Source organism: Populus euphratica, unplaced genomic scaffold (genome assembly GCF_000495115.2).
Source record: "Populus euphratica unplaced genomic scaffold, PopEup_1.0 scaffold979.1, whole genome shotgun sequence".
NCBI classification, from domain to species: domain Eukaryota; kingdom Viridiplantae; phylum Streptophyta; class Magnoliopsida; order Malpighiales; family Salicaceae; genus Populus; species Populus euphratica.
In genome coordinates, this window is record NW_011500835.1 from 29,675 (window position 1) to 83,539 (window position 53,865).

General features: G+C 29.3%; 2 protein-coding genes across 3 annotated transcripts; one reads left to right on the forward strand and one right to left on the reverse strand.

Moving 5' to 3' along the window:
- Window positions 1-22,107: 22,107 nt before the first annotated feature.
- On the reverse strand, window positions 22,108-26,864 carry LOC105116543 (vesicle transport protein SFT2B-like). 2 transcript variants are annotated; one of them, XM_011013951.1, is made up of 7 exons: window positions 26,538-26,864; window positions 26,374-26,427; window positions 24,617-24,690; window positions 24,253-24,317; window positions 24,000-24,112; window positions 22,832-22,890; window positions 22,108-22,446 (listed from the first exon to the last, which is right to left on the reverse strand). In XM_011013951.1, the coding sequence occupies exons 1-7, from the start codon at window positions 26,637-26,639 to the stop codon at window positions 22,368-22,370; spliced, it is 546 nt and encodes a 181-aa protein (XP_011012253.1). In that variant the 5' UTR covers window positions 26,640-26,864; the 3' UTR covers window positions 22,108-22,367. The 2 variants fall into 2 exon arrangements, with proteins under 2 accessions (XP_011012253.1, XP_011012254.1); XM_011013952.1 differs by lacking the exon at window positions 24,253-24,317 and having other exon boundaries at window positions 24,000-24,117; window positions 26,538-26,857.
- Window positions 26,865-27,746: 882 nt separating this feature from the next.
- Window positions 27,747-33,424, forward strand: LOC105116544 (splicing factor 3A subunit 3-like). The gene is made up of 12 exons (XM_011013953.1): window positions 27,747-28,050; window positions 28,141-28,254; window positions 28,364-28,468; window positions 28,989-29,131; window positions 29,263-29,359; window positions 29,614-29,778; window positions 30,422-30,493; window positions 31,320-31,478; window positions 31,674-31,751; window positions 32,174-32,302; window positions 32,661-32,807; window positions 33,022-33,424. Exons 1-12 carry the CDS (start codon window positions 27,877-27,879, stop codon window positions 33,166-33,168), a joined length of 1,530 nt encoding a protein of 509 aa, XP_011012255.1. The 5' UTR covers window positions 27,747-27,876; the 3' UTR covers window positions 33,169-33,424.
- Window positions 33,425-53,865: the final 20,441 nt, after the last annotated feature.

Here is a 53,865-nt window from a genome sequence, read left to right on the forward strand (position 1 = left end):
CCCCAGAGGTGGTGTAGCGACAACATGTATAATCTATATCCACATGGATTATTTCGTAATTTTTTTATATTAAATATTAAAATCTCAAAAAAAAAATTTAATATTTTTGAGTTGACTCGTGTACCCTAGGACTCTACCCTTCAACCTGGTTAACACCCGAATCAGGCTTGATAACTATGTTTTTAACTAAAAAGTAAAGTAAATGACTGTGAGGTGTGGTATTTTTTAAAGTCAAATTAATTTTTTTTTTAAATCACAATATTTATTTATCAAACATATTTTTTGTAATGCCACTTTCAGGTCATATTCCTAGACAACATAACTAACAAAACACAACGTATCAAATAGTAAGAAACAAATGATTTAAAACAAGCCTCTTCAAATTAACTGATTGGCACTAGAAACTACCTCCTCTTTATCAAAATATACCAAGAAAAAAAAAACTTGATTAAAAAGTATATGAACTTAATGAGAAGGTGTTACACCACAAATCAAAATTATTTACTCTAAATTCCACTTTTTGCCGGAATTAACTTCCATCGAATGGAAAGAGAGCAACCAGAATGTATTATTTATAGGTTTTCTAATTATTTGGGCTCCTGCTTCTTTAAGTAAAAGGAAAAAAAAAAAAACAGAGAGAGAGAGAAAGATAAAAGAACACAAATTGATCGATTGGGATTTAACAGTTAATTAAAGGGATAAAGGTGAAAAAATAACCTAACAATTAGCAATAGCACGAGACCACCTCCCCCACCTAGATGCGAAGGAATGGAAACCTTTCCATGTGCATGTTTTCTTTGCCTTGTATAGTGTTAGTTCGTAGTTTTATTTATACTTTTCTTTTCTTTTTTTCGATTTCTTTCTTCTTGAGTTATATGAAATTTGTATCAATTAGTTTCAGATTGATGGTAATTAGTTAATTTAAATGAATTCTAGAAAGATTACGAAGAATCTAAAAGGAAAATTCTATGTATTTTTATGAACAAATCACCGCAAAAAACATTACATATGAGAATGAGTGGTGTTGATATTTCACATTATTGGGTCAACTTGGCTTTAAGTGTTGCATAATTTTATCTTTTAAAGTCTAATAAACTACATGATGGGATAATTAAACATCATTAATAAATGTCTATCCATTTCAAGATAATTTCATTAAATTTTAAGATGAAATTATTAAAGTAGTTTTCAAGCCTTGTTGTATAATATTAACATTTACATGACAAGTAACGAACATGTTATTTGCACCACATGTTATAAGAAATTATGATACACAAATCTATATAAGCAATTAGGTTATTAACTTTAATATGCATGTTGGTCATGCTAGGAGTATTGATATGACAAAATAACAATACAGATAATGACTAATCATTTGTCTTTAATACAATAAATAACTTGTAATTTGAAAATTTGATGGTATTCATACATAACAATACATTTATTATACATGATATATGCATTAACTTCAATTTTTTGAAATATATAAAAATAAAAATAAAAATAAAATACCATATTAAATAAAATTTTATTAACTAATTTATAAATTAATAAATTATTGATTTATCGATTAAATAATATCTCAATTAACGGATATAATTAGAAAAAAAAAACTATTTCAAGCAACCATGTTCAAATCAACTAGTTGTTATTATAAACTACCCTTCCTTATGTATACATTGTAAGAAAAAATTGATTCAAAAATAAAAGATTTAATTAGTTTTAGTTGCTTGTGAAGCAATATAGTTTTATTTTTTTTAGTTTTAGAGAGGCTATTGTAAAATATGATACAAAGTCCATTGAAGAAGAAAAGTAATAAATATATGAATTTTTCATCAATTAATTTGAGATTGATGGTAATTAGTTGATTTACATGAATTCTAAAAAAATTATAAAGTATCTAAAAGGAGAATTTTATACATATTTATGAACAAATTACCATAAAAACATTGCATATGAGAATGAATGATACTAATATTTCACGTTGTCTAGGTCAACTCCTTTATAAGTATTATGTAAACTTATCTTTTAAAGTTTAATGGACTAAATGATGAGATAATTGAATATCATTAATAAATATTTGTCTATTTTTAGATAAAATAATTTTATTAAATTTTAATTTGGAATTCTTGAAGTAACTTACAAGATTTTTTGTATATTACTAGCATTTACATGACAAGTAATGAACATGTTATTTGCAACACATGTTATAAAAAAAATATGATACGCAAGATTATATAAGCAATTAAATCACTCACTTTAATTTGCATGCTTAACATGTCAAGTGTATTACTATGACATAATATTAATACATATAAGGACTAATCATTTGCATTACATATAATAAATAACTTGTAATTTGAAAATTAAATAGCGTGTATATATAACAATATGCATTAACTTTAATGTTTGGAAAAAATAAATAAATAATACCTTAATAAATTAAAATTTTATTAATAATAAATAAATTAATAATTATTGATTAAATAATATCTTTATTAATTAACAATATTTAGTATTATGAAGTGCAATAATTTATAACCAATCATGTCATTAACTTTAATTTGCATGTAGGTCAAAGTAATTTTATGATACTTATAGAGTAATTAGTAATTTTCTATTAATTATTTTATGAAGTTTTTGTTAAAGAAACAAATAGAGAGAAATCATATTTGAAAATATGTTTATCATTTTTAATGGGTCATGATCAATTGTATTCTCTTTCTTGTAGTTGTTTCTTTTTTTCAAAGTAAAATTAAAGAAGAAACTAATAGGATTATACTAGTTATTCTTCGAGCATCACAAAGTCTATCTTTGTGCAGGTCACTTTGTGCAGGTCATGTTGGAGTATTGAGATGGTTCATATATAATGCAAAAAGGATTGAATATTTTCCTTTGGTATAATATGTACATGCTGTTATTCATACTTTTAACTAAAAGCAAAGTAGTTGATCATTTTACAGTATTTTTTAAGTAAAAACATAATTTTTTAAAAGTATAGTATTCATTTATCAAACATGTTTTTGGAAATGTTACTTTCATTTTATATTTCTAGAAAACACAATATAAATACAAACTACTCTCTCTTGATCTATACATAATAAATAAAAAAAATGATTCAAAAATTGAATTGAACCATGTGATGAGAAGGTGTTACACCACACATCAAAGTTATGAAATTAATTTATTATGTTTAAATAGATACCTCCATAGTAAACATATAAGCTTTCTAATTAAAATAAGTTTTCCTGTTCATTTCATGAAATGAGTGATTAGGAAATTTGAGATGATTATTATAACCCAATACACATCTAATCGATAAAAAATAATTATATATATATATATATATATATATTGTATTATTAAAATCAATTACAACAATGAATTTTTTGTGTAAATTATTAAACTGCTTCAATATAAAGAGTTTGAAGGAGAAATAAAGAAACATAAATATAGTATATTCAATACTTATTAATATTTTATAGAATGGATGGTACCTTGATTTTTAAATTACTATTTTCCACCACCATGTCATAAATTATTTGCCACCACCCCTAATTTCCCATTACTTTTCTTCATGTCAGTATAGATTATGAACATGGGATTCACTTTAAATAGTTGTATTATCCTTTGCTTTAATAATTACCTATAATCGAAACTAACCTTATAATTAATCATAGTTCATTTTGTTCTCACTAGAAAAAAAATCTTGTGAAAGAAGGCTTTTTTAGTTTTTTTTTTTTGGCATGATACATGAACGTTTATATGATTTTGATGTTTTTAGCAATATTTTCTAGAATCAAACTGCATTTAATCTCACATAAAGTTGTGAACTTTTATAATTACATTGAATTGAGCATGAAATATTTGATTAGTTTTAGTTTCTCGTGCACCTACATTTTATAATTTTTTGTTTGCATGTTAGAAGAAGAAATTATCGTAATTTGCTAGGAGTTTCATTTGCATGTCAGCGACTTTAATTTGCATGCAGGCTGTGGTAGGAATACTGTCGTGGTCCTTATAAATGCAGACAAAGACAGATGTTTTGTCTTTGGTACAATAAGATTTGAAGACAGTCTATCCAGCGGTTGGTATCAATCATTAAGGTTTGCCAATGCAGATCATTCGGTAGGTATCTATCATTAGTCAATCAGTTAAGGCTAAAACGTGAATGTGGAAAAATGTCTCTATCGTTTTTAATCTCTTATGAGCTAGCAACCTGATAAGACACCTTTTGTCTTTCCCATCTTTGAGACATGCGAGATTCCTTATCTGGCCATATTTTCGTATTTGCACCTCTTGAAGGGAAGTATAATGCCTTACGTTAGGGTTTAGTTGAACTGGGAAGTTGTTTGCCAGGCCTAAACGGAATAATTTTGGCCCATTTCAGTTGTTAAAGCATTTCCTGTTTTGACTAGGAAAAGCTCATATTTTCAGTGAATTCAACTCTTGAATCCCTTATCTGCGTCACTGCATGGAGGAGCAAAAAACTAAAGTTAGAATGGTCCTCGTCTAATCAATGCATGCTGCTAAAATATTGGCTACTTTTCACTCTTTACTAGGTCTAGGATGTATATAATTTTCATAAAAATAAAATCCTTGAGAACCAACTCATAGATGAAAAAACAAGAAACTGCCGTCAGCCAAGGCTTCAAGAATCTCTTAGTTTATCACTCTCCTTGACTTTGCACTAGCTATAACTCAGTGTCACATAATCGGATCATCAAATTAGACAGCATTCTCCGAGCGAAAGGAATATAGATCAGGCTGTACCTGAAACAGCTCAAACTGGGCAAATAAGTATTGCGAACAAAGCATTTAAAAAGCCAAAAGAACTTCCTATTGTTCAACTCAGAGAAGCTATTATATAGATGTCAGAGGAAAAAAGGCTGAAAAACATATTTTGTAGTCTGGAAAATTAGAGAAGAAACAGTACATGGCAGGAACCATGTATTGTAGTCTCTGAAAAACAAATGAGAGTGTGCTGTATAATTTCTATCCCAAATAGTCTGAACACTATTGTGTACTATATACAATATTGCAAGACTTCACTGTACAATTCTAATCTTGTGTCCTTATGCCTTCCCATAAAACTGGTGAAATGGGCATAAGTGAAAGATAAACTTACCAGATAAGGGCACAAATCTCGAATATGAGGGCAAACACTGTTAAAATCTTGCTATGGATCAGCAACATGAAAAGAAAGCGTAGAAATGCCCGTTTGTAAGATTATGAAATAAACAAGAAATGATTTAAAACTGCTACGATTTGAAAGTTTTTATTTTATTTTATTTTATTTTATTTTTTGTGTGCGTGTGTGTGAAAGGTGATTTAGGTGTGTTTTATTGTCAGATATTCAACACAATTGCAGTTCTCTAATATTTTAAAATTTGTTAATTATCTTTTCCCATCTGGAGATGTCCTGTTGTCCAAATTGATCTTGAACATTTTTTTTTTCTCTAATAAAAGGAGGGGAAGCTTTAGCCCTATAAGCTTACAAGGACCAGGATGGGAGATGGCAGGGCCATTTTAGTCTACCGCTCTTTTCAAACTAGAAGCTTTTCTTGATTTGACCTCTTCTGAAATTTTGGTGGATTTGTGAGAGAGTGAGAGAAGTTCTTCGGAGAGACAGCACAAGGATAAAAGCATAGGGAATGGAAGCCCATCTGGAGGCATGAACAGAGGCGATGAAATATTTGATTAGTTTTAGTTGCTCGTGCACCTACATTTTATAATTTTTGGTTTACGTGTTATATAGAAGAAGAAGTAAAAAATATGTTTTTTTTGCCAGATTTTTTTTATATATTTTTTAGTTGGTTGTTAACACATTTTAAAATTTATTATATAAATATTAAAAAAATATTTTAGTTTTTAATATAAAATTTGAAATTTTTTATTATATATATTTAGAGGTAATTATTTTTGGTTCTATTCAATTCAATTTTTATTTAAAAAAATAATCAAACCAAAATTATTTTTACATTTCCTCAAATCATATAATCATTATTATATTTCCAGAGCGTGCATCATAAGTTTAAATCCAGTATAATAAATTCAAAAGCAATTTGATTGGCCCTAATAATTAGCACTACTGTAATGCTTGTAAACTAATCAAAATTAATAATGATGTTATTAAAGAACTAATAATATTTAATCACTTACCTGGCTGAATCTAAAAGACCTCCCCCACGTAGATGCGAAGGAATGGAAACATTTCCATGTGCATGTTTTCGTTGACTTGTTTATAGTGTTAGTTTGTGGTTTTATTTTTTCTTTTTCTTTTTGTCGTTTTCTTCTTTCTTGTGTTATGATTTTATATATGCATCAGTACGAGGTACATCTCATTAATATAAGCTTATTTCTTTTTTTTTGAAATTTAGACTGTAAATTAAATTGCTTAATATATTATGAGTCCTGTTAATTTGTTTTCTTGGTACGTACCATATATATTTGCATCATTTATGCGAGGGATGCTATTAAATTGGTCATTAGAATTTCTAGGGAAAACTTACTAGTTGATACTTTGAATTTTTATTGAAAGGTATTATTTGTAAACTCAAGACCCATTAAACTTCTTATTTATATAAAAGTATAACCAAAAATCTTCACATTCAAGTTTAGAATTTAACCCAATATAATAAGTTTATTAGAATCTTTTCAATCATTAATTTTTTAAAACATTCAAAAAGATAAAACTATTTCATTAACTTTTAAGCAGGAATTCTTCAAGTAGCTTTCAAGACTTGTTATATAATATTAATATTTACATGGCAAGCAATCAATATGTTATTTGCAACACGTTATTTGCAACACGTGTTATTAGAATTTATAATATACAAGACCATATAAATAATTAAGTTATTGACTTTACTTTGCATTCTGACCATGTTAGCAGTATTGATATAACACAATATTACTATTAACAAGGACTGGTCATTTGTATTTAATATAATAAATAATTTATAATTTGAAAATTAGATAGTGTTCATACATAACAATACATGATATATATATTAACTTCAATATTTTAGAAATAAATAAACATAAAATTAAAATACCTTAATAAATCAAATTTTTTTAATTAATGCATAACTTAATAAATTATTCATTTATCGATTAAATAATATCTCAATTAACCAACAAATTTCCATGGTCTTAATAGTATTAATTTATATAGGTTTAGATGTGCTTTCATTTTATATTGCTAGTCAACATAATATAGCATATCATTTACAAACACAACATTGAGATATAATCAAGAAGAAACTATTTCAAATAAGCATGTTCAAATCAACTGGTTTTTATTATAAATTACCCTCTTTTCATGTATAAATTGTAAAAAAAAATGATTTAAAAAAAAAGATTTGATTAGTTTTTGTTGCTTATAAAACAACATAGTTTTATTTTTTGATATTGGAGAGACTATTGTAAAATATGATACAAAATCCACTAAAGAAGAAGAAGGAGAATAAAATCTAAGAAATCCACTCTAATTAGTTTGAGACCGAAGGTAATTAGTTGATTCAAATCAATTCTTTAAAGATTGTAAAGGATCTAAATGTAGATTTTATGTATTTTTATGAAAACATTACATATAAGAATAAATGATATTGATATTTCACATCATCTAGGTGAGCATTATATGTAATCTTATCGTTTAAAGTATAATGGACCATATGATGGTACTCTTAATCATCATTAATAAGCATTTGTCTATTTTGAGATAAGATAATTTAATAAAAATTTAACCTGGAATTCTTGAAGTAACTTTCAAGACTTGTTGCATAGTACTAGTATTGACATGACAAGTAACAAATATATTATTTGCTTCACATGTTATAAGAATTAATAATATGCAAGACTATATAAACAATTAAGTTGTTGACTTTAATTTACAGGTTGGCCATGCTAGGAGGATTGATATTACACAATATTAATTTTGACAAGGACTAGTCATTTGTGTTTGGTACAATAAATAATTCATAATTTGAAAATTAGATAGTGTTCATACATAACAATACATGATATATGCATTAACTTCAATGTTTTGAAAAACAAATAAACATAAAATTAAAATGCCTTAATAAATCAACTTTTATTAATTAATGTATAGCTTAATAAATTATTCATTTATCGATTAAATAATATCCCAATTAACTAACAAATTTTCATGGCCTTAAAAGTATTAATTTATATAGGTTTAGATGTGCTTTCATTTTATATTCCTAGTTAACATAACATAGCATATCATTACAAACATAACATTAAGATATAATCATGAAGAAACTATTTCAAATAAGCATGTTAAAATCAACTAGTTGTTATTATAAACTACTTTTTTCTTGTGTATAAATTGTAAGAAAAAATCGATTAAAAAAAAGATTTGATTAGGTTTTTTTGCTTGTGAAGCAACATAGTTTTATTTTTTGATATTGGAGAGACTATTGTAAAATATGATACAAAGTTCGCTGAAGGAGAAGAAATAGAATAAAATCTAAGAAATCCGCTCTAATTAGTTTGAGACTAAAGGTAATTAGTTGATTCAAATCAATTCTTAAAAGATTTTAAAGGATCTAAATGTAGATTTTATGTATTTTTATGAAAACATTACAAACAAAACATTGCATATAAGAATAAATGATGTTGATATTTCACATCATCTAGGTGAGCATTATACGTAATCGTATCTTTTAAAGTATAATGGACCATATGATGGGACTCTTGATCATCATCAATAAGCATTTGTCTATTTTAAGATAAGATAACTTAATTAAATTTTAACTTGGAATTCTTGAAGTAGCTTTCAAGACTTGTTGCATAGTACTAAAAATGACATGGCAAGTAACGAATATGGTAGTTGCTCCACATGTTATAAGAATTAATGATATACAAGACTATATAAACAATTAATTCATTGACTTTAATTTGCATGGTGGTCATGCTAGGAGTATTGATATGACACAATATTAATTAAGACAAGGACTAGTCATTTGCCTTTGGTTAGTAATTTGAAAATTAGATAGCGTTCACATATAACAATACATGATATATGCATTAATTTCAACGTTTTGGAAAAGCTGGCCATGCTAGTAGTATTGATATGACATAATATTAATACAAACAAGGACTAGTCATTTGCCTTTAATTCATAATTTGAAAATTAGATAGTGTTCATACATAACAGTACATGATATATGCATTAATTTCGATGTTTTTGAAAAGCGGGTCATGCTAGCAATATTGATATGACATAATATTAATACAGACAAGGACTAGTCATTTGTCTTTGGTTCGTAATTTAGAAATTAGATAGTATTCATATATAACAATACATGATATATGCATTCATTTTGACGTTTTGGAAAACAAAAATAGAAACTACCTTAGTAAATTAACTCATCTGTTTTATTAAAATCTCGGACTTTCAATTGGTCTGGAAAAAACTAATTGACCTGTCAGGTCAACCTGAAACCTGGATAACCCGGCAAAACATAGTAAAGACCTGTTTTTTTTCTCTTAAGTATTTTTTTTTCGCTAGAGACCCCTATTTTTTTCATATTTTTTAGTTGATTGCTAACAGATTTCAAAGTTTAATATATAAATACTAAAAGAATGTTTTATTTTCTAATGTGGGATTGAAGCTCTTTAGTATATACTAGTTGAATGCCCGCGCAACGCGACAAGCTTAATTTTTATTTTGATAAAAAAAAATACTATAAAATTTTATAATATAAAAAAATAAAATTTTTTAATATAAAATTTTTTATTCAAATTTATTAATTTTTTTATTAATTATATTAAAAATAATAATATTTATACCACAAATGATAGTATTTTTAATTTTCATTCTATTAATTATAATAAAAATAATAATATTAATAACAAAAATAATACTATTTTTATATGAATATTTAGAATTATAATAAAAATAATAATATTTATCACATAAATAATTATATTAAGAATTCCAAGGATGATTATAACACAAATAATATTATTTTTTATATCAATACTTTGAGTTATAAGAGAAATAATAATATTTATAACATACTTTATTATATTAAAAAAATTGAAGAATATTTACAGCATAAATTATTTGGGTTCTAGCAACAACCTATGGGAATTGGGTCGTGAGGCAAGACCCGTTAGACTTAGGTCCTGCACAAGACCCGTTAGACTTAGGTCCTGCGCAAGACCAATTGCATTGGGTCTAGCACACGACCTTGTCATACCTAAGTCTGGCAGCCAAGCACTACGTGTATACAGTCCTAGTGGGCACACCTCCAGCATGGAGCTTGGATCTACGTTACAGTGCAGAATAGTTTAATTCACAATGAAGTAACTTACAGTGAACAGTAGCCTCCGCTACAGTGAAACATTAATCAATTTTAGTTATAGTTAATAATAATAACAATACTTTATATTTACAAGAGAAAAGTTATGTTTTTTCAATATAGGATAAAAAAACCTTTTTGGTTTAAATACTTCAATTTAAAAGAATAAGATAGTATCTTTGTAATGTTACATAAAAAATCTTTTGAAATAATCTTTTAAACTTAATTATTTACAATATATATAATATATATCCACATGGATTGTTTTATAATGGACCATATGATGGGACTCTTGATCATCATCAATAAGCATTTGTCTATTTTAAAATAAGATTACTTAATTAAATTTTAACTTGGAATTCTTGAAGTAGCTTTCAAGACTTGTTGCATAGTACTAACAATGACATGGCAAGTAACGAATATGGTAGTTGCTCCACATGTTCTAAGAATTAATGATATACAAGATTATATAAACAATTAATTCATTGACTTTAATTTGCATGGTGACCATGCTAGGAATATTGATATGACACAATATTAATTAATACAAGGACTAGTCATTTGCTTTTAATTTATAATTTGAAAATTAGATAATGTTCATATATAACAATACATGATATATGCATTAATTTCGATGTTTTTGAAAAGCGAGTCATGCTAGTAGTATTTATATGACACAATATTAATACAGACATAGACTAGTCATTTGTCTTTGGTTCGTAATTTAGAAATTAGATAGTATTCACATATAACAATACATGATATATGCATTCATTTTGACATTTTGTAAAACAAAAATAGAAACTACCTTAGTAAATTAACTAATCTATTTTATTAAAAACTCGGACTTTCAATTGGTCTGGAGAAAACTGATCAACTTGTTAGGTCGACCTGAAACCTGGGTAACTCGACAAAACATAGTAAAAACTCGTTTTTTTTCTCTTACGTATATTTTTTCTTTTCTCCAGAGACCCCTATTTTTTCATATTTTTTAGTTGGTTGCTAACATATTCCAAAGTTTACTATATAAATATTAAAACAATATTTTATTTTTTTAATATGGGATTTAAATCTTTTAGTATATACTAGTTGGATGTCCGCACAACGCGGCAGGCTTAATTTTTATTTTGATAAAAAATACTGTAAAATTTTATAATAAAAAAATAATATTTTTTATTATTAAAATTTTTTATTGAAATTTATTAATTTTTTTATTAATTATATTAAAAATTATAATATTTATACCACAAATGATAGTATTTTTAATTTTCATACTATTAATTATAATAAAAATTATAATATTAATAACACAAATAATACTATTTATGGGATTTAAATCTTTTAGTATATACTAGTTGGATGTCCGCACAACGCGGCAGGCTTAATTTTTATTTTGATAAAAAATACTGTAAAATTTTATAATAAAAAAATAATATTTTTTATTATTAAAATTTTTTATTGAAATTTATTAATTTTTTTATTAATTATATTAAAAATTATAATATTTATACCACAAATGATAGTATTTTTAATTTTCATACTATTAATTATAATAAAAATTATAATATTAATAACACAAATAATACTATTTTTTATATGAATATTTATAATTATAATAAAAATAATAATATTTATCACATAAATAATTATATTAAGAATTTCAAAGATGATTATAACACAAATAATATTATTTTTTATATCAATACTTTGAGTTATAAGAGAAATAATAATATTTATAACACGTATTATTATATTAAAAAAACTGAAGAATATTTACAGCTTAAATTATTTGAGTTCTAATGAAGAACTATGGGAATTGGGTCTTGAGGCAAGACTTGTTAGACTTGGGTCCTGTGCAAGACCCATTATCATTAGGTCCTACGCTGGACCAATTGCATTGCGTCATATCCAAGTCTAGTAGCCAAACACTAGGTGTCCACAGCCCTAGTGGGCGCACCTCCAACATGGAGCTTAGATTTGCATTACAGTGCAGAACAGTATAATTCACAATGAAGTAACTCATAGTAAACAGTTACCCCGCTACAGTGAAATACTAATCAATTTTAGTTATAATTAATAATAATAACAATACTCTGTATTTATAAGAGAAAAGTTATGTTTTTTCAATATAAAATAAAAAAATCTTTTTAGTTTAAATATTTCAACTTAAAAGAATAAGATAATATCTTTGCAACATGACATAAATTATTTTTTTGAAATAATCTTTTAAACTTAATTATTTATAATATATATAATATATATCTACATGTATTGTTTTATAATTTTTTTTATGAAATATTAAAATTTCAAATAGTTTTTTAATATTTTCGGGTTCACTTGTGTAAGAGAGAGAGAAAGATAAAAGAACACAAATTGATCGATTGGGATTTAACAGTTAATTAAAGGGATAAAGGTGAAAAAATAACCTAACAATTAGCAATAGCACGAGACCACCTCCCCCACCTAGATGCGAAGGAATGGAAACCTTTCCATGTGCATGTTTTCTTTGCCTTGTATAGTGTTAGTTCGTAGTTTTATTTATACTTTTCTTTTCTTTTTTTCGATTTCTTTCTTCTTGAGTTATATGAAATTTGCATTAATTAGTTTGAGATTGATGATAATTAATTAATTTAAATGAATTCTAGAAAAATAATGAAAAATCTAAAAGGAGAATTCCATGTATTTTTATGAACAAATTACTACAAAAAAAACATTGCATATGAGAATGAATGGTGTTGATATTTCACATCATCGAGGTCAACTTATTTTTAAGTATTGCATAATTTTATTTTTTAAATTCTAGTGAGCTACATGATGGGACAATTAAACATCATTAATAAATATCTATCTATTTCGAGATAATTTCATTAAATTTTAAGATGAAATTCTTAAAGTCGCTTTCAAGCCTTGTTATATAGTATTAACATTTACATGACAAGTAATTAACATATTATTTGCACCACATGTTATATGAAATTATAATATGCAAATCTATATAAGTAATTAGGTCACTAACTTTAATTTGCATGCTGGTCATGTTAGGAGTATTGATATGATATAATAATAATATAGATAATGACTAATCATTTGTCTTTGGTACAATAAATAACTTGTAATTTAGAAATTTGATAGTGTTCATACATAACAAACAGTACATGATATATGCACTAAATTCAATGTTTTTGAAATAAATAAAAATAAAATACCTTATTAAATCAACTTTATTAACTAATGTATAAATTAATAATTATTGATTTATTGATTAAATAATATCTCAATTAACTAACAAATTTTCATGATCCTAAAAATATTAATTTATAGAAGTTTAGTTGTGCTTTCATTTTATATTCCAAGTGAGCATAATATATATAACATATCATTCCAAACACAATATGAGATATAATTAGAAGAAAAAAAAAATTTCAAACAACCATGTTCAAATCAACTAGTTGTTATTATAAATTACCCCTCCTTATATATACATTGTAAGAAAAAAAATTGATTCAAAAATAAAAGATTTGATTAGTTTTAATTGCTTGTGAAGTAACATAGTTTTATTTTTATTTTTATTTTAGAAAGGCTATTGTAAAATATGATACAAAGTTCATTGAAAAATAATAATAATAAAATATATGAAATTTTCATCAATTAGTTTGAGATTGATGGTAATTAGTTGATTTAAATAAATTCTAGAAAAATTGTAAAGTATCTAAAAGAAGAATTTTATGCATTTTTATGAACAAATTACCACAAAAACATTGTATATGAGAATGAATGATATTAATATTTCACATTGTTTAGGTCAATCCCTTTATAAGTATTATATAAACTTATATTTTAAAGTTTAAGCGACCACATGATAAGACAATTAAACATTATTAATAAGCATTTGTCCATTTTAAGATAAGATAATTTTATTAAATTTTAATATGCAATCCTTGAAGTAACTTTCAAGACTTGTTGTATAGTACTAGCATTTACATGACAAGTAATGAACATGTTCTTTGCACCACATGTTATAAGAAATTATGATATAGAGGACTATATAAGCAATTAAATCACTCATTTTAATTTGCATGTTAGTCATGCAAGGTGTATTGATATGACCCAAGATTAATACATACAAGGACTAATCATTTGCATTTGATATAATAAATAACTTGTAATTTGAAAATTAGATAGTGTTTATATATAACAATACATGATATATGAATTAACTTTAATGTTGGAAAAAATAAATCAATAATACCTTAATAAATTAAATTTTTATTAATAATATCTAAATTAATAATTTATTGATTAAATAATATCTTAATTAATTAACAAATTTAGTATTATGAAGTGCAAGAATTTATAAGCAATCATGTCACTAATTTTAATTTGCATGCATATCAGAGTAATTTTATGATACTTATAGTGTAATTAGTAATTTTTTATTAATTATTTTATGAATTTTTTGTTAAAGAAAAAAATAGATACAATTAGAAGAGAGAAATTATATGTGGAAATATGTTTATCATTTTTGTTAATGAATTGTATTTTTTCTCTCTTGTATTTGGTTTTTTTTTTCCAAAGTAAAATCAAAGAAGTAACTAATAGCATCATACTGGTTATTCTCTGAGCATCACAAAGTCTATCTTTGTGCAGGTCATGTTGGAGTATTGGCATGTTTCATATATAATGCAAAGAAGGATTGAATATTTTCCTTTGGTATAATAAGTAGATGCTGTTATTGATAAAAGCTTACCTCATACTTTTTACTAAAAGCAAAGTAGTTGATCATTTTATAGTATTTTTTAAGTAAAAACATAATTTTTTAAAAGTATAGTATTCATTTATCAAACATGTTTTTGGAAATGTTACTTTCATTTTATATTCCTAGAAAACACAATATCATAAACAATAAGGAAAAAAACTAATTCTAAACAAAGCCATTCAAATTAACAGGTTGATACTACAAACTATTCTCTCTTAATCTATACATAATAAAAAATAATAATTCAAAAATTGAATTGAACCATATGATGAGAAGGTGTTACACTACACATCAAAGTTATGAAATTAATTTATTATGTTTAAATAGATATCTTCATAGTAAACATATAAGCTTTCCAATTATAATAAGTTTTCTGGTTTATTTTATTAAAATATAAGCTTTCCAATTATAATAAGTTTTCCAGTTCATTTTATTAAAGGAGTGATTAGGGAATTTGAGATAACTATTATAACCAATACACATCTAATCGATAAAAAAAAAATTATATATATATATATATAGTACTATTAAAACAATAACAACAATGAATCCTTTGTGTAAATTATTAAACGGCTTCAATACAAAGAATATGAAGGAGAAATAGAAACATAAATATAGTTTATTTAATACTTATTAATATTTTATAAAATGGATGGTACGTTGATTTTTAAATTACTATTTTCCACCACCATGTCATAAATTGTTTTCCACCACCCCTAATTTCCCATTACTTTTCTTCATGCCTGTATAGACTATGAATATGGGATTCACTTTAAATAGTTGTGTTATCCTTTGCTTTAATAATTATCTATAATTGAAACTAACCTTATAATTAATTATAGTTTATTTTGTTCTCACTAGAAAAAACATCTTCTTTTTTATGTTTTTTATTCTTCAGCACGATACAAGAATAGTTATATAATTTTGATGTTTTTAGCAATATTTTCTAGCATCAAACTGCACTTAATCTCACATAAAGTTGTGAATTTTTATAATTATATTGAATTGAGCATGAGATATTTGATTAGCTTTAGTTGCTCGTGGACCTGCATTTCATAATTTTTTGCTTGCATGTTATAAAGAAGAAGAAGAAGAAGAAATTATCGTAATTTGTTAGGAGTTTCATTTGCATGTCAGTGACTTTAATTTGCATGCAGGCTGTTGTACGAATACTGTCGTGGTCCATATAAATGCTGACAAAGACTGATGTTTTGTCTTTGGTACAACAAGTAAATAGGTAGTTGCTCGTACTGATGACAGCATTGTCCATCTGAACGGAAAGATTCACATGGTGAAAGTGAAATTGCTTATTTTTTAAAGTAATTTTTATTTAAAAATATATTAAAAAAATATTTTTAAAATTAATATATTAAAATGATAAAAAAATATTAAAAATTTAAATTTTTTTAAATATTTTTAAAATATAAAAATAAATATAATCTGATGGTATTGAATACAGGCTACCACGTGGTTGGTATGAATCATTAAGGGTGTCCAATGCAGATCATGTGTTCAGTATCTATCATTAGTCAGTCTGTTTTTACGTATCTGCCATTAATGATTTCACACATGTGCCTAAAAAACATGGATGTGGAAAAATGTTTTTGAAGGCGTTGCAATTGGGCTTGAAAAGTGTTTTAAAAAAAGTTGTTTTTTTTAAATTAATATATTTTTAATATTTTTAAATTATTTGAATATAGTGTTTTTAAAAATAAATTTTTAAAAAATAAAAAATATATTATTAATATATTTTTTTAAAATAATTTTTTTTTTAAAAGAATAACCACACTATTAAACATCTTCTTTATCGTTTTTAACCTCTACTGAGCTAGCATGCTGATATGAGACACCTTTATATTGATGGTATTGAATACAGTCTACCAAGTGGTTGGTTTGAATCATTAAGGGTTTCCAATGCAGATCAATTGTTCAGTATCTATCATTAGTCAATATCTGCCATTAATGATTTCACACATGTGCCTAAAAAACGTGGATGTGGAAAAATGTTTTTGAAGGTGTCTGGAATTGGGTTTGAAAAGTGTTTTAAACAAAATTATTTTTTTAAATTAATATATTTTTTATATTTTTAAATTATTTGAATATATTGTTTTTAAAAAATAAATTTTTAAAACATAAAAAAAATATTATTAATATATTTTTTTAAATAAAAAATACTTTAAAAAATAAAAGCAACTACAATAAACATGTTATTTATCGTTTTTAACCTCTACTGAGACACCTTTATATATATATATATATATATATATTAAAGAACCTACAACTTATGTTTTGCTGTCAATTCAACAATCAAAATTGCCAAACTCTGAGGTCAAGTGAAAAAAATCCTTGAGAACCAACTCAGATGAAAAAACAAGAAAACTGCCATCAGCTAAGGCTTCAAGAATCTCTCAGTTTATCACTCTCCTTGATTTGCACTACCATTCTCCGAGCCAGAGGAATACAGCTCAGGTTGTACCTACAGCTCAAACTGGGCAAATAAGTATTGCGAACATAAAGTTCAGAATTGGCCCGATATGATGAGCTTGCTGAAGTTTGTTCAATCATTTATTTTTAAAAACATCCAAAAAGTAACACTATTTAATTAACTTTTAAGCTGTAACTTTCAAGACTTGTTATATAGAAATAGCATTTACATGACAAGAATCGAATATATTGTTTAGAGTACCATATGTTATAAAAATTTAGAATATAAAAGATTATATAAGCAATCAACTTACTAACTTTAATTTTTATACTTTTCATGTTAGAAGTATTGGTATGACACAATATTATTATAGACCAGACTCGTAATTTAAAAATTAGATAATGTTTATATATAACAATACATGATATATGCATTAACTTCAATGTTTTGAAGAAAAAAAACCCTTAATAGATCAAATTTTTATTAATTAAATTAATAAATTATTAATTAAATAATTTCTTAATTAACTAACAAATTTTCATGAACCTAAAAATATTAATTTATATAGGTTTTGTTGTACTTTTATTTTATATTCGAAGTCAACATAATATAGCATATCAGTCCAAACACAACATGAGATAAAATCACGATAACTATTTCAAACAACCATGTTCAAATCAATTGGTTGTTATTATAAACCACCCCTTTTTTTATATGTATTGTAAGAAAAAAATGATTCAAAATTAAAAGATTTTATTAGTTTCAATTATAGTTTTAAAACTTGATCCGGTGATCGACCCGAACCCGGATCAACCCAAAAAAATTATTAATTACATGTAGGGGCCGGTTAAGAAGGAGGAGCTCATGTGGGCTCCATTACGAAATTAACCTAACGAGGTGAGATTTGTCTTCCACTCGAATTTGAAATATTTTTTATTTGAGTTCAAGGCACAAAACCCTAGGCAATGGAGAGTAGTTAAGAACTTCTACAATCCAAAAGCTAGAAGTCTACTCTCTCTCCTACATTCCCTCTTTATATTCAAGCATTTATTCACTTTCCTTTTCTTTTTATTTGTTGAGACGTTACCCTCTTATCAAAATTATTAATCACAAATGGGTTCAAAGTTTGCAACAATGGGGAAAGAATCAATTGATAAGGTTTTTTAAGATGGTGCAAAGGCACTCGGTTGCCACAAATAGGGGCAAGTACTTCTGGTAATGATGGGAATGAGAATAATGAAGAGAAAGGGAAGACAAAGATTTCAAATGAGGATTTGGAAAGGCCATTTGTTGAGTACTTGTAAAAAATACAGTTGCCTCCAAAGATTAGATCTTACGGACTGTTGTTGCCTTTCTCTGTCAGGAAGGTAGCCGGGTCTTAGCTAGGTTTACCCGGGTCGACTGGATTCCTAGTTAACCTGTCAGGTTGATCGAGTTTTGCTGGCCTAACTCCTAGGTGGGTTTTTATTTAGACTCGGACCGGTTCCAAGCATGGGTCTGCTGGGTCCCGGGTGGACCTGCTAAGCCAGTCCAAGTTTTAAAATTATGGTTTTAGTTGCTTGTGAAGCAATATAATTTTTTTTTTTTTTAGAGAGGTTATTGTAAAAGATGATATAAAGTCCATTGAAGAAGAAGAAAAAACAATATATGAAATTTGCAATAATTAGTTTAAGATTGATGGCAATTAGTTGATTCAAGTGAATTATAGAAAGATTATAAAGGATCTAAATGGAGGATTTTAAGTATTTTTATGAATAAATTACCAAAAAAACATTGCATATGAAAATAAATGATGCTGATATTCCATATTGTCTAACTAGATCAACTTGTTTATGAGTATTACATGATCTTATCTTTTAAAATCTAAGGGGCCACATAATGAGACAATTGCACATTATCAAATAGCATCTGTTTATTTTTAAGTAAGATGATTTAATTAAATTTTAAACTGAAATTCTTGAAGTAGCTTTCAAGACTTGATGTATTATACTAACATTTACATGGTAAGTAACAAATATCTTATTTGGAGCAAATGTTATAAGAAATTATGATATGTAAGACTATATAAGCAATCAAGTCACTTACTTTAATTTGCATGTTAGTCATGCTAAAAATATTGATATGACATAATATTAATGGGTAGGAGTGCTGATATGATATGATATTAATACAGAAAAGGACTAATCATTTGTCTTTGGTATGTATAATAAATAACTTGTAATTTGAAAATTAGATCATGTTCATATATAATAACAATATATGATATATGCATTAACTTCAATATTTTGAAAAAAATAAATAAAGAATACCCTAATAAATTAAATTTTTATTAATTAATGTATAAACTAATAAATTATTAATTTATTGATTAACTAATATCTTGATTAACTAATAAATTTTCATGGCCCTAAAAGTATTAATTTATAAAGGCTTAGTTGTGCTTTCAATTTATATTCCTAATTAACACAATATATAGCATATTAGTCCAAACACAATATGAGATACAATAATTTTTTTCTTCAAATAAGCATGTTCATCAAATCAATCAATTGTTATAATAAATTACCCCCTCCTTATGTATCCATTTAAAAAAATGATTAAAAAATAAAATATTTGATTAGTTTTAGTTATTTTTTAACAAATATAGTATAATTTTGATTATAGAGAGGCTAATAGAAAATATGATACAAAGTCCACTAAAATAAAAGAAGAAGAAAATATACGAAATTTACTCCAATTAAATTGAGATTGATGAAATAAGTTGATTCAAATAAATTCTAAAAAGATTGTAAAGGATCTTAATGGAGAGTTTTATGCATTTTTATAAATCAATTACTACAAAAAAAATATTGCTTATGAGAATGAATGATGATATTCCAAGTTGTCTTGGTCAACTCGTTTATGAGTATTACGTAATCTTATCTAACAACATAACTAACAATAAAAAAAATCTAATTTTGAAAAAACTTATTAAAATTAAGCAGTTGATACATGCTAAAAACTACTCTCTCTTTATCTATATATATATATATATAAAGTGATTTAAAATTTAAATTGAACTATATGATAAAAAGATGTTACATCACATATCAAAGTTATGAAATTTATTATGTTTAAATAGATACCTCCATAGGAAGCATATAAATTTTTTTATAATACGTTTCCCAGTTCATATTATAAAAAGGAGTGACAAGCAAAATTAAAGATGACATTTATAACCCAATACACATTAGTATCTAATTGATAAAAAAGATTCATGGTTGTTATTAGTTTTAATAGTACAGAATATATATATGATCATATACAGTACTACTAAAACCAATAACAACAATGAATAACAATGAATCTTTTGTGTAAATTGTTAAACGGCTTCAATACAAAGAGTATGAAGGAGAAATAGAAACATAAATAGAATTTATTCAATACTTATTAATATTTTATAGAATGGATGGTAACTTGATTTTTAAATCACTATTTTCCACTACCATGTGATAAATTATTTTCCACCACCCTAATTCCCCATTACTTTTCTTCATGTCTGTATAGATTATGAACATGGGATTCATTTTAAATATAGTTTTTTTTTCCGACACGATACATGAACAGTTATATGATTTTGATGTTTTTAGCAATATTTTCTAGTATCAAACTGCACTTAATCTCACATAAAATTGTGAATTTTTATAATTACATTAAATTGAGCATGAGATATTTGATTAGTTTTAGTTGCCCGTGGATTACATTTTCTAATTTTTGGTTTACTTGTTGTAAAGAAGAAGAAGAAAAAGAAATTATCGTAATTTGCTAGGAGTTTCATTTGCCTGTCAGTGACTTTAATTTGCTTGCAGGCTATTGTTGTGGTCCATGTAAACGCAAACAAAGACATGTACTGATGTTTTTTCTTTGGTACAAAAGTAAATAGGTAGTTGCGAGTACTGAGGACAGCATTGACTACTTAAACAGAAAGATTTAATAGTACTGAAGACAGTCTGTCAAGTGGTTGGTATTCATCATTAAGGTTGTCCAATGCAGATCATGTGATCGGTATCTATCATCAGTCCATCTGTGTATAGGTATCTGCCATTAATGATTTCACACATGTGGCTAAAACGTGGATGTGGAAAAATGTCTTCGTCGTTTTTAACCTCTAATGAGCTGGCAAACTGATATGAGACACCTTTGTCTTTCCCATCTTTGAGACATACGAGATTCCTTGTCCATATTTCATATTTATACCTCTTCGAGGAAAGTATGATACCTTACGCTAGGGTTTAGTGTTCAACTGGAACGTTGTTTGCCATGCCTAAATGGAGTAGGGCTTTCCATAATTTTGGCCCATTTCAGTTGTTAAAGCATTTCCTGTTTTGACTAAAAAGCGCTCATATTCTCTGTGAACTCAACTCTTGAATCCCTTATCTGCATCACTGCATGGAGGACCAAAAAACAAAAGTTAGAATGGCCCTCGTCTAATCAATGCATTCTGCAAAAATATGGGCTCCTTTTCAGTCTTACTCTTTCGTATATAATTTTCTTAGTTCTCTTGTCTATCTCCTAAAAGATTTAATAAACAAAAAAAGGAGGAAGATAAAAGCTTATTCTAAATGAAATGGATCACTAGGAGCAAATGATTTCAAGTTGAAATGATCAAGGAAACAGTTGGTCTTTGTGTGTGTGTGTAAGTTGAAAAACCTACAGCTTGTGTTACGCTGCCAATTCAACAATCAGAATTGCCAAACTCTGAGATCAAGTGAAAAAAATCCTTGAGAACCAACTCATGAAAAAACAAGAAAACTGCCGTCAGCCAAGGCTTCTAGAACCTCTCAGTTTATCACTCTCCATGACTTTGCACTAGCTATAACTCAGTGTCGCATAATCGGATCATCAAATTAGACACCATTCTCCGAGCAAAAGGAATATAGCTCAAGCTGTACCTGAAACAGCTCAAACTGGGCAAATAAGTATTGCGAACAAAGCATTTTAAATGCCAAAATAACTTCCTATTGTTAAACTCAGAGAAGCTATTGTAGAGACTAGAGATGTTGCCTGATACATAAGAAAAAAGGCTGAAAATCATATTTTGTGGTCTTTAGAGATGAAACAGTACATGGCTGGAACCATGTATTGTAGTCTCTGAAAAACGAAAAAGAGTGTGCTGTATAATTTCTATCCCAAATAGTCTGAACACTATTGTGTACTATATACAATATTGCAAGACTTCACTGTACAATTCTAATCTTCACTGTACAATTCTAATCTTGTGTCCTTATCCCTTCCCATAAAACTGGTGAAATGGGCAAAAGTGAAAGACAAACTTACCAGATAAGGGCACAAATCTCGAATATGATGGCAAACACTGTTAAAATCTTGCTATGGATCTGCAACATGAAAAGAAAGTGCAGAAATGATTTAAAACTGCTACAATTTGAAAGTTTTTATTTTATTTTATTATATATATTTGAGAAAGGAGACTTAGGTGTGTTTTATTGTCAGATATTCAACACAATTGCAGTTCTCTAATATTTTAAAATTTGTTAATTATTCCCCTTGGAGATGTCTTGTTCTCCAAATTGATCTTGAACACTTTTTTTTTCTCTACTAAAAGGAGGGCACGCTTTAGCCCAAAAAGTTCACAAGGGCCAGGATGTGAGATGGCAGGGCCATTTTAGTCTACCGCTCTGTTCAAACGAGAAGCTTTTCATGATGTGACCTCTTCTGAAATTTTGGTGAATTTGTGAGAGAGTGAGAGAAGGTCTTCTGAGAGACAGCACAAGGATAAAAGCATAGCTAATGGAAGCCCATCAGGAGGCATGAACAGAGTCGAAAATGGTTTCAAGTTTAACCACTTGGTTAAAATTCAAAGGAATCTCAATTTTTCAGAGACACAGGTAAAAGGAATCCTCAGCTTCATTTAGTCTGTCAATGAAGCAGAAAGCTTTCTGGTCAATTAACAATGTAAATAGATACAACGGTAGAAATTTATACCTAAATTCTACATTATTTAAATTTGAATCCATAACTCAGAATCAAAATGCCAACATGATGTAAATTCTTCTGTGGTAGATAAAAAAGAATGCAATGACAACTAAGGAAACGAAGGGGGAAAATGGAGAAAGTATGACAGAGTACCAGAGAATTAGGAGATGTGCAATTTTCTTTGAGGTAGCACTGAAGAAGAACCTTAATCGTTAACAAAAGGAATTCTTTTAATAACTTGAGGTGAAAATGGTTAGATGCACATTATCTTGTATGCTGCAGTACATAAACTAAGGATAACAGAACTTCTCATTTTAATTGCAAGAAAGTGAAAAGAAATGGGCATGATCCAGAATACTCATGTTTGGGATTGAAAATTTGAACAAACCAAGGATAGTAACCCTATAGGTCATAAAAACAATCATGATTGCACTTTAATTTCCCAAGTTTTCTCTATCATTGAGGGGCACTACTATTATATTTGAAAAATGAATTGAAACTGTTGAAATACCAAGAGTGCACAAATGAGAGCCAGAACAACGCATCCGATGTATATAGCTGTTGCATAAATTCGGGCAGGGTCAAACATCATGCCTAGTTGTCGCTCAGTTCCAATAAGGAAGGCTGTGCTGCCATACACAAAATAAATTCAGAATGCAAATGACCTCAAGAAGGGCAACAATTCAGTTGATCTGAATTACAGATGATCTCAGGGATACTATCTGTGTGGAATCAATAAAGCTCTCTAACTTATGTAAACTCACTTCCAAATACACAATAACACATGACTGAGTAGGCTGGCAAAGTCCAACTTGGAGTGCCAAAAAGCCTCAGATCAAAAGTGATAAAATTAACTAGTTTTTTCCAGATTATTCAAAGTGTTTATATTAAGAAAGAATTTAAATGAAGTTATGCCAGGCAACAATAACAACAATAAAAAAAGAAGCCCTTCCTTTGCTATGATGAATAAGAAGTGGTGTTTTTGTTTTTACACGTATGAAAGAAATATTACAAATCAGGGTGGCAAGGGGACTGGATATAAACTTGTGCCTGAACAAACCAGCAAATAGAGAGATTAAAAATAAAAGATTAAAATGCAATCTAAATTGAGTAAGAATGTCAATCTACCTTCCAACTGCCAACATATTGCCAAAGGTGAACAATAATGCAAATTTAATGGGCTTGGCGAACACAATCAAGGACTGCAACACAAACAGATTTTGTAAAGATATCAGCAATTTTAAGATGCCCACATGCTTCCATTGAAATACAGCTTTCAAAATGTCACAATAAATGATCACAAAAGCGAGTATGTTGTCTAACAGGATTATGACTCAAAATCAGTATACTCCTTCAACATGCTCAGATTCTCAATGTTCTATCATCCCACACTTTCCCTCAACTAATCTAAACTCACCTACTTAAGCAGGAAACAGAAGGGAAATACTATCTAGTAGTAATAATGGGACTTGAATGTCTACTTAAGCAGGAAACGAACGAGAACACCAATCAAGTGGTAATAATGGAACTTGAATGTATGAAAGATGCATAGAGTTTCTATGCTCAAAGAAAAGGAAGAAGGTTAACTTAGGAGTTAAAAATTTACAGACATTGGTAAGACAACACCTCTTTTGCAATTAGGTATGCTAACAATCTAAGCCAAGCAGAAGAACCAGATAAAATTTTCTCCAGATACATATCCTATTCATTTACTTCCCATTTCTTTGCAGCCTGAAACTAAATAATTTCATCACTAATAAAGTACAAATACATATCATTTTTAACCTCTAAGATGCATTCTAAACTATGACGCTGATTTTGAAATGCGATCTTCTTGTGATAGTTTGGCCCAATGATCTAATTTGATGATAGCTTACCAAGAATCTTTTCCATGGATGATAGAATGCATTATTGGAGAAAAAGGGAAACATTGAGATAAGCTTTGAAAGAAAAGAAAAGAAAAGAAATGGAAATTGTTGGTGAGGGGGATCTATATATGGTCCATGCTTATAGGCTCCAGGCTGTTATAGACAGTCCAGAAATGATGATTGTCCAACATCTCCAACATGACAGGAATTCCCATATTCTTCTCGAGGCAAGTCTAGAGGACTGCTCCTCAGTGTTTATATGCCCGAGCTAACAACATATCAACCACCAACCAAAGGTATACTACCATCATCCCACGGGAGTGATGATTTGATACATGAGTTATATAAATGGTGCTTGTGGCATCCTGTTAACAAAATGCAGTAAATGTAGTGGAAGCATGTGAAAAGCAATGTGATCTGCAGATGCAGACAACTTGCCCCTCTTAGATGCCCTGATAGGGAAAATGAAAGTTTAATACTAAGCTTGCTATGGGACTGTTGTATTATGGAAAGTAGTCTAATAAATGACATACTACAATATGACAGTAATCCTTGTATAGTTGTATTAGATAATACGCCTCTATAAATTGGCCAAAGAATTACCCTATAAAAGTTTGAAAACCATTTGAATAGTCTAAACAAATTGAGCTGACAACATCAAATTAGTAGAGCATGAATTACAAAACCCAACAGACTGAACTGCAAAAGTTGAACATTTAATGAACTCCTCAGAAGCAATTCCACTTTTGTAGACATTCAGTAAAAGAAAGAAATTCGAAACCTTAGACACGGATATAAACACAGGAAGAAAATCTATAAGCTCCTTGCAATATTTGAGACAAGAATATTTCTACCATTAATTACTTCTAATTTTTTCTCTTCAAAAGCTAAATTTATTACATATTACCACTTCCAAAAACACATTAAATTTCAATCACTAACATCGCATAAAGAACACATTTTATGCTTCAATACAATCCAACAACAAACAAAAAGATAAACTTCAAACCGACATACCAGAAACATAAGAGCCAAACCAGCGACCAAAGAGGCAGCAAATGCATACATTCTCTACACAAACAAAAACCCAGATAGCCAAAAGGCTTTAGAAAAAAAAAAATATATGAAAACTTTATAATCAAGAAAGATGCAAGATTTGAGGTGGAATTGGAAAAACAAACCTGCGTAGGAGAAAGTGAACAAAGGCCATCTGATTCTTCTTCCAAGAAACTCTCTTCTCTCTCCTCATCATCACATGATAAGAACTGATTTAGCTTCCACATGGGTATTTTGTGGTAAAAATTTAAGCTTTTTCAATGCTTTTGCTCTTTTTTATTCTTTCTAACAACATTCTAAAATCTCCTGAAGACAAAAAATTTTTTTTAAAAAAAATCCCTGAAGAGAGATGGCAGGAGCAAGTTCGCATTAAGCTGGCTAAGCAGCTTAAACAGCCCTCAATGAAAGGCGATGAGTCATTCAAGTCCCTTTAATTTGGACATTTGGAGTTAAGATGCTCTGAGTTTGAATAAATTATACAAGCCCCCCTGAAAACCTGAATATTAATACCTTGACCACATAAATACAAGTTACAATTAACATCGAAAGTTTAATTGTAACGTTATAGTTTTTTTTTTTCTAAAAAAGATTATCCTAATATCTTTGATTTGAAATTTTGTATTTATGATTAATTTTATTTATTTTACCATTTCATTTATATTTCTGATGGTGAGATTTAAATATGATATTATACAAACATATTTAAAAATATCAAATTAAAAATACTAAATATAATTGAATAAGCACTTAGATGAGAAAAACTCAAAAAATAATTTAAAAATACCAATAAATGTGTTTTTTTTTCAAAGAATGATTTCCTATAAAGATTTATTAATCTACCATTTTCTTTAGCATATGGGATGAAAATTATCAGTAATTTTATTATTTTGAGAAGCAAGTCCTAGATTCTTTTAGTATGGGCCACGCTTTGAAAATTTTTAAGGTTTTCTACATTTATATTTACAGTCACAATATTATCTTCATAATTTTTAACACATTATTATAACATATTTCCTATCAGATATATACATAAAAAATGTATTCAATATTTATAAATTATTTTTTTTTTAATTTTTGCATCCCTTGCGCAAATTTAACCATTTTTATCCGTTCAAGGTGAAAGATAGGTCCATGACCCTTATCATGAAATAAGGATTTTACTATAAACTAATTATGTTTTTAATATTAAAAAAAAAATTACATCATTTGAAAAATAATAAGTTACTTCGTGTAATTATAGCAAAAATCAGGGCAAGCGCTGTAATTAAAAGTAAACTAAAACCAGAAACGACACCGTTATAATGCTTCAAACATTTCTCTTTGGACAATAAAAATAAAAATCGAACCTCGCTCAGCCTCTCGCTTCTGCGACTTCTGTCAACTGAGAAGTGAGAACCCTAAACAAAACCACACTTAAATCCACTGCAAGTTTCACCGGAGCCGGAGGCAGAGACCGCGGCGAAGATGTCGTCGACTCTATTAGAGATGACTCGCGCCTCTCACGAGGAAGTAGAGAGACTCGAACGACTCATCGTTAAAGATCTCCAGAACGAACCAGCAAATAACAAGGACCGTCTTTTTCAAAGCCACCGTGTCCGTAACATGATTGACAATATCATTACCACTACTGAGAAACTGGTAATTCCTCTCTCTCTCATTAATTTACTTTAACAATAATTATAATTTTTAGTTTCTGGTTTTTATTTTTAATTTTTTTTAATTTTTTAGGTTGAGATATACGAAGATAAAGATAATGCGAGGAGAGATGAGATTGCGGCGCTTGGAGGACAAACCGCGATGGGGACTAATGTGTTTAGTGCTTTTTATGATAGATTAAAAGAGGTAAGTTAATGTTTTTAATTGATTTTAATTAAGCAATTTATATGATGATTGCTGGTTGTTATGCAACTTGTGCTGTATTAATTGGTTGTAATTCTTTTTTTGTGTGAAGATTCGAGAGTATCATAGAAGGCATCCAGCAGCTCGGGTTGTTGATGCCAATGAGGATTATGAGGCAATGCTTAAAGAAGAGCCAGTAATTGAGTTTACAGGCGAGGTTAGTCTCTTTAATTTGTGCCACTTAATGGCTGTTTTAGCTTAGTTCAACCTGTTGGTATTTTTGGGCTGTAGTTTGACATTGTGAATGTTCGAAGAGTTTATGGTAGGCAACTGGAAATTAGGGTTGAGGTGGTTTATAGAATTTGAAGAAACTGGTCTGGGTTATGTTCATCTACTACTTTTTTGCTCAATAAATGAACTGACACCATTAGATGTTAGTGTCATATAATGTATATAGGATAATGGGGGCAGTAAATTAAGTAATGCGTTACAAAATCTTGAGATTCTGTTGGCATTTTCAAGTTCATCTACTGTGAGATTGGAGTGAGTAGTCTTTTCAGTTTGATACTTTAGGACATAGTTTCATATGCCAAGATTCAAAGTGTTCATGCTAGGTAACTTATAATTTATTAGTTGGAAAACAATTGTTTGCCTTTTTTCTACCAGAGACTTATCCTAATTATGTTGTATGAATTTTCCCTGCAATAACTAACACTATAGCTGGATTTATATTACAGGAAGCTTTCGGGAAATACCTAGACATGCATGAATTGTATAACCAGTACAATAATTTAAAATTCGAGAAGCCTATTGAATACTCTACTTACCTTGACATTTTCTCCCAACCAAATATTGTACCCCGCAAATTGAAGTTTTCAAGGTAGACTCTCTCTCTCTGCGCCCCCCTGATTTTTTGATACATTTTTAGGTGTTATATTTTCCAGCATCTGCATCTCACTGTGATTTTTTTATCCAAATTTTAAATTCTGTTTTTGTTTCAATTTTCTTCAGGCAATACAGGGAATACATGGAGAATCTACTTGAATATTTAGTTTATTTTTTCCAGCGGACAGAGCCCTTGCAAGATCTTGATAGGATTTTTTCAAAGGTTTATTTTAAATGATTCTTTCTTTCTTTTTTAATTCTTTTGCTCATTGTTTATGATGCTGTAGGACACTTGCCTGCTTGATTCACCAAATGCTAACACTAGTGTCAAACAGTAATTTTTGCTTCTAAATGCCAAGTGCTGCTACAATTTTCTCATTTTTTTTTTTTTTGTCTATAGAACAAAGAATTTTGACCATGCTTGGTTATAGCCAATTATGTACTTCATTTGACATTATAGGATTGTTATTGTTGTAGGTTACTACTGAATTTGAAGAGCAATGGGAAAATGACACAGTTCAAGGATGGGAAAAGACCAGTCGAGAAAATGGGCATTTGTCAGCTGATCATACTGTTATTGATCTTGATTTTTACAGCACCGTTGAGGAGCTGAAAGAAGTGGGCCCTGAAAAATTAAAGGAGGTAAGCCATATAATTTTTTTTCTGGCTGCATAGTTTTTCCATCAAACGCTTTTTGCTTAAATGGAAATCTAAAATCATAGAGCATTCTCTTGCTTATTTACAGTAGTTTATGTTAATTTCAATAAACAAAGATGTACTTCTATATTACCAAGTGACAGCTGATAGTGACATGTTACCATTATCCTTATAGTGTTGAGTTTAAAGTGCTAGATGGGATGCTGTTATTAATCCACATTTCTTCAATGTTGATTGCTTTGACAATTTAACGTGAAATACTCTGATATCAGACAGTGTGATTGACACTGGAAATTATTAATAATATCAAATGCAGTGCTGTGGAGTCACATTTCATGTCATTGATTGCTTTGGTAGTTTAACGAGAAATACTCTGGTATCGGACAGTTTGATCAACACTGGAAAATATTAATAATATCCAGTGGGTTGCTGTGGAGTCACAGAAGTTTGTAATAGAAAAGTATGCCACGACTTGGGCAATTGTTATTGTTCAGTTGCTTCATCAATGTTTCCAAGTTCATTCCATGTGCTGTAACAGTTTTTTTTTGCAGAATTCTATTTTGTTGGTTTTAGTTGTCCTTTCCAACTGCATATATTTTTAATTTGTTTGCTACATGTTTTCTGTCAGGCCTTGGCTGCATTGGGGCTAAAGAGTGGTGGTACTTTACAGCAGCGTGCAGAAAGGCTTTTCCTCACAAAGGTTGGACTAGTTCTTTTACTATATACAAGCCTTATAAGTTTAGGAACAAAAGAGATCCAATGGATGTTCTCTTTTTCTCTAATTTCTTAGTTAAAAATTAATCTTTTTGTCAGGAGGGAATTTTTTTTCCATTTCATACTTGGTCAGTTCAGTGGTGAACATGAATTTATAATTTTGGGTAAGAGAAGATTGCATTAAAAATTTAAGAATTACCAAGTGTGATGGACAATAAGACTTCCTCCCAAAGAAGAGAGGAAACAGATATTTATAAAAGAGCAGCCCACTCATGCTGAATATTAGCCAAGGAAACTCCCCTAAAAGCAGTGCTTGAAGCTTGAACCTGCAAAGACACACATGTTTGTTTGTTTGTTCTTATGTTAAGAGCCTCTCTAATCACATCTAACTTCAAGCTACGTTGTGGCATTTTATTTATGGAGTAGAATCCTCCCTATGGAACTATTCTTCAATTGGAGGATGCTTTGTTTCCTTAAGCTAGATTAGATTACTTCTCAACATGACTTGTTTTTTTAAAACAAAAATGTATCTTATTTGGTTCATCTCACATACACGCACGCATGTTTGTTTGTTTGTTCATATGGTAAGAGCCTCTCTAATTACATCTAACTTCAAGCTATGCTGTGTTATTTTATTTATGAAGTAGAATCCTCCCTATGGAACTATTCTTCAATCAGAGGATGCCTTATTTCCTTAGGCTAGATTAGATTACTTCTCTACATGACTTATTTTTTTTTTTAAAAAAAATGTTTCTTATTTGGTTTGTTTTGGCATTTTGTGTTTTATGTATTTATTTGTTTATTCTGTGCAGGACACACCTCTTGAAAAGTTGGACAAGAAACATTTTGTGAAAGGATCACGTGGATCAGAACCGAATGGGGGTGCTGCAACCTCAAAAGAAGTTGACAATTCAAAAGAAATTGCCCTGATGGAGGCCAAAATTAATAAATTGTGCGACTTGCTAGATGAGGTTAGCTGTGGTGCAAATGTACCCTGTTTCTCCTCCATTCTCTTGACCAGTATCAAATTAAGATTTAATTTTTTGCTTACCTACCAGATTTTTTGTATGTTTTAATAGTCTGCATTTGAATATTGACTGCATACGTGCCTTAAATAATTCTTTTTTGTGGTTTTTGGTAATTGATTTTTCTGTGACCTTGTGCAGACAATTGTACGAACAAAAGAAAATGTTGTGAAGAAGCAGGCTTTGACATATGATGAAATGGAAGCAGAACGTGAGGAGGTAAGTTGTCATAAGTCGCCACAATTTCTAAAGTGCTTTAGCATATAAAGTAGTGTGAATGACAACTTTTAACATAGCATTTCATATTAACATTCTATGTGCTTTTGGTACCCGGGCAAAATTGTAGCAAGCCATTTGCACCATGATGATATTAGATGATCAAACCCTATTGCAATCCAGTATAAGCAGAATATTTTTTTTCTCTTGTAGTGGGCAGGGTATGCTAATGCATTATTGCCAACTATGCATGATATAGCTGCATATAAAGAACAATTTGTAATACAAAGCAGCAAGACCATTTGCATGAACTTTTTCTTACTGTCTGCATAAATTGGACGTCTGATTGTTATTGTCCAAGAAATTAGACTTGAGTGTTTCGGCTTGCTGGCAATAATTGATATGTGATTTTGAAACTGATGCAGGAAGAGACACAGGCTGACACTGAAAGTGATGATGATGAGCAACAGATTTACAATCCTCTCAAGTTGCCAATGGGTTGGGATGGGAAGCCTATACCTTACTGGCTGTATAAACTTCATGGTCTTGGTCAGGTACGTTTCTTATTAATTGTAGAAGCCCGTTGTTGTTGTTTAAGTAGCATATCTCATAACTGGTTTCTTCCATGTATATTCTGTTTCTTTCGGCTATTTGGTAATAAAGTTTTTTCTCTCTACATTAGGGAGTAGTTTTCTCTGCTGTATATTGTTTTCATTTTCCCAGGTGTATTTGATTGATTGTGAGGAAGTTTTCATTTTCAAGTGCAATAAGTAATGTATTATCCATCATTATAATGCATCTAATAATTCTCTAGTTATATTAGTTGTTTAGTGGAGGTTCTTTTTATGGTGTAGTTATAGTATTCAATAGTTTCTTTGGCTAGAGGATCTCAATTATTTTTCTGCATGTCAGGAATTTAAGTGCGAGATATGTGGGAACTATAGTTACTGGGGTAGAAGAGCCTTTGAGCGGCATTTCAAGGAATGGCGTCATCAGCATGGGATGCGTTGCCTTGGCATTCCAAACACCAAGAACTTCAATGAGATCACATCAATTAAGGTGCGTCCATTCTCAGACATTTTTCTGAAATCTGAACCATTCTTTGTTAAATGCCTTTTATTTTGCCCATTCAAATCAAACTCCTAATCTTTTTTTAGCATGAAATTCTTAGTGCTGATTTTGCATGTTAGTTTCAAATCTAACTCCCGCTTTTATTCACTGGGCTCTTTTTGTCTAAGACTTAAATTTTCCTTTTCTTTTTGTTTTTTTCCAGGAAGCTCAAGAATTATGGAAGAGGATACAAGAGCGGCAAGGAGTGAACAAGTGGCGCCCAGATCTCGAGGAAGAATACGAGGATAAGGAGGGTAACATTTACAATAGAAAGACATACACTGATCTCCAGCGCCAGGGACTGATTTGAAGTGCAATATATTGCCAGAGAAGCATCTTAATTTTGAACGGTGAGAGTGACCTACCCAACCCAGTGCTGGGAAAATCATTTGCAGTTCTCAAACATTATAACAATTTAGGCATGGCTTTGTAAAATGGATGTATTTATCTGCTAGCATGTAGTCCATAAATTTTACTTGTCAAACCAGACTAAATGAAATCGTAAAGCTGAATTTCAAATTGATTTGCCTCACTTTGTATAATTGAGTTACAGTTTCATTGCTCATAGATCTCTTTGGATGTCATAAATTTGTGTTTATGCATGGGCGGAGAAAATAATTTATTGCCTGAAGTGGCAAATCAGCTGGTTGGGATTAAGGTATTTAAATTTTCTTGTCCTGTAATTACTGGCATATGATCAGCTTGCGATAAAAAGTTCTGAAGTTGCTTTGATGTTATTTGGTAGAGGAGTTGTGATTATTTTTTAAAGTTTTTATTATTTTAAAATATATTAAAATAATTTTTTTTATTTTTTAAAATTATTTTTGATATCACTGTATTAAAATAATATAAAAAATAAAAAAATATTAATTTAAAATAAAAAACTATAAAAAATAATTTTTTAAAATATTTTTAGAACGTGTAAAAGTAAATAGTCTTAAATACTTGCAACTTTCTTTGATTCTTGCCACTCGAGTTGTACGGCAAAGGTAACAAAGATATCTAAGCTTAATGATCCTGGAATCTAGTAAGGCATGGATAATATTTTGAAGATCAATTTTAGATGTCACTAACTTTAGTGTGGGTTAGATTATTTATTTTTTTCTAACCTAAAAAAATTATGTTAAAACATTAGAAAGTCAGCTTATTGATAAAAGATAAAATATTTTTAAAATACTTAAATGGTGTATGCTGGATGATATTTTTTTTCAATTTTTTTTTTTAAAATAGAGGTATATTGGATTGATCTATCGCAAGTGAAATTTGTAAATTGAGGTGAGAGATTATTATAAAATCATAAAATTTATATCGAAACAAATCAAAAATATCAATTATAATAAACTGAATATTAAAGGTTACAAGGACAAAAATAATTTTTTTAAAAAAAAGTGATTCGATGGTGGCCGATGAAACACTACAAATCAGAATAAATTTTTTGGATGTAAGAAAAACAAAGTTGAGACAAACACTAAAATTTCTAAAGAAGAAGAAAAATTTAAAACTTGAGTTATTGAGTTTAATAAGTTTAGTTAATTTATTAACAAAATAATAATAATCATAATTTAATAATATGAAAAACCAAGTAAACTTGAGCGAATTTCTTAAACTTGAGTTAATTTTCTAAAACCATAACCTTTGAAATCTTAGATTTAAGCTCAATAAAGAAGCCTATTAACCCCCAACCAATTTAATATTAAATGATAAAATTAGAAGAAAAAAAATCAGTCTACAAAACATACAAAAGCTTAAAAATAACAATAAAAAGAAAATTGGAGGATAAAATAAAAAAAAATCAATTCTATAAATCATCCCTTATATAAAAAAAAATTGTTGCACCCGATATTGCGGCGGCCTTAAAAATTTATCATGGAAAGAACAGATTTCTAGCATCCTGTTCTTTAATAGGAAATGGTTTTATTTAAGAAGTCGCTACATAATATTATGGTTACTAGAAATTCTGACTAGTTAGTAGAGATTCTATAATACGAGATTGATTACGCAAAAGGAAAAATGTTGTCTCCCCTTAAACGTTCTACTTGAGATAGACTGCATTGCTAATTATGTCATAAATTGTTAATATTTTGTTGGTTTATGTTATGATGGTTTATATGTGATATTTCTAACTCTAACACCAGTGAATATTTAACTATGTATACTTCTAATCTGACGTTGGTAAATATTATGTAATTATAAAAAAAAAATTTAAATCTATATTTTTATTCTTGATTCTAACATCAATGAATAAAAACAAAAATAAAATTTATTTTTATGCATACACATATTTTTCTATTTTTATATAGTTAAAATAAAATAAAATAAAATAAATTTAAATCAATATTTTTATTCTTGATTTTGATAACAGTAAATAAATTAATAAATTAATAAATTTTTATTTTTATTTATTTATATATATATATATTTTTATTTCAACTCAAAATATATTTTTTAGACTAGGCCAGCTCAACTGGTTGGGCTAAGTAACGCGCATGCGCTGATGCACGCGTGTTGTTACACTGTGCAAGTGAATTAAAATTCGCTTGCACAATGTAAAAGCCACTTATTTGAAATAATGCGAAAAGAAGTTGCGTGCCTGCTCTTTTAGAGGCGATGGAGATGATGACGAAGCTTTGGCTGAAATGCTGGTGGTGACTTTCGCCTGCTTGATACCTTTCCTTCTGCTTTCCTTTTTTGCTCCTATGCCTATGGTCTACTTTTGTTTTCCAGCAGATTTTGAGATAATGAAGGAACCGAGAACGAAGGTGCCGGCTTCTATTGATACTGATTTTTGGGTCGTTTTCTACAAGGATGAAAGCAATGGCAAAACCGATTCTCCTCTCTGTGTTGTTCCTCTGCTTTTCTTTCCTTGTCTGGGTTCATTCTTTGTTCAACGTTCCCTTCTGTTTTTTTTTTTTTTTGTTTCAGTCCCTTGTTTCTATTTTTTTTGTGTTGTTCATCTTCCACTCGTCGTTCCCTTGGTCCTGGGTTTCTCTCCACCCCCCCTGCCCCAAAACCAATCCTACCTTTGCAAGAATATTATTCCCTCCACGAACGGGATCGTGGGCAGAAACATGGTCATGATTGTTAGGATTTGCTGCTGATTTTCCAGTTTCCCTGTTGAATCGGGATGAAGAAAACAAACGTGGCTGTTCCATCCATCCACGGTATCATTTCAGCAGAAATGGACATTTTCATTTTGATCCCTGATCTTTGAAATTTTAACAATTGGATCCCTAAGTAATTAAAAATTTCTTTTAATTTTGCCATTGGATTAATTTCAACTGAATCCCTAAATTATAACATTGTTTACAAAACAATATTTAATTTCTGGATTGTTCAATTTGGTCCTTAATTAAATTTTTAACTTTTAATTCTTCCAAAATTATCCCTGAAAAAATCACTTAAAATTCCAAAAGTAAACCCGCAATTTTACTATGGTCCTTAGTCTTTTAATTTACTGTATTTTTTCTTGAATCAGTTTCAAACTTTGATATTTTTTTAATTAAACTCCTGATTTTATTCATTAAACTAATCCAAAATTTAATTAAATTTCCAAACTTAATAATTCTTTAATTTCTGACTAATTGACTTTCAATTTTGATAATTTAAACCCTTAACTTTGAATTTATCTTAAACTCTATTCTTAATTATATTTATTTTTTATTAGTTGTTTAAAAACTAGGTTATGACAACAATTAAAAAAATAATGACCAAATATGGAGATGAAAAGATTAATGAAAAATGAAATTAAAAATAATTTTTAATTTAAAATGATATTTTAAAATAAAAAAATTATAATTAAAAAAATAATGATTAAATACGAAAGAAAAAGTAATTAAAGGGCTGTTGTGATTGTTTTTTAGACACAATGTTCAAATCAAGGTGGATAAAAGAGAAATGAAAAAAAAAATTCAAATTGGATGGAATTATTATGCACGCACTGTCTAAGAAGAAAGAAAATATTGAAACAAATAACATGCCATGATGGAACATTGGTTTTGACCTTCAGAGACATCTACACGCACCATTTGAAGGCAATAGAGGGGCTGATGCATGCAACACAAGCATCAATATTTTTTTTGTTTTTTTATTTTATTTATCAAATTACCTTCTTGCCCTTAGGATAAAATAATTATTATGAAAAAATTTTTATAAAATTACAAAAAAAACCCTGAAGTCATACTCTGAGAATTTTGATTCCAAAGGCAAGGGCAATTGAGTCATTATAATGTTCTTTAAAAGTAAAAAACCAAAAATGTCTATAGACCATAGTTAAATGTGTGTTTTCTTTTAAGGGTATTCAAGTAATTTTAATGTACAGATATTTATTGTAAAGATCAAGATGCCCTTAACAATTCTAGAATGATAAATAAACCATGTGAAAGACTATTTTATTTTCCACAATCAGCTAAACCATTATGTTAAGGGTAAAGAAGTAATATTACTATTTCAATCTATAATAAATTACATCTTTGTTATAATAGTGCTTTTATCGCACCCTTTAGATTTTTTTTTGTTAATATTTTATTTTGTAAGATATAAAATAATAAAAATAAAATAAAAATAATTTCATTTTCTAAGCTAAATCAACCAATGTTTCTTAAATTATTCAAAGATTTATAGTAACACATGATATGAACTATGTGATTTTTTTTTTAGTTGAGGTTTTTTTTTATATATAAAATTGTGAAATCAAGTGATAAAATAATTTTTTTAAAAATAATAATTTAATTTTGATATGCATCAAGAAAATAAAATATATTAAATATTTTTTAAAACTTTATTATCTTATTTTTAGGATAAAAATTCTATAGATTCAATTTTAATTAATAAAAAATTGATACAAAGTTGAAAACAAATGTAATGTTACAAAATATAAAAAACTTGGGTTAGATATTTTTCATGGGTATAAAATCCATTATTATTTCTATTTCTGATCAAACAAAATAAAAACAATACAAATAAATATAATTACAATGATTACAAAAATATTATGTTAATATATAGTCAAATTGCTAGAAAATTGATCATAGATGAACAATCTAACAACTAAAATTACATCATCTATTGCAAGGGCATACAACTAGTTAATTATGCTTTGGATGGGAAAGCCAATTATGAATTTAGCTTATATAATAATTTCTTAGACGTTATGTATTATTTATTGGAATTGCCTTTTCCTCCTAAGAAAATTTTTATATCCAACAAGTAGTTGTAGCATTTTACTTTATTCTTGGAAGAAAATGCCCATGTCCAATTATAGACTTTGACTTCAAATATTTACTTTCAACTGAAATCCATTCAACATAATTTATTTTTGTGAATGCACCAAGTTAACATATAAAATATGTTTTTAAAATTTTCATGGGTTTTTTTTAATATCTATTTATTTTTATCACAACTAAAAAATTAACAAATACAAACAAAAATACTAATAAATTATTTCCAGTAATCTTTACCGATCAAATTGTTTTTCATCAAATTGTTTTTCATCGCTAACTCTATAAGCAAGTATTAATAGCAATATATTATCGCTATATACTAAGAAAATCTTCATCAAAAAATAAAAATGAAATAGTATAATAATGTGTAAGTTTTTATAGATAAATTTTTATTGTCAATGTGTCTTAAAATGACATTATTTTCCATTCAGGATTCAGCCGTTCATTGCTTCATTTGCTGCTCTACTCTTATGCATTAGCTTGCTTTCAGTGCATCCATATTTCTTAACCATGATCCGTGCCACCATGCACGATCACGTTATTAGCAATGAAACAGAAAGGCTCTCTTTGCTTGCCATCAAGAATCAGACTGATAATGATCCAATGCAAGTCGTATCTTAATGGAATACATCTCTCCATTTTTTGTTAATGGAGAGGTGTTTCATGCACTCGCAGGCATCGAAGAGTTACCATGTTGAGCTTAAGGTCACAAAGTTTGTCAGGAAAAACATATCTCCTTCAATTGGAAACCTCAGTTTCTTCGAATCATCGATAGTACAAACAACAGTTTCAAGGGGGGGAGTGCCACGTGAAGTCGGTCGCTTGTTTAGGTTGTAGGAGTTGGAGTTGACAAACAATTCCTTGCAAAAACGCATGGCGGCTAGTCAATCGAGTTGTTCGAAGTTGAAAATCCTTGGCTTTGCTTCATGTTTTGATCCTGATGTTCTTGTTTTTTTTGTTTTTTTTTTTAATTTGTTTCTCAAGGAAGCTCATCAGTTAAATACTTCAAGTACGTGGTCCTTTCGGAACTAGATGGCATTGCCGAAAGGACTGATGGATATTGTTGATCATGCCCTCCTTTGGAACTAGAAGGGAAGGAAGCATCCAGCAGCAATAGCTAGCCGGAAACAAGAAAAGGTGCACAGTACGCGCAATGTCCTTACTTCTATACTTGAGATTGGTGTCGCATGTTCAGAAGAATCACCAAGAGAACGAATGAACTTATGCAATGTTGTTAAGGAACCACACCTAATCAAGGGCTTGCTGACTGAAAATGGGACGAATAAGTGCACAAGGTAACAGCTTATGTTACGAAATAGTAAGTGCTTCGCTAAGTTTTTCCCGAATTTGTACAAGATCCACAAGCAAGTTTGATTATACCCAAAGCTTGTGTTGACGGTGAAATAGCTCAGAAATCTGAAAGAACAGAATAACCTCAGACAACGAGCTAGCATTGCATATTCTTTCTTAACTCGTCCTTCTCACCTAATATGAAACACTCTGACAGACATCAGTGATCTGTTCCGCTCAATGTAGAGTCCTACAGGTGTTTAATATTAAAACTACACCATAGCTTGGGAAACTTGTAATATTTTATTGCTTCGTCAATGTGTCCAAGTACCTTTCATGATTTTTAACAGTTTTAATTACTTGCATAATTCTTTTTGGCTGGCAGTCATTGGCTGCATTGCTAAGTGGTAAAAATAATATTCGAAATTAAACAGAAAATAATTAAAATAGCAGAAAACAACAACTTCATTTGTCTAATTTGAAAGCTTCCTGAGATTTCATGGGCAATTAAAATGTGTTATAGCTCATGGGCATATCCGCCAAATCTATAGAATTAAATTAAGCGTTTAATATGTCTGACCTTCTTCACAGGCTTTGTCATGTCTTTCTGTTTTATAGATGCTTTGGCAACACATTTCACCTCGGTTTCTTGCCCTAAAAAAAAAGAAATTCGTAACAAGAAAAGATCATCATGAACAAGCCTAAAATATCTCTGTTTTTTCCCTCACACTTCACTGATTAATAGCATTCCGTTTTCTGCAGAAAAATCATTTAACTGTGATTATGAGAAGGTACTTTTAACAATTTTGCTCATGAGCTGGAAAGTACAACTGCAAAAGATTTGTAAGAAAATAATTACGCAAACAGCTTCTCATCCTTCTAGCCAGTGAAATTATGAAGGCGAGGAAAACAAGCTGAGGCAGAAAATCCAACAAAGCATGAATTCCCTTTGCTGGAACTATAAAACATAAGCAAGAGAAAAGGCTGAGATGGGCAATATCGCCTCTGAGCGAACTTAATCAGTAATTAATATGCTAAGGATAGTCTTTAATTCTTAGCTGCATTGCTGATTAGGGCATGCTTCGAAACCGTTAGAGATTCCAATTGAAGATATTTTGATAATTACTTATTTGAAGCTAAGTATATTTATATAATATTTAAAAAGGGTTGGTAAATTGTCTACATCTACTTCCTATATTCATATTATTAGAGATAAATAAATGATACAATACAAATAAATGAAAGAGAAAAATCACTTTCACTCAACTCAACTCACATATTTCATTGTTGTACTTGCAGCCGCAATTATTAGCAGTCCTTAACTTTCTCTCTTGATCTTTCACATTCTGCACTCTTTTTCTCACTCATTTTATTGCTTTCTTGATGCATATTTATAAGCAAGAATGGTGCCACCAGCTCCAACTGATCTTTAATAATGGTGGCCACTTAATTTTTATCTATTTTCTGACTTTCGATTGCTGCACCAGCAACTCTCTTTGACTCTCACAAGCTGACTTTCTTTCTTTGACAATGGTAGCCATCTTTTTCTAGAAGATGGGCTGCAAATGCTACCATATAAATGGCAATATCCCAATAAAAACCTCATTTGCCATTAATATGGGGTAATTATCCTTCTGCTTCTTTATCACATACTTGCATCCTGCAGCTCTTCCAAGCTTATCATTCTAAGAGCATCTTTGACCAAATTTATAAGTACTTGTCAAACCTTTCAATTACTAGAGTCACCCAAGCACCCTTTTACTCACTCCAAAGGATCACTTCAACCAGTGATCTACTATATATCATCTGAAGAGTGTTAACGTTTGTCTCTATGACACAACTTTTTTCTTTGAACGTATCAACCATGTTCAATCTGAAATGATTTTTTTAAGCCTCACTCTAAGGCTTACAACACCCCTTTAAATAAAAATTTCTATTTTCAAGTGTGACAATCATTATCTGAGTATCTCAATATGATCACTTGCTCACCACTTTTCCAAGAGTCTACTCATCTATAATTTTAGAAACTTTTATTTTTGAGCAAAAATCAAACACCACTTTAAACTAAATGCTCTGATACCAATTGTTGGAGATTCCAACTAATGATGTTCTAATAGTTGCTCATTGAATGCTATGCAAACTGACACAATATTTAATGTAGTTCGGCAAATTGCCTACATCCACGAAAGAGATCCATATCATTGGAGATAGAGAAAAGATACAACACAAATATATGGAGGAAGAGAATCACTTTCACTCTACTCAACTCTCATCTCTCATTGCTGTACTTGCGACTGTTACCATTGGCAGCCCTTCACTTTCTCTCTTGGTCTCTCACATTCTACACTCTCTCACACACTCATTTTATTGCTCTCTTAATGCCTATTTATAAGCAAGAATGGTGCCACCAGCTCCAGCTCATCTTCAATAATGATGGCCACCTAACGTTTACCTACTTTGTGACTTTCAGTTACTGCACCAGCAACTCTCTTTAACTCTCACAAGTTGACCTTCTTTATTTGACAATGATAGCCATCTTTTTCTAGAAGATGGGGTGTAGATGTTGCCACATAAGTGGCAATATCCTAACAGTAACAAACTAGCACTCAAGAGAAACTTACAGGAAAATGACCAAATGAGGTTTATAGGCTTTGTTTTTTAATTTTTCTTTTTTATACTTAGTGTTTTTGTGTCGAATTTAGGTGTAACTTTGGCGTTGATAAAATGTTTTTAGCCATTGAAGAAGTTGGCTCACCATAACTTATGTACCTTTCTTACTCGATGCAAGTTTATGGTTACCTTTCTTCACCTACAAGTGATGGTAGTGGCTCGTTTACTCTATCTCATCTATAGGGTATGTCCTATTTCTATAAAAAATTCTTTTTATATTGCATATACATTACGTGTTTCTTATACGTGAAATATAAGTTTTAGTATCAGAAAATTAAACAAGTACATATATTTTTGTTTAAGATATTTGCATAAATAAATAAAATTATCATTAATTTTTTTAAAAAAATTAATTTGTAATTACTTTATTTAGTTGTAAAATTAAGCTAAGATTTATATTCGTAAGAACTCAAAAACTCAAATTCAAGTATGTATTACAAAGTAAGATTTGATGTCGTTGATTTAATTTGACTTCAAAAAAGATATTTGATTTGTCTTTCTTATTTGAAAAATATTTCTAATCTCTTTTTATTTGTTGAGATTTGTAAGGATATCTAGATCTTTTACTTCTTAATGCCAACCTTTCAAAAATAAATTAAAAATGACATGACAAATTTTGATTGCTTACAATTTTTTGTTTCTACAGTACGAAACCCTTTTGTTGGTTTGCCCTGGTAGATTGGTCTTTCTAGAAGACCCAGTTGGAGATTTTCTATGAGGCATTGGCTTCCCATCCTGGAAGTTACTCTGGCGTTGGATGAGGGATCGACCGGCAGGGCGGAAGATGAGGGATCTCTTGCTTGGAGTATTACCGGTACATTTTCAAGTAGTGAGAAGAGATACTGCGAGAAATGAAGTTCCTTTTTTGTTTTTCTAAGTTTTTTGGGTTTTGCAAAATATTCCTTATCAAGCCTAATTAGATTTATGAACAACGATGCATCTCTTTTTTTTTGTGTTTATTTTTTATTTTCTATTTTTTTCTTATCTTGCGGTTACATTCTTTTTAAACCCTGATTATATGAAATTAGGTTTGGAATTATAATAAAAATACAAAATTACAAGTTAAAAGAACTACAAAATAGAATATAAAGAAAATAGATGGTCAACCATAAATACAAAATAAGTTTTATTTGGTACAAAAATTTATTTTATTACTGTTTTAGTCTTTAGATTAAAGAGAAAAAAAGAGAAACTTGCTAGAAAATAACAAAAAAAATTTATTAATTTATCTATTTTTTAATAAAAAAATCATAATTCTTGATATCAATAAGCTTTTGTTCAATAAAAAAAGTGTGATAATAGTAATTTTATCTTTAAATAAAGAAAGTTTGAAAATTATTAATTTATCTATTTTTTAGTGAAAAAAATCATAATTCTTGATATCGATAAAGAAAATTTGATAATAATAATTTTATTTTTAAATATTCATAAAAAAAAACAAATTTCATTTAAAGATTTGTTTTTAGGTTGAATGTTAATTTGAGGTGGTTTTGAGGTTATTAAATGAAATGATAAAGCTTTTAAGGTATTTGAATGGTGTTTTTAAAATGAAAATAGGATAGAAAATAGATTCTCCATCCAAAAACTTAGTTTTTATTTTCATGATAATAACTATGATAGCTGAAATCTGAAATCAACTAGAGCCGGTTAAACAAAAAAAATTATTTGTTCTAGCAGTGGGTGTTTAAAGCAGTTAAGTTCGAATTTATTAGTTGTTTTTTATTTTATTTTTTTATTTAGCATCGAAGTTTTATGAAATTTTATATTTAATTTTATTTTTTAATATTTAATTAATTTTAATTTTTTATAGTATCATAAAATAAAAATTAATCAAACCTAATTGAGTGCACGTATGACTAACTTTACAAATTACCCCGTGTGAACATGTTATAATTTCTTTTTTTCTTCGATTATTTTTCTTTAGATGTCAAAATTCAAGTACACAAAATTCAAGTACCACCGTACCGGATTCAATAACAAGTCGAAAAAAATTAATGCGGCGGAAATAATGCTAGTGTACGACTAGTTGCCATTTGTCGTGTCGAACTAAAGTGCCAGCAAGGTCTTTGTACTTCGTTTGGCTTGCTTGATGTAAACTGCTTGCACAGTCATCGACTTTACAAAGATACTTGAGGCTTGAGAAGCTGCATGTAATTGTAAGCCAAGTGGATAAGGGCACCAAACATGTGGGTCCCACTGCTGACTGTTTTCTGCCGTCTAATTCGTGCTGTAAATCACTTCTCCATGGATTAAGATACTTGAAATTATGACACGAGCGATTTTTAAAATAGTTTTTCATTTTAAAATATGTTAAAACGATTTTTTATATATATTTTTTTGAATTTTAATATCAGCATATAAAAATAATAAAAAAACAATGTAAAACTTTCTATTTCTAGACTTTTGCTGCTCGTCGTGGCTTGTCGAATCTACCATATTGCCACGCAAGCTCTGCATCAGGATGGTGTCCCCTTCAATATTCTAAGATTTCATCTGAAAAATATTAATTCTTTCTAGTGAAGAGAAGCTGGTTGTAGGAAAATGGTTGTACTTTTGGTGTGGAAAAATGTACGAGGTTTTAGGTTAATTAATGTTTGTCGGCAGAAGATAATAGAGGTGGGGGGACTAATTCTATGGAAGAGATGGGTTACATTGGTTTCCTCATTCCAGATTAATTAATTAATTTGGTTCCCTTGGTTAAGTAATACAGTGTGTTTGTTACTGAGTTAACAATTATTTTTTTAATTGTTTTAATTTATTTTTTATATTCATATCAAAATAATTTAAATTTTTTAAAAAAATAACAAAAATTACTAAAAGCGCGCGGCCAACTATATTCTCTATCAAGCTATTAATCTTGGTTGAAAAATAGTCAAAGATACCAAAAACCCTGCTCTAGAAGCAGGTCACAAGCCATTCTCTGTATTTGAACATGAAATGATAGCAATGTGACTAATAAATCCAGTTCTCTACTTAGCCAAACACCTCACAGATTGATGTCTAGCTAATTATAACCATAACATTGGAATTATTTAAATGCTATCTAGTCTTTGTACCCCTTGTGACAATGGCTTCATTCTCTAGAGATGAAATTAATACGAGTCTTTGTTTTTTTTTTAAAAAAAAAAAGCCAGAATCAAAATAGAATTATGGTGGTTTTAGATCAGAATGTTAAAAATATGGTAATAATTACAAAAAAAATGTTTTTTCTTGAAAATATAAAATACTCTGACAAACATCAGTGATCTGTTCAGATCAATGTAGAGTCACACAAGTGTTCAATACTAAAACTACATCGTAGCTTGGGAAACTTGTAATATTTTATTGCTTCATCAACGTTTCCAAGTACCTTTCATGATTTTTAACACCTTTAGATGGTGTTTGGATACACTTGTACGATTGCGATTAGAAAAAAAGCAGTGTAATACATATTTGGTTAACAATGAACCGTAGTTTGTTTTTATGTGGGTCCCAATGCAAACTGTAGTTCAATTGCAAAAAATGAAAAGCAATTATGTATTGCTTTTCATGCATTTCTCCTCTCTCATCACTGATAATTTTACAATTAACTTTTTCAACTGTCCTTTGTCCCTCTTTCTTCAATTTCTCAACGATCACAAAAAAACCTAACAAATTAATGGTGAAAGGTTGTTGTAGATCAATAACGCGTCCAGTTTCAATATTTTTCTATACTATTCCTTCATGTACTTCACCTCTCTCTCACCACCAAAACTTTCCCATAACCACTTTCAATTACTGTCCTCACAACCTCACAAATTTTTTTCTTGTTTCGGTTGCAGATCAATTTAATTGATGAACTAAAAACCCCAATTTCCTTCCCCAAAATGTTCTCCTTTCTCTTCTCTTGTTATAACCCCGTTTCTATTTTGCCCTGAAACCACCAAAGCTAGAGCAAGCTTTTTCCCCTCTGTCCATTCTTTCTAAATGAAGATTGAAAACACAAACCTTCACTGATTTGTCCCTCTACTGTTACAATTGCAGAAAACCCCCAAGAGATTTGTGCTGGGAAAGTCCACGAGCAAGATACCAGTAAGTACTATGCGTTCTTCTTGTCAATTTTGTTTAACATATTGCTCAAAATCTAATTTCTGTAATGGGTCTCTATTGTTTTTGTCTTTACAGAAAAAAGCTGCAGCACCGTGGTGGTTTGCAGAACAAAGAAAGAAACTGAGGTCAGTTCCTGCTTTATATCCATCTTCATTTTTATTTTTTTAGATGAAAAATTATATGTTTGTGTTGTTGCATGCTCTATTACTATTAACAATGTAATTGTTGAATTGATTTATGAGTTTGTTGTTGCTGCATGTGTTCTATTTACTATGCCTTCGTCAAATGTTTTGAATTTATAGCAAATTTCAGTGTTTCTTCTGTTTACCCTCTGCTTTGCATGTGTTTTTAATTTTTTTCTACTTGAAAACCGGCATTTCTGTGATGCTTTTGTGTTCTATGTTACCCATGTCAATTTTGTAGAAAATTGTATGTTTATGCTGTTGCATGCTCTATTACTATTAACACTATAATTGTTGAATATATCTACAAGTTTGTTGTTGCTGCATGTGTTCTATTTATTGTGCCTTCGTCAAATGTTTTGAATTTATAACAAATTTCAGTGTTTCTTCTGCTTGTCCTCTGCTTTGCATGTGCTTCTAATTTTTTTCTACTTGAAAACCTGCATTTCTGTGATGCTTTCGTGTTCTATGTTACCCGTGTTAATTTTGTAGTAATTATAGCTCAAAATCTATTTTATCTTCTAGGTCTCCATTGTATCTATTTGCAAGATAAAGCTGCAGAACCGTGTTAGTTTGGACACTTAAAGATAGACTGAGGTAAGTTCCTACCTTATCTCCATCTTTATTTTCAAATTTTTAGATGAAAAATTGCATGTTTGTGTACCTGCATAATCAATTACTATGTGTTCTATAATTGAAGAATTCCATAACTATTACTGATTGTCTTCTATTTATTATGCCTTCATCATTTGTTTTGAATTTAAAAGAGTTTAATTGCTTCCATATATTGCTTGTCTGTTGTTCTTTGTTCTAGTTTTGTTTTTTTGTTGTCTACTACCAGCTGACAGTGCTGGTGCTGAATTATTTGCTTTCTGGAAACAATGTGATGCTTTGAAATTTCATTTATGTGTTGTTCTTCATGGTCTGATATGTTTGCTATGTGATGTTGTTTTTGTTTGAGCAACCATAGATTTCTTTATATGCGTGTGTTTATTGTAATCGTAATGAGTGCCCTGTTAGTATGTCGTGTAGTGTTACTTTTATTTATACTTACTTTTATTTATACTTATACAATCAAAATTAGAGGAGCCAAAAAATTCAGACATGTCGGTATTAAGTCGTCTTTGAAGAATAAATTTGACCAAATGTATTCCAACATTATCGCAACTGGAGCGTATGCATGGGCTCCTTCATCAGGTGTACCTGCTGGTAGTGATGTTGATCCTCGTACAAGTAATGCCGATATTGCTCATGATGGGTTGGAAGAGGGCAGCGATGATTCGGAGGAAGATGTGATTCTAAATTTTCAGACTGACATGGCTTGAATGGTTGGAGGGATAAATATGTCTAGCAGCAGCAACACAAAAAGCGGTGGCAAAAAAAAAAGAACGAGATCATTATGATGTGCGAGGTAGAAAGAAGAAAACAGCTGGAATTGGTGTTCAATTGCTGTCAAGGTGCAATCATCTACTTGAGAGTATGTCGACTAAGAGTGATTCAACTTCTGTGAATATGGATCATGAAGGTTGTAGTATTCGCAAGGTGATGGTTGAGCTACACTCAATTCCTGGAGTTTCAATTGAAGATGAATTTCATGACTTCGCTACGGAGTATCTCAGTTTAAGAAAGAAAAGAGAAATGTGGGCTAGTATGGGTGATAAGCAACAGAAGTTGAGATGGTTACAACAAATATATGCATGAACTAAACGTGCTTAGTTGACATGGTATGATTTAAGTTTCTTAACTGTTAATCAATTAATTATGTTCAAGTGCTTATGATATTTATACATGTTTATTTTTTTTATTACAAAGTAATGGGATGCTGGTTTTTAAAAGAGTAGTTGTCATTTGTCGAAGTTTGTCGGAGACATTGTTTCACAAGACATGTCGGTATTAAGACATATGAGCATATCTGTTTGCGGTAATTTATGTATTGTTATATTTATTAAAATGCTTTTCGAGAGTTAAGAGACTTGTATGAGAAATTGTTGATTGTAATGTTGTATTTTATCTATGAATTATAATGTTAAATGGTTAACTCTTTAATGGAATTGGTTGTTAATTTACCTTAAATGTTTTGTTAACTGTATTTTTTTCTTTGGTGCCGTGAGGTCAAATAGGAACAATAATACATGTTGCTGTGTTTCTTTCTTTAGGTATAATTTTTTTAGTTGGTTAGCTACTATGAGATTGACATGTTGTTGGTGATTCTTTCCTTAGCCGTATTTGTTTCCATTGGGTAGCTACTGTGAGCTTGTGATGTCTGAAAAGAAACTCTTTTTGTAGCTGTCGTGAGGTCTGATAATACATGTTGTTGTGTTTCTTTTCTTGGCTGTAATTTTTTCAATTGGTTAGCTACTATGGGATTGACATGTTATTGGTGATTCTTTTCTTGGCTGTATTTGTTTCCATTGGGTAGCTACTATGAGCTTGTGAGGTCTGAAAAGAAACCTTTTTAGTAGCTGTCGTGAGGTTTGATAATACATGCTGCTGTGTTTCTTTTCTTGGCTGTAATTTTTTCAATTGGTTAGCTACTGTGGGATTGACATGCTACTGGTGATTCTTTTCTTGGCTGTATTTGTTTCCATTGGGTAGCTACTATAAGCTTGTGAGGTCTGAAAAGAAACCCCTTTTGCAATTACTGTTGTTGTTTTTTTCCTTTGTTGTCATAAGGTCTGATGGGACTAATGTAGTTGGTGTTTCTTAATTTTTATCATGTTGAAAGCTTGGTCTTGCTGCTGGTTTTTAACTTGAAACTTTGTTTTTATTCCTTTCAACTCTGGTTTGAAAGACTTCATGTCAGGATGGTGTACATATATGAGCTGTAAAAATAACATTATATGTTATTTTTACAGCACATACATACATGTGAATGTACTTATGTTGAAAGCTGAAAATTGTAAAATAGAACAAAAGAGCATTGAAATTTTTCTATATAAAGAGGAATGTTTACATAATATTTTTCAGTGAACTACCTTTCTTCATAATAAGCTTCTCAAACCTTTCAATTGCACCAAATACAAGCAAGTATAATACTCGTTTTTTGTTGGCTTTACAGGTATGGAAAAAACTTATGTCGCACAAACTCTTTTATAGTTTTTTTTATTGAATAATATTTAATTATTTAAAATTTTTTATTAACAATATATTTTTTTTCTTGTTTACATGTAATTGAAGTTATGGATGATCCACGATTTAATGACATATTTAATGAAGATTTTGATGGTAATTATGATAATGTAATGAACCACATTGCAAAACAAATTAATTATCCTAGTTATGAAGGTAGTGGTGCTTCAGTTGATGGTGTTAGAGATGATAGCAATGGAAACAACTTTGATAACAATAATGATGATGATGATGATGATGATGATGCTGACATTGATGATGATAGTGATGGTGACGATGCATTTATTATAAGGAGGCATTTTGAGAGGAAAAAATTAATTATATGCACAGTTGGAGCTATAAACATGTATTATATTAATTATATGTATAAAGAACCATGTATGGTTTCCTATAACACAGGGATGCGTTGGTTGATGAAGGTTTTAAGAGGTCATTGGAAACGAAGTGTTAACATGTTCAGGATGGACGCAACCACTTTATTGAGTTTATGCACCGAATTAGAAATGCATCATGGCTTAAAATCGTCAAGAAGAATGAGCGTTATTAAAAAGGTGACAATGTTTCTATTTATAATAGCAGTTGGGGTATTAAATAGACAAGTGCAAGAAAGATTCCAGCATTCAGGTGAAACTATTAGTAGATTTTTTAAACAAGTGCTTAAATCATTATGTTTGTTTGCTGTGGAAGTCATAAAACTAGTAGATCCACAATTTATGAGCACACCAAGAGAAATTGCTATGAATCCAAGATTTATGCCACATTTCAAAGTAAGATGAAATTTTTTTATAATTAAGTAGTTTAATTAAGTTTAATTAAGTTGTTCAGAGGAGTATGAAATATGTTATAAATGTCTATGAGTACTATAAATGTTTTTATGGCATATAGAATTGTATCGGTGCAATTGATGGAACACATGTTCGTGCCTGCATACCATCAGCAAATCGAATTCTATTTATTGGAAGAAAAGATATACCAACACAAAATGTCATGACTGCTTATAGTTTCGACATGCAATTCATGTTCATATGGGCAGGATGGGAAGGTAGTGCACATGATATGCGTATTTTTCTTGAGGCTATTGACAATAACAATATCAAATTTCCAAAACCTCCAGAAGGTTGTGATTTTAACTAAATTGAAGATTTGGTAATTAGCGAAATATTTTATTTTCCAGTGTTGTTTAAAATTACCATGTTATTTTTTGCAGAAAAATATTATTTAGTTGATGCTAGATATCCAAACGAGTATGGGTATTTGGGTCCCTATAAAGGTGAGAGGTATCACTTCCAAGAATTTAGGCGTCATAGACAACCAAGTGGTCAAAAAGAAATGTTTAATCGTGCACACTGGTCATTACGTAACGTGATCAAACATTCTTTTGGGGTATGGAAACAGAGGTGGAAAATTTTGCAAAACATGCCTGGTTATCCATACAAGACGCAAGTTGAGATTGTAGTTACATTCATGGCACTATATAATTATATTAGAAGAAGGTTGCAAGATGATGCAGTTTTTTCTGAGTATGATCGCAACCCCAATTTAATTCCAAATGACTTTTTACCTGATATTGTTCAGGCTTCAGTCATTCAAGGCTCACAGAAGCCTTCACGTATGTATTTTGTACGTGATGAAATTGCAAATAGTTTGATGGAATAATAAAAGAGTACATTAATGTATAAGTATTTTTCATTTTGTTATGTAATCATAATTACAAAATGCCTATGTTTTGGAATTATATATAGGTGTTTATATATATGTTCTTTTAATTAATTCAAATCAAATATAAAATACAAAGCATATTAACCAAACACAAAAAAATATTTTTTTTAACCATAGTTTTACCAAACACATAACTGTTTTTTTTTTTCACCGTAATTTTAACCATAGTTTTTTAACCAAATACAAGAAACTATTTTTTTTAAAACCACAACTTCAACCACAGTTTTAACCAAATATTAATTTTTTTAAAATCAACCTCACAAAATATATATTTTATTAAACTGTTTTTTTCACACCACAACCATAAATGCTACCACAATACCAAATAGGCTATTAATTAATTGCATAATTCTTTTTGGATGGCAGTCATTGGCTGCGTTGGTATTAAAGAGGTTTTTCATCGCAAAGTTTGAACCAGTTTTTGTTTGCCAAAGCAGGATTTAAGATCAGTTTCAGTTTTGCAGGCTCTTAACTTGTACGAGGTTTATAAGTTAAGAACGAAAAAAAGCTTTTCCAATTCATAATTGGTCGATTTCAATGATGAACATAAGGCAAAGTTTCTCAGAAATTTCTTTCAAGTTTCTCCAAAAGGAGGGAAAAAATCCATCCTGAAGTTGATTCATTTTTCAAATTATTATGAAATTAATCAGCAGCCTATATCAATAAGTTCTAAAGATGCACCGTAGCTTCAGTGCTTCACACCTGGAGTTGGAAGCCATAACAATATGCTATCTGGCCAAGGAGTTATTTTCCTTTCACATTTCAGCTAGCCATGGATTAACTGGATTCTAAGGATCCATTGTAAAGGATCAGTTTCTAAGGCAACGTTGATAGAAGCTCTGGTTTTTAATCTCATAGTTCTAAAATAAATTGAAGAGAAACTGTAACGTCAATATTTAATTAAATTAAATTAAATATATTTATTAATTAATAGAAGATAAAATTAGTGAAGATAAAATTAGTAAAGATAAAATTAGTGGAGATGAGTTATTAGTATAATTTATATCATAATTTATGGTCTTTGTCCCCTTACTCTTTCTATAAATAGACAATGTTTCTAATCTTATTATTCACACCAAAGAAGAGAAGTGAAGAGAAGAGTGAAGAGAGAGTAATCATATAAAATTATGAGGTATTTGTAAGAGAGTAAGTGAAGTGTTTTCTCCTAATAATAGAAAGATTTTAGTTGTTTTTCTATTACTTGAGAGATGTTGTAATTCTCATATTACTTAGTAAAATCCTTCTATACTTGTTTGTGCACATAGCCTAAATTAGATCAATTATGTAAATTCTTGTGTCTTATTTATTATTTTATTCTATTTCTTACTTTTTGTTTTGTCAAGTTTGCATATCAGCATCCTAACAAAAATTAATAAAGAAAAACTTTAATATATTCTAAAAGATCTTTTTATTCAATAATCTGATAAGAAAACTAACACATCAACTATTTATGTATAAAACTCATCTAATCAAAAGAATTCGAAGCCAAGTAGTAAAAATAATAAGATTCGAAATTAAACAGAAAATAATTATAATAGCAAACAACTTTACTGCCTAATTTGAAGGCTTCCTGAGATTTCTTCAGCCAACTCTATAGAATTAAATTAAGCGTTTAATATGTTTAACCTTCTTCACAGACTTTGTCATGTCTTTCTGTTTTATAGATGCTTTGGCAACACGTTTCACCTCGGTTTCTTGCCCTAACAAAAGAAATTTGTAACAAGAAAAGATCAACATGAACATGTCTAAAATGTCTCTGTTTTTTTTCCTCACATTACACTGATCAATAACATTCCCTTGTCTGCAGAAAAATCATTTAATTGTGTTTATCATAAACTACTTTAACAATTTTGCTCATGAGTTGGAACGTACAATTGCAAAAGATTTGTAAGAAAACAATTACGCAACAGCTTCTCATCCTTCTAGTTGGAGATTTGCTATGAGTCTTTGGTTTCGAGAGTCAGATTGGCTTCCCATCCTGGAAGTTACTCTGGCGTTGGATGAGGAATCGACGGGGAGGGTGGGAGATGACGCCGTTGGAGGGCCTTGTGTCTCTCGGCACTTGTGGTTAATACACAAATTGATGAGGGATCTCTTGCTTGGAGTTTTACCACTACTTTTATTTTGTTATCTAATTTGTTTTATTTTGCAGTTACATTTCAAGCCTAATGAATTAAGTTTGGAATTGTAGTAAAAATATCAAATTACAAGTTAGAGGACAACAAAATAGAATGAAGAGAAAATAGATAGCCCCACAAATACATAAGAAATTTTATAGGGTACGAAACTTTATTTTGTTCATGTTTTAATTTTTGGTTTGGAGAGATGAGAGATAAACTTGTAAGAAAATAATAAAAAGAAAAAAAAATTATCTATTTTATTATTTTTCAACAAAAAAACTTACAGTTCTTGATGTTAATATATTTTATTCAATGAAAAACATTTAATGATGATTGTTTTTATCTTCAAAAATCCATGAAAAAAAACAGTTCAGAGATTTTTTTTTCATTTGAATTTCAATTTTTAAGGTGGTTCAGGGGTGTTTTGAGGTTATTAGTGTTGGAGTTTTATGAAATTTTATGTTTTGATTTTAATTAATTTTAAGTTAGTTTTTTTAATATATTATAAAATAAAATAAAAATTAATTAAATATGGTGAAATCAATAATACAAATCATATATTTTATACGTTAACACATGTTAATATTAACATATTTTTTTAATTTGATTT

What these genes read in the sequence shown, in the direction of transcription:
- LOC105116543 (XM_011013951.1), bottom strand. Translation starts at nt 26,639, where the DNA reads ATGTGGAAGCTAAATCAGTTCTTATCATGTGATGATGAGGAGAGAGAA. An exon ending in GTGTTATTGTGTATTTGGAA is followed by an intron (nt 24,113 to 24,252) that starts GTGAGTTTACAT and finishes ATGGCAGCACAG; the next exon opens with CCTTCCTTATTGGAACTGAG. An exon ending in GAGATTTGTGCCCTTATCTG is followed by an intron (nt 22,447 to 22,831) that starts GTAAGTTTGTCT and finishes GAGCTGTTTCAG; the next exon opens with GTACAGCTTGAGCTATATTC.
- LOC105116544 (XM_011013953.1), top strand. Translation starts at nt 27,877, where the DNA reads ATGTCGTCGACTCTATTAGAGATGACTCGCGCCTCTCACGAGGAAGTA. An exon ending in CGCAAATTGAAGTTTTCAAG is followed by an intron (nt 29,132 to 29,262) that starts GTAGACTCTCTC and finishes AATTTTCTTCAG; the next exon opens with GCAATACAGGGAATACATGG. An exon ending in TGGAAGCAGAACGTGAGGAG is followed by an intron (nt 31,752 to 32,173) that starts GTAAGTTGTCAT and finishes AAACTGATGCAG; the next exon opens with GAAGAGACACAGGCTGACAC.